Source organism: Vicia villosa, linkage group LG1 (assembly GCF_029867415.1).
Source record: "Vicia villosa cultivar HV-30 ecotype Madison, WI linkage group LG1, Vvil1.0, whole genome shotgun sequence".
Lineage (NCBI taxonomy): Eukaryota > Viridiplantae > Streptophyta > Magnoliopsida > Fabales > Fabaceae > Vicia > Vicia villosa.
This window is the reverse complement of record NC_081180.1, coordinates 231,422,480-231,494,568: the sequence shown is the minus strand read 5'-3', so window position 1 is coordinate 231,494,568 and position 72,089 is coordinate 231,422,480. Positions and strand designations below refer to the sequence as shown.

Sequence of the window (72,089 nt, the reverse complement as noted above, 5' to 3'; positions counted from 1 at the left end):
ATTATTAGAATTTTTGAGGTGAAAAAGTTATGATAAAAATCAAGGATGTAATAACCGATGAGAATTTCTCAATAGACCCCTTGAATTTTTTAGTCACCTGGAAAAATTTTAATTTTGTCTCATGCTTTCGTAGATGCACATCCACAAATACATTTTTTTTAAAAAAAAATTGTTTCTTTCCGTAGGTGTATCTACGGAACGTGTTAAAACAGAGTGTTCCGTAGATGCACCTACTGTAACACCCTTCTAAACCCCCGCGGAAAAATATAATATTATCAGAGTAATAACACATCAAGGATGCTACAATTATTAAATAAATAAAAACATCAAGTCGATTGTCATGCTTTATTAGAAATTAACCAATATCAAACAAGTGTTTAGCACAGCGGAACTTAATTCAACAGTATTAGGAAGTAACTCCACACAATTACTCAATACATAATCCATAGCCAAAATGGCAACAAAGTATAACAAGTAACGCTAGACTAATCGATCCCAGTGTTACAATCAGAGCATGACTCGACACGAACTACGGGCTAGCCTACAAGCTATCTTCACCCAATCAAGACGCCTCTCCATCCTTAATCTGAAATCATCAAAGTAAGGGTGAGTTTCATTCGAATTAATAACCATTATACAATCATAAGAAATAAGATCTCATAGAAATTATCATCCATTCAACATACTTATAATCGGAAATTATTATAACAGGCAAACATCAGCACATGAGCATCATCTATCACACCACACAATCATCCAATTATATCAAGCTATAATGCAATGAATGGACTGACACTCATGCATGTGGTACCAAGATTCGTGAATCACATCACAGGACTTCTCTCTTTGATACTGCCCTCTAGTCGCTCACACCCCACATGGGCACACGACTACTGCCTCATCGCTCACACCCCACATGGGCACACGATGACTTCCCGCTAATCTCCGCACAATGGGAATTAGCCTTCCAATGCAAATGATTTATGAATAATGCACACATGACACATACTTACATCATCTTACATCATCATCATTCCGATGCTTAACATCGCTTATCACCTCTTACCAATACATCATAACAAGTATGTACATGTATAAGCATCATTCAATCATTCACAACATACACCACATCATCACAATAACATACACATCACATTAATGTTAATTGCCACCATAATCCAATTCAACAATAATTTAATCGAACAAATAAAATAAGGTCGGCCACTGCCCGTATTATTACTTTATCAGATAAAGCATCTCATTAGCTTCACAACGCCCAAAACGACACATAAATCGGATACTCGGATCAAAAGTTATGGGTTTTTGAAAATAAAACATTTTTATAAATATGCTGCAGAACCCGGGTTGTCCCTACATGGGAACCGGTTCCTGGCAGCTTCCCAAAACACGCCTCTGATTTTTACTATGGGGAACCGGGTTGTCCCTACATGGGAACCGGTTCCCAGCTACCCAGAATCCACACGCTCTGTTTTTTATAAGGGGGAACCGGTTCGTCCCACATGGGAACCGGTTCCTACGTACCTGCACAGCCAAATTCACCATTTTGACAGCATTTACCCTATCCCATTTCCCCAATTTCAGGTACATACGAACATAGCACACAAATACCATCAATTTCACATTATCACACATTTCAGACAAGTTTTATCCAAGTATTAACAGCATATATCATGAGTATTAACAGAATCATGTAATTCATACAAATTCATCAAAACCTAACAAAATTCCCAAACCCGACACGTACGATTGAACTAGACAATAATCCTAATCAATCATACTACCTACAATCGCATAAGGATTACTAACCCGGAGAATCCCCCCTTACCTCAGAGTCGAATCTTCGAAGTTCTTCTCCCCCTTTGGCTCTTCTCACTTTCACGTGTTCTTCCTTTCTCAGACTCTGTCTCCTTTGCTTCTACTTCCTCTTTTCCCAAATCCTTTTATTTTATGAAAAATAAAATAAATATTATAATGGACTTGCTTAGCTAACACCCCCCCTTCTATTAACTATCACACTCAGCCCAACACCATATTTTATCATTTTTCCAAATAATTCCCACAAATTATTAATTCTTATAATTTAATTAAAGAAAATAATTAAATTAATAACAAGAATTAACGGGGTGTTACACCTACCGAACAGTCTGCTATTTTTTAAAATCACACACATTTCGCTCAAAAACTCAAATTTTCAACAACAATTGAAAGCCCAATTCCAGTCAATCAAAGTAATGCAATTTAAAGACAATTAGTAAATAGTACACAAAAGATAAACATAGTATAAATTGTCGGCTAATAATGTCGAATACATTTATCAAATCCCTGTACAAAAATGAAATCAAAATACATATATGAAATAAATCTGTAGGCATAACTACTGTGTGTGTCGTACATCATCCTGCGCCTCTAGCCCCGCCTCTGCGTCCACCGCGCCGTCTACTGGCTACTCTGTCTTTAGCGTCGAGTGCCCTACCTGTCCTGGAATGGTTTCTACGGTACAAAAATTCCCCATCTGCCACTCTAAGGATACCCTCCACAAAACGCATGCCAGCAGACCACTCAAGGAAGAAACCATTGGCAATGTCTGTCCGCGTCATGTCAGCTATCTCACGACACCGAGGAAGAACATCCTGAGTGAGTCTATCTCAGCATGATGAGCCCGCAGAATCTCCTCGTGGGCTGGTTTGGACGGTGATCCAGGTGCGGTGGGAAGCGTGTATGGGTGCGATACTCTGTGGTACTAGGTGATGTACCATTCGACGTAGCTTCAGTCCCTCTCTGATGTGGTCGCTCGAGCCTCGGCAAGAACCAAGTGGTGCTCCCAGTCTGCAAAGACCTCATCTAGCTGCCGACGGGTCATGGCGATAGGAGCGGACTCAGAAGGGTGGCGAGGTATCGTCTATTGTAACGCCCGAAAAAATGATTATTTGCTTAATTTAGTCATTTGGGATATTTATTGAATTTTTCGCGTTTTGGGACGATAGCAGATCGGTATTTAATCGATAATTTTAATATTTTCGGTATTAGAAATATTAGAATAATATTTGGCGTTTTAGGAATTTTCCGAGTAATTAAGATTAGACTGGAAAATATGAGGCATAGAGTAAAAAGGGAGTATAATTTTCTGCAGACAATATTGTTGAAAACAAGGTTGGAAGAAAACACTTCGACCAACATTTAGCCAATATTGCGCCTTGTTATGAAGCCAGAGTAGTTTATACCCTTGAGGAGAATGCAACTCATTTTCTAAATCTGCATCACAATTATGGCTTCATTTGGGATAAATAGGATGCAGTGGATTTAATTACTGAAGAGGGGGAAAACCCAGCTACGGGTTGGATTATGATCGATAAAGATGACCACTAAGTCTTAATGTATGGCTTGAATTTCGGCCTACATGGCTAAAAATAAAATGAAACCGACTTTAGAAGCTGAGGAATTGTAAAATATGGCGTTGGAAGCCATGATCGATAATAATAAGGATGGCCATTTTGGCCTGACAACTGCCTTAGAAAGCCACAGACTCGATTGTATTTACGATGATAAGCCTTTGGGGTTTGAGAAAGACCCATTAAATTCTACTAAGAGAATGCAGGCTCAAGACCCACTCGAAGAGGTAGATCTAGGTGATGGGGAAATCAAAAGACCAACTTATATAAGTGAAAAAGTCGAACTAGACATGAAATTAAAATTGGTCAAATTGCTGAAAGAGTACAAAGATTGCTTTGTATGGGATTACAACAAAATACCTGGCCTAAGTGAAAGCATGGTGGAATTTCAATTACCAATCCTTCTAGGTAAAAAGCTAATAAAGCAACAACCTCAAAGGTTCGCCCCAGAAGTAATGTCGAAAATCAAGCAGGAAATCAAAAGGTTACTAAAAAGCAAGTTCATTCAAACTGCCAGGTATGCCGAGTGGTTGGCTAACATTGATGCTTCTAAAATAGAAAAACCGGATTCTTCGAGTCTGTAAAGATTTTAGAGATTTGAATAATGCAACACATAAGGATGAATATCCAATGTCTATGGTGTAAATGTTGGTCGATTCACCCGTAAGTTTTGAATGTCTAAGTATGTTGGATGGTTATTCTAGGTACAACCAAATTTCTATAGCAGAAGAAGATGTGCCCAAAACAATGTTTCGATGTCCAGGTGCTCTAGGGACTTATGAATGGGTATTAATTCCCTTTGGTCTAAAAAATGCAGGAGCAACCTATGAAAGGGCTATGAATTTAATGTTTCATGACTTTATAGAAAATTTCATGCAGGTGTATATTGATGATATAGTTGTCAAGTTTTCCTCTGAAAATGGTCATTTAGACCATCTTCGACAGTCCTTTGAAAGGATGAGGAAATATGGACTAAAAATGAATCCATTAAAATGTGTGTTCTGTGTCCATGCAGGTGATTTCTTAGGGTTCGTTGTGCACAAAAAGAGCATCGAGATTAATCAAAACAAGACCAAATCTATTTTGGATCTCAAGCCTCCTACAACAAAGAAATAACTCCAATCTCTATTAGGAAGAATAAAATTCTTGAGGAGATTTATATCAAATTTAAGTGGTAAGACGAAACCTTTCACGCCACTACTTTGACTCAAGAGAGAAGGTGATTTCCAATGGGGAAGCGAGCAACAAGGGGCCTTCGACAAGATCAAAGAATATTTGCAAAAGCCTTCAAATTTACTTTCTCCAAGTAGGAATTGTCATACCCCAATTTTTGACCCATACATTTTGTTCCGTTAGACCATTTGCATATCATTCATTCATTCACTAAAATATGATTTCAAATAAACGACATTTGTGCAATTTAGGGTTTCACGGTGGACTTTCTCACCAAATAAAACAAATTCATCTGGTTCTTTTCTCTTGAGCAATGGCCCGCGTGCAATTTAGGATTTTATGAGTATGTTCATCGAATAAAGATTAATTCATCTATTTCTTTTTGCATTAAAAATATAAGATTATGTGTTAAATTTGCAAATGCTTGATTCAAGAATTTAAAAGACAGTTCATGTAATTTTAGACAAGATTACAAGACAATATCTTTAAAATTGTAAAGAATATTTATCTTTCAAATGCAAGGTCCTAAACCCATAAACCAAAACTCATAAGGCCGAATTCATTCAAATTTCCAATGACATGTTTCATTCATTTATAATTAATATTACGTCATACAAAAATATAGAATTTTCATTCCAGCCTCATTTGAACATTACAAGACTTATTCTAATCCTTGATCATTTGATTTGAGAGATTACAACTGAATTGCACAAATTGTCACATAAAATACGGAATCGGTCCTGAACCTATGCTTCAACTCTAGTCCTCAAAACTTCCATTCTCCAAAACATATTTCATGTCTGTTTCCAAAGGCCCTGTTCCATATGGCATAAGGATCTACACAAACAAAATACAAAAGAAACAGGCCCATTAAGTTCTTTTTGCAGCATTAATTCAAAATACACAAAAAAAAATTAGGAGAAGGTGGAGTGTACAGAAGGACAAAACAAAAGGAAAAATTCAAATTTCATGAAAGGGAAACAAAAGCACATGGGAAGAATCAGGAAAAATAGCATGAAAATGGCAAAAAGCAAAAACACTGCAGTTTGGAGAAATACTGCATTTTTCCAAAATCGTTTCCAAACCTGAACAAACATCCATCCAACCCTAGAATTATTCCCAGACCTAAGCACTATATATTGAACCACTGTTTCATTGAGAAGGGATCGGCAGCCTCCATCTTCACTTCAACAAAAACCTAACCTACCACAAAAAGCTCAGACACACACAAAGAAATACTCAGAGTTTCACATTGAACTCTGAGATATTTGAGCTAAACCCCTCCCTGCATACAAGTTCACACACTTGGTCCTAGTTCAGTATCAACAAGAAGGCTTTTGACAGAAAGATCCAAAGAAAGCTACTCCTATTCAAAGGCTGAAGGTACCTTTTCAAACCTGTGTATAAACTCTGAAGTGTTAATGATGCTTTGTATTTGAACAATCCATTTATTTGCTTCTGAATGTGTATCTCGATTCCATTTTTGTGCTATATTTAAAATTAATCCGAATCACCAATGAAAATCCCAAGTGGAAAACTCCTCTAAGCTGAACCCATGGTGCTGAGGTGATCCTATGCTACAGAGTCGATTTGTATTGCTGGTATAGAGTGTTGTTGTATATTTTGTGTTTTCTCTGCATCAGTAACAAACGGTTAGGCCACATAAAAAGGAAAACTTGAAATCAAAACCGAATAACATGTTTGAAAGTTAATCAACCCTAACAGAGTTAATGACTTAATAGCAGAGAGTAATAAGAAGAATCAAATCGTTGTTCTTACCTTCGAGATTAATAATGAGAACCGATTGATATTTCTGTGAAAAACCGAGTTATTGTCGCTGTTCGCCCTTCGTATAGCTTGATGTTTTTTTTTGAATGAATCTCTGTGACCTTTGAGGTGCGGTTGGATAAATCGAGATCGAGAGAGGAAGGAGAGATTTTGTTTTGTCGCTGTGGTTTGTTTGCTCAGCAACAGATGCGAATCGAGAGAGATTCGAGTCCCGAATGAGGGCATCGCGATTGCGAGAGTGATTGGTCGAATCCGAGAGAGATAGCGATGGAAAAATAAGAGCGCGGGATTGAGAGAATGTTTTGTTAAGCTTCATCCATGGCAACGCGAGAGAGAGACTGGCTGAGAAATAGAGTTTTGAAAGCAGAGATGAGAGTGAGTAACGAGAGAGAGGGGGAGTGTTTCTTGAGATTTAGGGTTTCTTTTTGGCAGAACCCGGTTTTGGTTGAGATACGGGTCAGACCCGACCCAACAGCTCTTAGTCTTAGGGCCAGCCTCCAGTTTTGGGCTCAAACCATTTGAACCCCATGCGTTTTTTTTTAAATTACATTACCTCCACTGATTTTCAAATGCACCCCCCATGTTCTATTTTCTTTCTTATTTAATCCTTCTTATTTTGTTAATCTTAGATTTTGTTATTTTTTTAATTTCCAATGTTAACTAAAAATAAAAAATATGTTTTATGTTTAGATCTCATTTTTATTTTTTATAAACCCAAAAGAATGAGTTTTCGTTTAAATAAAAATTTACTCGATCCAATGTCGAGTCCATCTTAAATCTTATCACAAAAATCTTCTTTCTTAATTAAATCGAAGTGATCGAGTGACAAGGGGTGCACACCTCTTGAATACCTTTGATCCTTTGAATCAAACTTAAAAATTCTTTCTTAATTAAATCGAAGTGATCGAGTGACAAGGGGTGCACACCTCTTGAATACCTTTGATCCTTTGAATCAAATATTAAAATTCTTTCTTAATTAAATCGAAGTGATCGAGTGACAAGGGGTGCACACCTCTTAAATACCTTTGATCCTTTGAATCAAATATTAAAATTCTTTCTTAATTAAATCGAAGTGATCGAGTGACAAGGGGTGCACACCTCTTGAATACCTTTGATCCTTTGAATCAAACTTAAAAATTCTTTCTTAATTAAATCGAAGTGATCGAGTGACAAGGGGTGCACACCTCTTGAATACCTTTGATCCTTTGAATCAAATATTAAAATTCTTTCTTAATTAAATCGAAGTGATCGAGTGACAAGGGGTGCACACCTCTTGAATACCTTTGATCCTTTGAATCAAACTTAAAAATTCTTTCTTAATTAAATCGAAGTGATCGAGTGACAAGGGGTGCACACCTCTTGAATACCTTTGATCCTTTGAATCAAATATTAAAATTCTTTCTTAATTAAATCGAAGTGATCGAGTGACAAGGGGTGCACACCTCTTGAATACCTTTGATCCTTTGAATCAAACTTAAAAATTCTTTCTTAATTAAATCGAAGTGATCGAGTGACAAGGGGTGCACACCTCTTGAATACCTTTGATCCTTTGAACCAAACACTAAACATCCTTCATAAAATTAACCAACAAAATCGTAGTTTTTTACCCGAACTACGATCGCTCTGACTTTCCCATTGCACGAGGGAATACGTAGGCACAAGATACAAACGTCTTGGCGAGCATAATAATAAAAAATATTTTCTTTTCCTTCACAATAAATAAAACCCTTTTCTTTTATCCTTCTTCGATTAATAAGCAAAAGAACGCAAACATCACGCAAGCACTCATTCATAAAACTAATTAAATGGGTCCCATCGAGTACGATGGAGGTGAGGGGTGCTAATACCTTCCCCTTGCTTAACCGACTCCCGAACCCTAATTTGGTTGCGATGACCATCTTATCCATTTGTTTTTATTCATGGGTTTTATTCGACATTTTCCCTTTCCTCTTTGGAATAAATAAATATCGGTGGCGACTCTGTTCTATTTCGAGTTTATAAACACCTCGAGTATTTTTTAGCGCTACAGAAGTGGCGACTCTGCTGGGGAAGTGTGAAAAAATCTTAAGAGAGTCAACCCTAGTTTAGTTTGTTTTATGTTTAAATGTTTACCTTTGTTTGTTTACTCTTGTGTTCTTTATGTTTATTCTTATGTTCTTTATGCTTATTCTTGTGCTCATGTGTTATTTATGTTTACTCTTGTATTATTTATGTTTCTTTACTCTTGCTTTATTGCTGGTATTTATATTGCTATATATATATTCATCTGTGGGAATGGGAATGGTACTTGAGTGAAGCTTTTTACCCAAGCTTTGAAAAACAAGAGAAAAACATAAGTTAGGAGGTGGTTGTGTAGTGTTAGCCCCCAAAGTGCACACCTTGGATGTCTAACACGAAGACCCCACTTGGAGGAGGCCTTTTCATGAGATTTGTCATAAGATGGTTCGCCCGTCGCATGACGAAAATCTGATTTGTCCGTTAACTCCAAGGACCTTTAGAACCCGTTCCATCCAAGAGAAGTTATGTATCGATCCCCAAGGTGCACTCCTTGTATGATTGGTACAATAACTTCGCCTAGAGGTTGCATATTCATGAAATTCGATATAAGATGGTTCACCTGTCGCATGATGAAATTCTGATCATGCTCGGATGCCTCTAGGAACCGCTATATCCAAAAACCTTTAGAACTAACCCAGTGAGGGGAATTGTTGGGTAGTAGTCAATCTGGCCATCTTGTAACCTTCAACCTGTGTTATGAGAATTGTTACTTGTGAGTTGTGCCTACGCATTACATTGCATTACATTTTTTTCATGCATCAACATGCATCTCATCACAGACTCATTTCATCTCTCTTGTTTGAGAAATCAAATTGATTACCCGACACACGCTCAGAAATTAAAGCATGTCTCGTAGCTGTGGAAGAACTTCATTAAAGTCAGAAATTGTTGAGAAAGAAGTCGGTCTGCTAAAATGTTAGATGAGCTTGGTCATGGAGGTGCTGCAGGATTTGTTAAAAAAAGAAAAGAAAAGAAGGGTTACCCTACACCAATCACTACAACAACAATGGATACTCACGTATCTCTTTGTGATCACACTCCTGTTCAAGGGCAATATTATCCAGTTAGTTCTAGAGTACCGATGTGTGGCCCATCTCCCAAGGATCTTCCTTAACTTTTGTTCTTAAAGCTTCCTGATCAACAATCTACGCTTGTCGATAAGGTCAAAAATGTCAGCTGCAAGATAAGAATTAGAACAAATTTTCAAGGAATCAGTAGAAAGGGGATCCCACATTGATCCAATTCCAATGACATATGCTTAGTTGTGGCCTTATCTGATTGAGAGGAAAGTGGTAGCTCCCATGCCTAATCAACCTGCAAAGTTTCCATTTTCCTAAAAGTACAATCCAAATTCCAAGTGTGACTTTCACTATGGGATATCATCGAAGATTGCAATGTTCTTAAGGAGAAGGTTCAAGATCTGATTGACAAAAAGATACTCTCTTTCAAGGATATCAGTCCTAATATGGTCACCAATCCTATGCCATGATCAGTGTGATGACTTCCTGAATCGTCTCCTCAAAGCCAATCAAAGAAGATCATTGAGCCACTTGCATTTGTAGTTTCTTCCTTGATTGTTAAGTGTTTATTTGCTTTTAAAAAAATTGTTAATCTTAATGGTAATATTAATGAAAAGAATGCAAGTTTTGAGTAAATCCATTCGTTTCACTCCGTTTTTTTTCCTTCTTCTTTACAAAAAAAAAACAAAAAATAATAATATGTCTTTGTTTCTCCCATTTCCTTTTCTTTATCGTACTTTTGTTTAAGCAAGTATTGGAGGGAGAATGATGAAAACAAAATACCCCAATTGAAATAGTATGCTTTCGAATAAAACTTTGCTGACGATGTACAGGCATTGTTTCAAATCCCCAAACACTGGAGTTATAAGGAAGATAATCCCTCGTTAACCCCTTTGAGCCTAGAAGTAGGTGTTTTCTTTTTATGCGAAATTAAGACCTTAAATATTAACCTAGGGGGCAGGGTAGTTATTCAGTTACAACGACTAATTATCCCGACTTCCAAGAGAATCACTTCAGGGAACCATACCATTTACCTTCCAATAAGAGGTTCCGTCGTATCATCTCTTTGTACACAATGTCGAAGAAGTAGTGAAAATCCAAAGCTTGCGACGTTTGTGCTCTCTTGAACCATAACGTGGCAGTCACAATCTATAAATTCTCAAATGAAATGGACAAACGTCACACAAGTTGTTCCAAAAAAAAGAGAATTAAAAAAAAATAGAAAGGCCCGCTAAGTCAAAACCTAAAAAGGAGACTTAGGCAAAAATTAGGGCATCCCGCTGGATTGAAATATCATAAAAGATCATTGTCAAAAGAAAAGCAAGAATAATCTTGTGTGACTTCCAAAGAAGAATAGATGATTACCGCCTCAAAGGTAATTGGTTCTCAAACCACCATTTGCAAATCCTCTTGGAAGTTGAATATATGTGTCAAATAACTGAACATAGGACTGGAGAACATCACGAAGAATGGGGTGGGTCAAAATCAAAATTTGAGCCTATATCTTTTGTTTCATAAACCGTGAACCTGACCACATTACAACCCTAAAAAGACCTAATTGAAGCAAGGTTTCTTTTGAAAGCATACTATTGCAAGGTTGCGTTAACTTGACTCCTAATTTGTTTGCTAATCATTTGTGTTAACATCATGCTGTCACATTATCTTTCACAAATCTTACTCAAATTATCAAATTGAATTTCAAAATAAAAATTTCCTCATAAAGACTCACCTTTTGTTATACCTTTTACCATTCCAATAAATGATTTGTTTTCAAAATTTTGCATATACGTTGCATTGAAATTACCATTTTGAATTAACTGTTTTATTTGCAAGTCAACACTTAGCATTAAAGGAATTGCATTTGTGTGAAATTAGTTATTGGCAAGTGATTCAATCAGGGGCATATTCTTCCCAAGAACAGTCAGCTTGGGGCAAATTATTTCAAGATCCAGTCAATTAGAGGCAGTTACCTCAAGATAAAGTCTCTCAAAGGCTCACACTGGGGCATGTTACATTACTGAAATATTAAAGTCAGTCACTTAAAGGGCTCATCATTCAGGGGCAATCTTCTTCCAAGTGCCAAGCATAGGGGCATAAGATCTAAGATCCTTATTTACAATAGTGCATAAGATTCCTCAATTATTTGTGAATCATGATTTGTTTAGTTGATGGTGGTTCTCCTCCGGCTGGTTTATTTGTTGCAGTATCGAGATTGTTTGAAACCTTAAGAGTTTTTGGGGTTTTCCAGTTGATCTCTAATTTCTCCAATAGATTTCGCTTTGGGTTACCCCAGTAGGCGTGGTTCAACTGCTAGTAAGTTTCTCCGACAAGTGTGGTATCCCTCTAGGGTTTATTTCCCCAATGGATGTAAATCCCATCGGATTTCTTTCATCTCCAGCATAAGCCTATTTCTTCTAAAATATGTTACAAAAGACAAGCTCTATGTAGAAGTCTCCATCTAGTCGAGATTAGTCGAGTATCCCATTACAATGTGATGTTTTGAAGATCCCCAATTTATCTGTTTTGTCAGCATATGCATGGCATTCATACATTCATAATTATATCATTCATGCACATTTGTATTTCCTAATCATCCTAAATCCATTTTTGGTTGTGATTATCACCAAGTAGTGTTTTTCCTCTCTCCAATAGAGTGTCGGCCCTAAGCAGAAAAGTGTGTATCCTTTCTAAATTCCCCACTGAGTTTATCCCTCGTGGGAGTGTTTTGCTTTAGCTTTCCTTTCCATTTTGGATAGGATAAATCCTTAGATGAGCTTATTCCTCATAAGGAAGAGTCTTGGTTGACCGTTTCTCTCCAGCTCATTCCTGGATTGATTTTTGTCTCTAATCATTTAGACCTCTCAAATCAATGTAATTTGGATCAAGAGTGTACTTATTTTACACCTTTGATGAAGATTCCTGTACCTTCAGTGAAAGTTGGTATTCAGATGACAAGATTCCTGCATCTTCAAGTAAAAGGTCGATGTCCAGATGAAGATTCCTGTACCTTCAGTAAAAGTTGGTATCCAGATGACAAGATTCCTGCATCTTCAAGTAAAAAGTCGATGTCCAGATGAAGATTCCTGTACCTTCAGTGAAAGTTGGTATTCAAATGACAAGATTCCTGCATCTTCAAGTAAAAGGTCGATGTCCAGATGAAGATTCCTGTACCTTCAGTAAAAGTTGGTATCCAGATGACAAGATTCCTGCATCTTCAAGTAAAAGGTCGATGTCCAGATGAAGATTCCTGTACCTTCAGTAAAAGTTGGTATCCAGATGACAAGATTCCTGCATCTTCAAGTAAAAAGTCGATGTCCAGATGAAGATTCCTGTACCTTCAGTGAAAGTTGGTATCCAGATGACCAGATCCCTGCATCTTCAAGTAAAAAGTCGATGTCCAGATGAAGATTCCTGTACCTTTAGTGAAAGTTGGTATCCAGATGACCAGATCCCTGCATCTTCAAGTAAAAAGTCGATGTCTAGATGAAGATTCCTGTACCTTCAGTAAAAGTTGGTATCCAGATGACAAGATTCCTGCATCTTCAAGTAAAAAAGTCGATGTCCAGATGAAGATTCCTGTACCTTCAGTGAAAGTTGGTATTCAGATGACAAGATTCCTGCATCTTCAAGTAAAAGGTCGATGTCCAGATGAAGATTCCTGTACCTTCAGTAAAAGTTGGTATCCAGATGACAAGATTCCTGCATCTTCAAGTAAAAGGTCGATGTCCAGATGAAGATTCCTGTACCTTCAGTGAAAGTTGGTATTCAGATGACAAGATTCCTGCATCTTCAAACAAAAGTCGATGTCCAGATAAAGATTCCTGTGCCTTCATTGAAAGTTGGTATCCAGATGACAAGATCCCTGCATCTTCAAGAAAAGGTCGATGTCCAGATGAAGATTCCTGCATCCTCAAACGAAAGTCGATGTCCAGATGAAGATTCCTGTGCCTTTAGTGAAAGTTGGTGTTCAGATGAAAGCACCCATGCATTTTCAAATTTCTTTACCATCAGTAAAAGTTGGTAGTTCACCTTCAATGAACGTTGGTATATCCTTCGTTTCTCTACTAGTGTGTTATTTTTCCCCTGTAGATTTGTAATCTCTTCTCCAGCGGAGTTAGATTCTATTCCCTAGTGGACTTGGACATCCTTTTGTTGCAATCTTTTCTCCAATTGGTTTGTTTGGTCAATATTCCCTCCTGGAATTCCTTTGTCCTTTACTTGGTTTCCCAAGTGGTAGTTTGTCTCTTGTGACATCTTATTCCATTAGTTTTCATCATGCATATCATATCATATACACCTTTGCAGGGCCAAAAATTGTGTATTCTTATATTTAAGTCCCTTCAATCACGTCGAGACGAAGATTTCAATCATCATATCTCCGGCTTGAAGACACTTAAATAGGGGCATCTGTCATACCCCAATTTTTGACCCATACATTTTGTTCCGTTAGACCATTTGCATATCATTCATTCATTCACTAAAATATGATTTCAAATAAATGACATTTGTGCAATTTAGGGTTTCACGGTGGACTTTCTCACCAAATAAAACAAATTCATCTGGTTCTTTTCTCTTGAGCAATGGCCCGCGTGCAATTTAGGATTTTATGAGTATGTTCATCGAATAAAGATTAATTCATCTATTTCTTTTTGCATTAAAAATATAAGATTAAGTGTTAAATTTGCAAATGCTTGATTCAAGAATTTAAAAGACAGTTCATGTAATTTTAGACAAGATTACAAGACAATATCTTTAAAATTGTAAAGAATATTTATCTTTCAAATGCAAGGTCCTAAACCCATAAACCAAAACTCATAAGGCCAAATTCATTCAAATTTCCAATGACATGTTTCATTCATTTATAATTAATATTACGTCATACAAAAATATAGAATTTTCATTCCAGCCTCATTTGAACATTACAAGACTTATTCTAATCCTTGATCATTTGATTTGAGAGATTACAACTGAATTGCACAAATTGTCACATAAAATACGGAATCGGTCCTGAACCTATGCTTCAACTCTAGTCCTCAAAACTTCCATTCTCCAAAACATATTTCATGTCTGTTTCCAAAGGCCCTGTTCCATATGGCATAAGGATCTACACAAACAAAATACAAAAGAAACAGGCCCATTAAGTTCTTTTTGCAGCATTAATTCAAAATACACAAAAAAAAATTAGGAGAAGGTGGAGTGTACAGAAGGACAAAACAAAAGGAAAAATTCAAATTTCATGAAAGGGAAACAAAAGCACATGGGAAGAATCAGGAAAAATAGCATGAAAATGGCAAAAAGCAAAAACACTGCAGTTTGGAGAAATACTGCATTTTTCCAAAATTGTTTCCAAACCTGAACAAACATCCATCCAACCCTAGAATTATTCCCAAACCTAAGCACTATATATTGAACCACTATTTCATTGAGAAGGGATCGGCAGCCTCCATCTTCACTTCAACAAAAACCTAACCTACCACAAAAAGCTCAGACACACACAAAGAAATACTCAGAGTTTCACATTGAACTCTGAGATATTTGAGCTAAACCCCTCCCTGCATACAAGTTCACACACTTGGTCCTAGTTCAGTATCAACAAGAAGGCTTTTGACAGAAAGATCCAAAGAAAGCTACTCCTATTCAAAGGCTGAAGGTACCTTTTCAAACCTGTGTATAAACTCTGAAGTGTTAATGATGCTTTGTATCTGAACAATCCATTTATTTGCTTCTGAATGTGTATCTCGATTCCACTTTTGTGCTATATTTAAAATTAATCCGAATCACCAATGAAAAGCCCAAGTGGAAAACTCCTCTAAGCTGAACCCATGGTGCTGAGGTGATCCTATGCTACAGAGTCGATTTGTATTGCTGGTATAGAGTGTTGTTGTATATTTTGTGTTTTCTCTGCATCAGTAACAAACGGTTAGGCCACATAAAAAGGAAAACTTGAAATCAAAACCGAATAACATGTTTGAAAGTTAATCAACCCTAACAGAGTTAATGACTTAATAGCAGAGAGTAATAAGAAGAATCAAATCGTTGTTCTTACCTTTGAGATTAATAATGAGAACCGATTGATATTTCTGTGAAAAACCGAGTTATTGTCGCTGTTCGCCCTTCGTATAGCTTGATGTTTTTTTTTGAATGAATCTCTGTGACCTTTGAGGTGCGGTTGGATAAATCGAGATCGAGAGAGGAAGGAGAGATGTTGTTTTCTCACTTTCACGTGTTCTTCCTTTCTCAGACTCTGTCTCCTTTGCTTCTACTTCCTCTTTTCCCAAATCCTTTTATTTTATGAAAAATAAAATAAATATTATAATGGGCTTGCTTAGCTAACACCCCCCCTTCTATTAACTATCACACTCAGCCCAACACCATATTTTATCATTTTTCCAAATAATTCCCACAAATTATTAATTCTTATAATTTAATTAAAGAAAATAATTAAATTAATAACAAGAATTAACGGGGTGTTACACCTACCGAACAGTCTGCTATTTTTTAAAATCACACACATTTCGCTCAAAAACTCAAATTTTCAACAACAATTGAAAGCCCAATTCCAGTCAATCAAAGTAATGCAATTTAAAGACAATTAGTAAATAGTACACAAAAGATAAACATAGTATAAATTGTCGGCTAATAATGTCGAATACATTTATCAAATCCCTGTACAAAAATGAAATCAAAATACATATATGAAATAAATCTGTAGGCATAACTACTGTGTGTGTCGTACATCATCCTGCGCCTCTAGCCCCGCCTCTGCGTCCACCGCGCCGTCTACTGGCTACTCTGTCTTTAGCGTCGAGTGCCCTACCTGTCCTGGAATGGTTTCTACGGTACAAAAATTCCCCATCTGCCACTCTAAGGATACCCTCCACAAAACGCATGCCAGCAGACCACTCAAGGAAGAAACCATTGGAAATGTCTGTCCGCGTCATGTCAGCTATCTCACGACACCGAGGAAGAACATCCTGAGTGAGTCTATCTCAGCATGATGAGCCCGCAGAATCTCCTCGTGGGCTGGTTTGGACGGTGATCCAGGTGCGGTGGGAAGCGTGTATGGGTGCGATACTCTGTGGTACTAGGTGATGTACCATTCGACGTAGCTTCAGTCCCTCTCTGATGTGGTCGCTCGAGCCTCGGCTAGAACCAAGTGGTGCTCCCAGTCTGCAAAGACCTCATCTAGCTGCCGACGGGTCATGGCGATAGGAGCGGACTCAGAAGGGTGGCGAGGTATCGTCTATTGTAACGCCCGAAAAAATGATTATTTGCTTAATTTAGTCATTTGGGATATTTATTGAATTTTTCGCGTTTTGGGACGATAGCAGATCGGTATTTAATCGATAATTTTAATATTTTCGGTATTAGAAATATTAGAATAATATTTGGCGTTTTAGGAATTTTCCGAGTAATTAAGATTAGACTGGAAAATATGAGGCATAGAGTAAAAAGGGAGTATAATTTTCTGCAGACAATATTGTTGAAAACAAGGTTGGAAGAAAACACTTCGACCAACATTTAGCCAATATTGCGCCTTGTTATGAAGCCAGAGTAGTTTATACCCTTGAGGAGAATGCAACTCATTTTCTAAATCTGCATCACAATTATGGCTTCATTTGGGATAAATAGGATGCAGTGGATTTAATTACTGAAGAGGGGGAAAACCCAGCTACGGGTTGGATTATGATCGATAAAGATGACCACTAAGTCTTAATGTATGGCTTGAATTTCGGCCTACATGGCTAAAAATAAAATGAAACCGACTTTAGAAGCTGAGGAATTGTAAAATATGGCGTTGGAAGCCATGATCGATAATAATAAGGATGGCCATTTTGGCCTGACAACTGCCTTAGAAAGCCACAGGCTCGATTGTATTTACGATGATAAGCCTTTGGGGTTTGAGAAAGACCCATTAAATTCTACTAAGAGAATGCAGGCTCAAGACCCACTCGAAGAGGTAGATCTAGGTGATGGGGAAATCAAAAGACCAACTTATATAAGTGAAAAAGTCGAACTAGACATGAAATTAAAATTGGTCAAATTGCTGAAAGAGTACAAAGATTGCTTTGTATGGGATTACAACAAAATACCTGGCCTAAGTGAAAGCATGGTGGAATTTCAATTACCAATCCTTCTAGGTAAAAAGCTAATAAAGCAACAACCTCAAAGGTTCGCCCCAGAAGTAATGTCGAAAATCAAGCAGGAAATCAAAAGGTTACTAAAAAGCAAGTTCATTCAAACTGCCAGGTATGCCGAGTGGTTGGCTAACATTGATGCTTCTAATAAAGAAAAACCGGATTCTTCGAGTCTGTAAAGATTTTAGAGATTTGAATAATGCAACACATAAGGATGAATATCCAATGTCTATGGTGTAAATGTTGGTCGATTCACCCGTAAGTTTTGAATGTCTAAGTATGTTGGATGGTTATTCTAGGTACAACCAGATTTCTATAGCAGAAGAAGATGTGCCCAAAACAATGTTTCGATGTCCAGGTGCTCTAGGGACTTATGAATGGGTATTAATTCCCTTTGGTCTAAAAAATGCAGGAGCAACCTATGAAAGGGCTATGAATTTAATGTTTCATGACTTTATAGAAAATTTCATGCAGGTGTATATTGATGATATAGTTGTCAAGTTTTCCTCTGAAAATGGTCATTTAGACCATCTTCGACAGTCCTTTGAAAGGATGAGGAAATATGGACTAAAAATGAATCCATTAAAATGTGTGTTCTGTGTCCATGCAGGTGATTTCTTAGGGTTCGTTGTGCACAAAAAGAGCATCGAGATTAATCAAAACAAGACCAAATCTATTTTGGATCTCAAGCCTCCTACAACAAAGAAATAACTCCAATCTCTATTAGGAAGAATAAAATTCTTGAGGAGATTTATATCAAATTTAAGTGGTAAGACGAAACCTTTCACGCCACTACTTTGACTCAAGGGAGAAGGTGATTTCCAATGGGGAAGCGAGCAACAAGGGGCCTTCGACAAGATCAAAGAATATTTGCAAAAGCCTTCAAATTTACTTTCTCCAAGTAGGAATTGTCATACCCCAATTTTTGACCCATACATTTTGTTCCGTTAGACCATTTGCATATCATTCATTCATTCACTAAAATATGATTTCAAATAAACGACATTTGTGCAATTTAGGGTTTCACGGTGGACTTTCTCACCAAATAAAACAAATTCATCTGGTTCTTTTCTCTTGAGCAATGGCCCGCGTGCAATTTAGGATTTTATGAGTATGTTCATCGAATAAAGATTAATTCATCTATTTCTTTTTGCATTAAAAATATAAGATTATGTGTTAAATTTGCAAATGCTTGATTCAAGAATTTAAAAGACAGTTCATGTAATTTTAGACAAGATTACAAGACAATATCTTTAAAATTGTAAAGAATATTTATCTTTCAAATGCAAGGTCCTAAACCCATAAACCAAAACTCATAAGGCCAAATTCATTCAAATTTCCAATGACATGTTTCATTCATTTATAATTAATATTACGTCATACAAAAATATAGAATTTTCATTCCAGCCTCATTTGAACATTACAAGACTTATTCTAATCCTTGATCATTTGATTTGAGAGATTACAACTGAATTGCACAAATTGTCACATAAAATACGGAATCGGTCCTGAACCTATGCTTCAACTCTAGTCCTCAAAACTTCCATTCTCCAAAACATATTTCATGTCTGTTTCCAAAGGCCCTGTTCCATATGGCATAAGGATCTACACAAACAAAATACAAAAGAAACAGGCCCATTAAGTTCTTTTTGCAGCATTAATTCAAAATACACAAAAAAAAATTAGGAGAAGGTGGAGTGTACAGAAGGACAAAACAAAAGGAAAAATTCAAATTTCATGAAAGGGAAACAAAAGCACATGGGAAGAATCAGGAAAAATAGCATGAAAATGGCAAAAAGCAAAAACACTGCAGTTTGGAGAAATACTGCATTTTTCCAAAATTGTTTCCAAACCTGAACAAACATCCATCCAACCCTAGAATTATTCCCAAACCTAAGCACTATATATTGAACCACTATTTCATTGAGAAGGGATCGGCAGCCTCCATCTTCACTTCAACAAAAACCTAACCTACCACAAAAAGCTCAGACACACACAAAGAAATACTCAGAGTTTCACATTGAACTCTGAGATATTTGAGCTAAACCCCTCCCTGCATACAAGTTCACACACTTGGTCCTAGTTCAGTATCAACAAGAAGGCTTTTGACAGAAAGATCCAAAGAAAGCTACTCCTATTCAAAGGCTGAAGGTACCTTTTCAAACCTGTGTATAAACTCTGAAGTGTTAATGATGCTTTGTATCTGAACAATCCATTTATTTGCTTCTGAATGTGTATCTCGATTCCACTTTTGTGCTATATTTAAAATTAATCCGAATCACCAATGAAAAGCCCAAGTGGAAAACTCCTCTAAGCTGAACCCATGGTGCTGAGGTGATCCTATGCTACAGAGTCGATTTGTATTGCTGGTATAGAGTGTTGTTGTATATTTTGTGTTTTCTCTGCATCAGTAACAAACGGTTAGGCCACATAAAAAGGAAAACTTGAAATCAAAACCGAATAACATGTTTGAAAGTTAATCAACCCTAACAGAGTTAATGACTTAATAGCAGAGAGTAATAAGAAGAATCAAATCGTTGTTCTTACCTTTGAGATTAATAATGAGAACCGATTGATATTTCTGTGAAAAACCGAGTTATTGTCGCTGTTCGCCCTTCGTATAGCTTGATGTTTTTTTTTTGAATGAATCTCTGTGACCTTTGAGGTGCGGTTGGATAAATCGAGATCGAGAGAGGAAGGAGAGATGTTGTTTTGTCGCTGTGGTTTGTTTGCTCAGCAACAGATGCGAATCGAGAGAGATTCGAGTCCCGAATGAGGGCATCGCGATTGCGGGAGTGATTTGTCGAATCCGAGAGAGATAGCGATGGAAAAATAAGAGCGCGGGATTGAGAGAATGTTTTGTTAAGCTTCATCCATGGCAACGCGAGAGAGAGACTGGCTGAGAAATAGAGTTTTGAAAGCAGAGATGAGAGTGAGTAACGAGAGAGAGGGGGAGTGTTTCTTGAGATTTAGGGTTTCTTTTTGGCAGAACCCGGTTTTGGTTGAGATACGGGTCAGACCCGACCCAACAGCTCTTAGTCTTAGGGCCAGCCTCCAGTTTTGGGCTCAAACCATTTGAACCCCATGCGTTTTTTTTTAAATTACATTACCTCCACCGATTTTCAAATGCACCCCCCATGTTCTATATTCTTTCTTATTTAATCCTTCTTATTTTGTTAATCTTAGATTTTGTTATTTTTTTAATTTCCAATGTTAACTAAAAATAAAAAATATGTTTTATGTTTAGATCTCATTTTTATTTTTTATAAACCCAAAAGAATGAGTTTTCGTTTAAATAAAAATTTACTCGATCCAATGTCGAGTCCATCTTAAATCTTATCACAAAAATCTTCTTTCTTAATTAAATCGAAGTGATCGAGTGACAAGGGGTGCACACCTCTTGAATACCTTTGATCCTTTGAATCAAACTTAAAAATTCTTTCTTAATTAAATCGAAGTGATCGAGTGACAAGGGGTGCACACCTCTTGAATACCTTTGATCCTTTGAATCAAATATTAAAATTCTTTCTTAATTAAATCGAAGTGATCGAGTGACAAGGGGTGCACACCTCTTAAATACCTTTGATCCTTTGAATCAAATATTAAAATTATTTCTTAATTAAATCGAAGTGATCGAGTGACAAGGGGTGCACACCTCTTGAATACCTTTGATCCTTTGAATCAAACTTAAAAATTCTTTCTTAATTAAATCGAAGTGATCGAGTGACAAGGGGTGCACACCTCTTGAATACCTTTGATCCTTTGAATCAAATATTAAAATTCTTTCTTAATTAAATCGAAGTGATCGAGTGACAAGGGGTGCACACCTCTTGAATACCTTTGATCCTTTGAATCAAACTTAAAAATTCTTTCTTAATTAAATCGAAGTGATCGAGTGACAAGGGGTGCACACCTCTTGAATACCTTTGATCCTTTGAACCAAACACTAAACATCCTTCATAAAATTAACCAACAAAATCGTAGTTTTTTACCCGAACTACGATCGCTCTGACTTTCCCATTGCACGAGGGAATACGTAGGCACAAGATACAAACGTCTTGGCGAGCATAATAATAAAAAATATTTTCTTTTCCTTCACAATAAATAAAACCCTTTTCTTTTATCCTTCTTCGATTAATAAGCAAAAGAACGCAAACATCACGCAAGCACTCATTCATAAAACTAATTAAATGGGTCCCATCGAGTACGATGGAGGTGAGGGGTGCTAATACCTTCCCCTTGCTTAACCGACTCCCGAACCCTAATTTGGTTGCGATGACCATCTTATCCCTTTGTTTTTATTCATGGGTTTTATTCGACATTTTCCCTTTCCTCTTTGGAATAAATAAATATCGGTGGCGACTCTGTTCTATTTCGAGTTTATAAACACCTCGAGTATTTTTTAGCACTACAGGAACAAAAGTATGAGATTGTACGTAGCTGCATCAGACTCGACCATAGACAGTATGTTAGCACAATAGGATGATAATGGCGTCAAGAGAGCCATATATTACCTCAGTCGTGTATTAGTTGATGCTGAAACTAGGTATAACATAATAGAAAAGTTGTGCCTATGTTTATATTTTCTTGTACAAAATTAAAGCAATATATAAAGCCAGTGGATGTGTATGTTTCGTCTCATTTCGATGTTATCAAGCATATGTTGTCCAAACCTATTTTGCACAATCGGATTGGAAAATGAGCACTTGCATTAATTGAATACTCTTTCACATATGTGCCTTTAAAGGACATGAAAGGACATATTGTCGCTGATTTTACCGTAGATCATGCAATAATCGAGCCATCCCAAAACTTGGTGGGCATGAAACCTTAGAAGTTATACTTTGACGGTTCAAGCCACAAGTATGGGATTGGAGTTGGGATTTTAATAATTTCTCCTAGGGGAGTCCCAACTAAATTTAAATGCAAAGTCAAAGGGTTCTGCTCGGACAATGAGACAAAATACGAGGCTTTGATCACTAGTCTCAAAATCTTGTTGGATTTGGAGGCAAAAAGAGTCGAAATTAAAGGTGACTCTGAATTGGTGATCAAACAAATAACAAGAGAATACAAATGTATTAAAGAAAACTTGATAAAATAATTTGCAATGGTGAATAGACTCTTGAAACATTTTGAGTATCTCGATATCAAGCATGTCCCTTGTGTAGAAAACCAGGAGGTAAATGAATTGGCCCAACTTGCTTCTGGATACAAAGTATCAAAAGATAAGCTAGAATAACTTATTGAAGTTTGAGAAAAAGTAATTTCGACCGCTTCACCATCTTCGGAAGTTATCTTTGTTAGTTTTGAAGCCCACATATGTGTAATCCTTAACAACTAATTCACTTTCACCTCGATATACTAAGAAATTATCTTTAGTCATTCTCAACTACTTCAAGATATTCTTAGTTGCACTCTAGTATTTGATTGGAATCTGCTACATATGCTTAAAGCATATGAAACATTTGGATGTGTACAAATCATGGCAAACATAATGGATCCTATTGGAGAAGCATAAGGAACATTAGTCATTCACTTAATCTCATCAACGCAAGAAGGACATTGAGTTTTGCTTAGTGATGTGCCATGTTGCATGGGAAGGAATCCTCTCTTGGATTTTACCAGCTTGAACTTAGTAATAATCTTATCAATTTAAGTTTGTTGGCAAAGCCCAATCATCCTCTTAGATTTATCTATATAGATCTTGATGCCCAAAATGTATTCATCATCCCCAAGATCTTTCATAGAGAAATATTTCTTTAACCATCCTTTTTTTTGACTGAAGCATGGGAATATTGTTTTCTATGAGAAGTATGTCATCCATATATAAGACCAAAAACACTACGTTGATCCCACTTTATTTCTTGTAAACACAAGATTCTTCTCCATTTTTTAGAAAACCAAATTGTTCGATTGCCTCATCAAAACGAAGATAACTCCGAGATGCTTGCTTCATTCCATAAATGGACTTTTGAAACTTACATACCCTTCTAGGATTTTATGGATCCACAAAATCCTTCGGCTGTGTCATATACACATACTCTTTCAATAACTCATTCAAGAAAGCAATTTTGACATCCATCTGCCAAATTTTGTAGTCATAGAAGACATCAATCGTTAGGAGTATCCTAATGGATTTAAGCATTGCTACTAGAGAAAAGGTTTCATCATAGTCAATACCATGAACTTGCTTGAACCCTTTTGCCATTAGTCTTACTTTGTAAACTTGAATGTTTCCATCCTTGTCTGTTTTCACTTTGAAAACCCATTTGCAACCAATAGATATAACCCCATCGGAAAAATCAACCAAGTCCCATACTTGATTTTCAGACATTGATGCCATTTTGGACCCGCATATTTTGGCAATTATGAAAATTCAGTATCCTTGAATAAGTTTTTATTTGCAATTTCAAAATTGTCAACATGTATATATGTATTTTATCGGCAATTTTTAAAATTGTCGATAAAAATTCATACAAATATACTGCATATTTCTAAATTTCAGATGAAAATGCAAACAAAATTTTAGATTTTATCGAATATTTTTAAAATACCGGTATAGTATCAACAATTTTAAAAAATTTGGTAAAAAAACATTGTTTTTACTAAATATTCGGTATCCTATAAAAATTGCCAATAGAAATCTAAGCTGTTTCAAAAAAAGAAAAGAAAAGATATTGTTAATAGTGAGAGTTGTAATTTTTAAGCATAAAAATATCATAGTAAAATGATTAATGAAGGGGTGTCTGGTCTAATTAAAGAAGTGCCAAGTAAAATTCTCCAATTTTATACAATTATCCTTGTTTCTACCTTGTTGGGCCATGTTGCTTTGTATTTGCCAGCCCACAGCTTGTTTATATCCACTCCCTCGGCTCCATGTAATATTATCCACAGCCCACAGCTTGTTTATGGCATTTAAATAAGGGACTTCTGCTGATTGCTAAACATTAAACATACTTTTAAACACCTAGAGTACATATTTAGATAATTATATACTACACATTTATCTCAGTCCTCAAATTATATACACAACTATCTTTTTACTATCTTAGGTTGAGTGTAGGATACCCCTTTTAATGTAGGTGAATTTGGCTATATTCCCCTATAATATTTTTTTTTGAATTTTTCTTTAATATTTTTTTTTTGACTTTTCCTTAGACGTACAATTTTAACACTGAATTTAGAGGATAAATAAATTAAAAAAATTACATAAGTAACTTGTGCACTTAGGGGTAAAAGATATTAGAATGTTAACACTTCAAGGGGATCCAATTTTTTTATTGGGTAGTAAACTGAATCTCGCCTATATTACAAGGTGTATTGTATATTTAACCAAATATCTTATTATTATTATTTTTACTAAATTTCTCCACTTTTCTTTTTTATTTTCATATAAATTTTAATTTAAAAAGAAATGATATTAATAATTTGCATAAATTTAATATCCACTAAAAATATTAAGTATGAATCTTTAATTTTGTATCTCAACCAATTGTCAGTTTATAAATTAATATTATTTATATTATCAAACTGTCATCTATTTTGCTCTTACAAAAAGAAAAATAATTGTGTAATGTCAAATTATATTAAAGAAAAAAAAATGATGTACAATTGATTTTTTTGTGTCTAAAGAACCCTCAAATGCTCCTTATTAACATTAACATCATTCTTTCACTAAGTGATCGCAACAAAGTCATCATCCTCAATGTCATTTTCAAGAGTATAAGTTCCATTCTTATTCAATTCTACAAAGTAATATTTCACTATGTCATTCACTATGACATTTACAGATTTATCATTCTCCATGTCTTTCACATTGTCATTAACCGATAATTCTTCAATCAAAAACTTCTCGACATTGTTACCTTTCAACTTTTAATATTTATCAACACTATGACTAAAACATACCTAGTAATCAGAATAAAAAGACAAACTCTCGTATTTCAATTCAACAAAGAAAATGTAACCCTTTCATTCCACCAAAATACGATCATGGAGAATATCAGACATATTAAAGTCTATCTAAATGTGCGCAAAATGCCTCAAATTTCTTTTTCCAGTAAGCTAATCAATTGTTGAAGGAGTATCGATACCAAGAGCTTTTTCAAATAATTGTTTCTTATTACTCTAAGAGAAGACCATGCATCCTTTGTAATCTTCAAATTTTCAGCTGTAAAATCGGACATCCATGTAGAAAAAACTCAAAAGCGAAGGCTTAACATTAAATGTCCCTACACTCCAAATTTTATTGAGATCCTCTTTTAATTTGAATGAAAATTTAAAATAGTCACATCTCAAATGAGTTAAATCCCAATTAATGATTGGACTCCAAAATTTTACGAGTTTGCTACGTAATTCCGATGCTTTGAGTGACATGTTGCTTTTACTAGTGATCAATCACCCGTGTAAATTATTCAGGTAGGTGTGTTCAAATATCTTGATAGAGAGACAATTACTTTTGAGGTAAGGTTTGACAAATTAAAAACTAATATGTCACACGCATTTTGAAGAACTTGTGCAAAGAATTCTTTTGTATTAAGAATTGCGATGGAGACAAAGACGTTGTTTGAGAAAGAAAAATCGACTATAGAAAGTCTCTATGCTAGTGGCCAGAGGAGCTCATACAAATTAAATTAGATTTTCTTTCAAAACTTAAATAAACAATAATTATCTTAAACTCTTAATTTCTCCAACTTCTTAGGTCAATATTATAAATTAAATAAATATGCATACAATAATCACATAATAACAAAGAAAAATATAAAAGAAAATTAATCATAATATATATTTCAATATTAGAGAAAAACGTATTATGATTATATTTTCAAGAAGAAAATGAATCACTTGAACATATTTTCTTTTATACAAAGAAACATCAGAATGCAATATATAGATAAATAGACAGAAATAGAAACAAACCAAGTTTCTTCCACCTTATATTACTATTTGACACAATCCTCATAATCAATACCACAAGCTTATTATATATATCTTTCTCATCAAAATTCTTCAAATAATTTAACCAGTGTTTCTAGCACAATGTGTAATTCTATTGCAACCACGACGATATGGATTAGCCTGTTTCCTCTTACTACAATCGTAGTAGGACTGTCCATGCCAGCCACATGGTACTTGGTTTGCTCTAAGTGCACCATAACTGATGTACCTTTGTCTTCCTCCAGTTCTCATTAAAAGCTCAGTGTCATCTTCAATGAGAACATTATTGGCATTGTTAACAAGACCTGAAAAGTTTTCAGATGCTTCGGTTACTATTGTTAATGTTAAGGCTAAGAGGAGGAGAATAAGTATTCTTTTGGATTCCATTGTTTTTGAGAGATGGGTTTGAAATGAAGAGAGGAAGAATTTCTTAATAAATTGTCATTTTCATTGCCCTTCTTGGGAGAGGAAAAGGGAAACGGTTGGATAAGTGGCATGTGTGTGAATTTGGCTAAAAAAATGAAATATATGTTATTTTGCTAATATTGATATTGGTCTTCGAAGCTTCTTTGCATCCTATATTCATAGAGAATGACTCTGTTATGGTTAGCCTCCACATGTGTTATCCTTGAGGCCCATAATAAACTTTCATGTTTTATATTTTGGGAAATATTACCCACACCCCTATAATTTGCACCCATAACCCATGTATGTTTGTAGCGTACAATAATAGAGAATTACTCTACTATGGTTAGTTTTGAATTAATGAAAATTTTATTTATTATTACTATTTCGATGTGGAATAGAAAATTCGTGAGTGTTAATGAAGTCTGTCATGGAATTTCTCTGGTAGAGTGATGAGAGTCTCCTGTAGATGGAAGGAAAATGTACTAGCAATGATAGAACTCAAATGTACAAGTCAGCGAGGTTATAGAAATGTAATTTGCAAGAATAGAATGAATCATATATTGATGACACGAAATCACATTTATATATGGTCGATTGTAAGAATCGCCCATAGTGAGTGTGGCGTCAAATACAGGAGACCTTTGGATCGACTCCAATGGCTGAAATGAGCGCAATGCCTTACACCCATGCACAGTCCCTTAGTGGGGGTCTACCTACTAACCATTCTGGAGTAAATGAAGTTCTAGATTTAGCCATTGAATTAGGTCGGTCTACTATGTCGTTTTGCTGGTTTAGAATAATTTTCCCCAAAGTCATTGCTATGGGGCTAGGATTGGTATAGCTTCATCGATACTAACCTAAAGAAGGCCCTGCTTTGATGTTTCATTGACTCTAATCGGTCCTCTGGACCAAGGAATCGAACAATGGTGATTATCACATAAGTGACGCCTCCTCACAAATCGAAGTGATAATACCCAAAATAACTAAAGGTGTCTACTTCATACGTTAGGCATCCATATGTAAATTTTATAAATATCAATGAAAGTTATGATATTGTAGTGAAAGTTCTTGATGGGTGCAAGTTACCCCTTCATGAATGTTTGTTCTCTAGAATGACGTTCATGTTTACTTTCAAGTTTGTGGTTGGGGTTTGAATCAATTAAGAATTGGCCTTTCCCAACTGAACTGCGTGAGTTGGATCTATGTTAAGGTCTTCTAGTATTCGTATGAATAAATGAAGAATATCCCCACCCTAAAGCTCTTATCCCACCTTTTCAACATACAATGCACCTCGACCACAACACGCTGAGATCAGAGACTTCTTTCGTTCAAGCAAGTGAATAAGATGTTCAAAATTTATATGGACAATTTAAAGAATTTTAAGGATATGTACTGATTGGTTACCCCCACGGTTGCTACGCCCATGAAAGTTTATGCATTGTACCGAAGGATCATGTGGATCATATATACTTATTTTCGAGGTATACCTTATCTACCCCTCAAAATGCTTTGATGATTCCAAAGTGTATGGACAAGTTTCTCAAGTATTAGAGGGACAATCATTTTTCATAGGGTCCATACCCATATATATATATATATATATATATATATATATATATATATATATATATATATATATATATATATTGTGACATGTATCTGGATGAAGAGGGTTTAAAGGTTGATATTGTCGCGTAATGGGAAGATCTAGGCTTTGCATAGGAGGTTGGTCCTTCTAATAGTAAGACCTAAATGACGAATAAATGGTATACAAAACCTAATTAGGTGGTAGAGGCGACCATCGAGGAAGAAAGGAAAAAATATTCAATGAGGAGAGGAACTATAACTTATTCACCACTTTCAATATTGTTAGTTTTTCCTCATGTATTAATTATCTATTGTTTTATCTTGTAGATAACATGAGCATTCTAAACATGATGGTTCCAATAAGAAGATTTTTTAGAAAAAGCATGCATCCTCCTCTGATTCTAACTCTGAAGCAACTAATAGAGGCCAAAGAGTAGCTAAGCAATGGGACGTGCAACATGATCCAGTGCGGCCAAAGGGTCAACCCTAAGGAGATAAGTTAGAGGTTGAACAAAACCATTGCCCTTCGACTTATGAAGGTTGTAGTAAAAAGTATAACGACTATCCAAGTAATCATGTTTTCGACTGATCTTCATCGAGAATGGTCACAAGTGCCGAAATTACATGTTTTGTTTCACACACACACACGCGCACACACACACACACACACACACACACACACACACACACACACACACACACACACACACACACACACACACACACACATATATATATATATATATGGGTTAAATACGTTTTTAGTCCCTATAAATATGCGACCCTGCATTTTTAGTCCTTGTAAAATTTTCCTTCAATGAATGGTCCTTCTAAAATTTTTATGCATGCAATTTAAGTCCCTACTATTTTCTAAAATTTTAAAAACTGATTAACTACCCTTTAATTTTTAAATTTTTGAATAATTTTTTTTATATATGTTTAGAATACTGTAAAATATTTATTTACCAAGTTTTAGAATTTTTTAAAACGAGAAGAATTAAATATGAAATTTTCAAATTTCAAAAAATAATGATAAAAGTAATAAAAATTTCAACTTAAAAATTACATTTTGAGTTCCTTTTTTTTCCAGAAACTTTTTAAAATATTATGAACATGTCTGCAAAATAATCATTTTAAAATACACATTAGTTTGACAGCAGGACTTAAATTACATGCATAAAATTTTTAGAAGGACCATTCATTGAAGGAAAATTTTATAGGTTCTAAAAATGCAGGGTCGCATATTTATAGGGACTAAAAACGTATTTAACCATATATATATATATATATATATATATATATGGCCCTTACTAACTTATTTAACCAGTATTATTATGAAAATCCTCCAATTTAGTATTAATAATAGATGAACATGAATTTTAGCATATTTATGTTAGTTAAACGAACCTAGACTACCAAAAGGGTCATATGCTAGAGGATTCTTAACAGCAGAGGTTTCGCTTAGCGAGCATGGGCTCGGTTAGAAAAATCAAGTTAGTAACCTGAGGATCTAATGTAGAACATAATTGTTGGGCGAGCTTATTTGGTCACTAGGAAAAAATTGATGGTTCCGAGCACACATGGTTGAGTTACTTCATGATGAAAAAAGGCAATGTTCGTTTGGAAAAGCTATCGGGTCTTTGTGCAATAGTAGGGCAGTTCAGAGTCGCACTTTGATGAGTAGGTCGTTGATAGAAAATAGGGTAGTTCAGATCCCCACTCATATAGTTTGGAAGAAAATTCTTTAGGAAGAAATCAATTTGTTAGGTGAGATGAGTTGATCGTTGGGAAAAAGTTCCTCAACATCCCATTTAGGACATTAAACACAAATAGAACAAAAACAGAGAACATAAAAGGAGCATCCTTAAAGGAATAAAGATTGACGGCGAAGGTTTAATATAGTCAGATATATTGATTGTTGATGCTTTTTCATCTCTTTTTTTATCACTTATGTAAAACTACTATGAGTAAGAGTATCTAAACTCTTTTTTGTTGGGGGTTAGATGTAATTATGAAGAGAAAAAGCATGCATTCATTAATATTGTCGATTATCCTCGTTCTTAATGCTTGTTGTAATCTAGATAATTATAAATTAATATATGATTTTGAAATGTTATTGAGAAGTACTCCCTCCGTCCCAAATTATAAGAGAAATTCACTTTTTAGATTCATTGAATAATTAATGTATCTGGTATGTATATAGACCAGATACATTAATTTTTCAATGAATCAAAAAAGAGAATTTCTCTTATAATTTGGGACAGAGGGAGTACTTTTTATAAATGAATACATGATTTTTATTTGTTAATCACTAAACTCTAGGGATGCAGATACATCATTAAACTCCAGGGATGCAAATACATCAAGAAATAGGAACAAGGTTTCTCCAATTAAGGGTCTGGGTAGAACCAGTGAGACGTGGTTTTCAATAATGCAAAAGTTTGCTCACATTCTAGGGTCCGGTCGAATTGCTCCTTTTTTATTAGGAATTAGTAGAATGAAAACATGTGTTGGGCATTGAGAGCGGTGAGAATTCCATTCAAATTCATTATCTTCTCCTTTGTTGTTGGGGTTTCCATCTTTATAATTGAATCAAATTTTCCAGGGTTAACATTGATGCCTCTCTTAGTCAAATAAAATCCCAAATTTTTTTGTCCCCTAACACAAAAGGTTTGTTCTTTGGGTTGAGTCTTGCGATATATTGTCAAACACAGTTGAACATGTCAACAAGGTGAATTTCGTGTAAATGATCTTCGTTGGATTTGAGGATCATGTAATCCATATACACCTCCATATTCTCATTGATCTCTTATTTAAATATATTGTTCATCATTCTTTGGAATGCCACATCTACATTTTATAGGCCAAAAGGCATGATATTGTATCTATAATTTGTGTACTTCATCGTTAAGGCAGTCTTGCCCCTAACAGCTTCATGCATGAGAATCAAATTATATTTAGAATAGGAATCTATAAATGATAGTAGCTTGTATCTAACATAATTGTCTATCGACTTATCAATCATGAAAAATGGGCATGAATATTTAGGGCATGCCTTGTTGAGGTGTGTGTAGGCAACTGACTTTCTCCATTTTCATGATGATCTCTTAACTAGAATAATATTGAATAGCCACTCAGTGTACTTAAATGCAAAAATAAAAATAGCCTAAAAATAGCCACTATGTGTTTATAAGGAGATAGGAAGGTTGGCTCCTATGAATTCACCATTTAAAATTTGTCTTGGGATCTCCATTCTTGCTTTCATCGAGAGGTCGTGTTCTTCGTTTGACAAGGTCATGTATAAACACACATAAAAAATTGTGATGTTGATGTCCAACTAGTGAAGCTTAGAAGGGATGGCTTTTTTCACCTTGTCCTCTTGCCAAAGGGTCGTTGTAGTATGGTATTTTAGTAATTTTTTTGTATTTTACATGATCTTGTCAAATCACCATGGAAAATGAAGGGTTCATCTTGAACATTGTGATACTTCACCTATCGTCCGATAGGGGAGGAAGAGTATCTTCTGGAGCAAAAACAAGGTTGTGATGAACATCTGCTCGAGTTGCTTTGGAAGTTACCATATTTGACGATTATAAAAATTCATAGTGATTGAATTTGTTAACATAAATAGTTACAACAGTGAAATGAAGGAAACAACAAGGATTTCTAGGTTCCAAGAGTTTGGGGCCTGACGAATATAACTTCTTCTTTTTGCAAAAATTCTGGTTTTTCTTGAAAGAAGATCTCATTCGGTTCATAAAAGATTTTCACAGAGACCCAATGTTGGCAAAATCTCTCACGTCTTCGTTTTTTACTTTAATTCCTAAAGTCGAAAAATCCTATCCACCTCGACGAACATCGGCCTATTTGTTTAGTGGGATGTATGCTTAAATGTATCTCCAAACTTCTTGTAGCTAGATTAAAAATGGTGATTCATGCTCTTATTTCGGAAAGTCAGACAACTTTTGTGCCGGGGATTGAAGAAAGAAAGAATATACATTGAGTTAAGTGGGAATCAATATGTTTACCTATGGACAAGAGTGGGTTGGGTCTTAAATTGGTTGAAGAATTTAACGTAGCATGTTATTAAAGTGGAGGTGGAGGATTTTTCAAGGAGTGGACTCTAAGTGGTTAAAAATGCTAACTGCTAGATATGGTGTTTTAAATCTACAATACTTTGGAAATTTTTGAATTGTTGGAAACTATAGAAGAATTAAAAGGGATTCATCTTTATGGTGGAAAGAAATCGCCTCGGTTGAAAATTGGCACACCGAAGAAGATTTCGAGGTCAAATGTAGATTTAGTCTTGGGAAGGGAAAAGACATATTCGTTTGGCATAATAATTGGGTTGGAAATAACAATCTTAAATCTTTGTTTCCTAGTTTATTTGTCATTTCCGAGTTAAAATTGCAAGTGGTGTAGAACATGGGTTCGTGAGCTAACGAACTTGGAATTGTGGAGGTTTTGGAGTGGAGCCGACGGTGGATTCAGGGGCTTGGAATTCACTGTACAATCTGCTAGAGCTTTCTCAGCCAAACATTGATCGGGAGGACACTATTTCGTGGGCTCCTAGCACGGACGAAGGATTTACGGATAAATCTTGTTTAGAATACCTTATTGAACAAATTATGTTGTCTCGTTACGAGCCAGAGCGTGAGAAGGCAATAGCATTAATGTGGAATTCGTCTACTCCATTTAGGATCAAAGCTTTTTCTTGGAGATGTTTTATCAACAGGTTACCGAAGAAAATCTTCACTTTGTCAGAGGTCTTTTCTCAAATTCTTCTGATTTAAGTTGTGTTTTCTGTGATTATTTTGAGGAATACCTAGATCATATACTGCTACACTTTTTTCTAAGAAGATTTGGGGGGAAATATCTTGATGGATTGGGTTGGAAATGGGAAATGAGGAGAATTTATGGAGGAGTTATCTCAATCTTTGGATGGTTTCAAAAGGTTGAAAGTTAAGAAGTGATTGGAAGGATTTGTTTGTTGGAGTATTTGGGTTAAAATAAACGCAATTATTTTTAGGAACGATCAGTGGAATATCTCATATATGATTTGGAGCATCAAGGTATTAGCTTGGAAGTGGTCTTTTTTTGGTGAAATTACTTATGTCAAATGTAATTTTAATGAGTTTTGTAAAGATCCAATATAATTCTTAAGCTAAGCTTCATTTGGTAGGTAATTTTTCTTTCGAGATTCTCGTTTTGTATCAGGGATTGAGTACCCCTAGTGCTCCTAATTAATGTTAATCCTTGCTTACAAAAAAATTTGGAATTTCTTGAGGATCAAGGAAGGATTCCCACAAACAGAGGAATTATTTTAATTTGGAACAATAAATTAGTGATATTCTGATAAAGTTTGTTAGGGAATATCTTAAGTACAAAGATGAAAGTCTTCAGTAGATGGAGATAGAGCGCACTTTCATGGTTGGAACTCCACCGCACAAGTCAATGAGGTAAAAGACATGTAAATTTCAAGAATATAGTGAGTCATACCTTGGTATGGCGTGAAATCACACTTATTTGTAGGTGGGAGCTAGAACTGGCCCCGAAGAGTGTGGCATGGCTAACACTTCTTCCTCTGTATCATTAACCACCCCATTGTCGTCCTTAAGATCAACCTCATCTAATAACTGACCATTTACAATTGTTTTAAAATAGCCAAACTTTCCCAAACTTAGCTTTGGATATAAGAAACAAATATGTTCTTTTCCTTTATCAAAGCCTTGCTCAACAAAGAGAAGAGACTTCATATAATGATATTAAAAATAGATGGAGCTCTAAATGATTATTTTACACTTCTTGAAATTTAAAATTTTTGGAGATCAAAATTTTCACAAACACGAATTAAGTATTGTTAAAATAATAAATTTATCATAAGAAAATAATTTGTACATTTCTTTATTTAATTTTAGAACTTTTTTGACTATTACTTTGATTAAAAATAATATACTTCATTTTTATTATATTATGATTTTGAGGATCCATGGGAACTCAGTTAGAGTAAAAAATCTCTTGTAACAAGCATACGAGACAAAGAAAGGAAATAGATTTTAAGGTTGAGGATGAAGATCTCGCCCCCGCCCCATTGACATTCTTATACTGTCTCCAATATATTGACCTACTCTAACATCATTGACATATTTTTTTAAAAATTAAATATGTTTTTCGTCCTTATAAATAACTTAAGTTCGATTTTAGTCTCTATAAAAAATTTCTTCGAATAATGATCTCCTAATTTATTTAAGAAGACTACAAATACATCTAATTTTATTTTTAATCATTGATTTTTTACAATAAATAAAAATAATCACAAATGAAAAGAAAATCATAAAGGATAAAGAAAAAAAATCCAAATCAGATTGCTTTCACCCTCCAAAGACCAAAATATCATGAAAGTTTCTCAATGCATCCCATAGATCTCTTTTACACTACGCAAATTTCCATTTTTGCCCCTTGCTTCTGGAGATGCACATCCGAAAGCACGCCATTTTTTGAAAAAGTTTGATTCCTTCCGTAGATGCATCTACGGAAGTGTATAAAATAAAAGAAAACACAGTTAACTTCACCTTATTTTCACTTTATAAATACTTCCGTAGATGCATCTACATAATATGGTGAAGATAGAGTGTTATGTAGGTGCATCTACAGAACAATCTGCTTTTTTTGAATTCATGTCATTTTCATGACGAAACTCCATTTTTAAAGACATACATTTTCAGATTCAGTAATGCAATTTAAAGACAACAGTAGTTAGACCAATAAAAATACAATATATAAATAATGTCGGTCAAAATGTCGAGTACATCATCAAATACAAACAAAAATGAAATATAACTAATGAGTATGTCGGGCGTCCTCTTGCGTACCATCATGTGCATCCCCTCTGAATACATGAAGGGATCTGTTGGCTCTACCCCTAGCATCAAGTGTTCCACGGGTCCTGGCACGATGTCGATAGTACAGAAATGCACTCTCTGCCATCCTGATCATATCATCCAACACACGCTAGAAGCAGTCCCCTTAGGGAATAAATCCTCTACAATGGCTCTGATGCCCCTGTTAGCTAACTGACGACACAGAGGAAGAAGATCCTCAGTTTGGTCCAACTGAGCCTGATGCGCACGGAGAATCTCCTCGTGGGCTGGTATGGGAGGACCTCCCTCTACAACTGGAAGCATGTATGGATGTGAGACTCTGTAGTACCATGTGATTTACCCCTCGGCACAGCTCTAGTCGTGCTCTGATAGCGTCGCTCGTGCCGCCTCAGGGACCATGTGATACTCCTAATCTGCAAAGACCTCATCTAGCTGCCTGCGGGTCATGGCGATAAGAGCTGAAACAGTAGGATTGCGAGGTATCGTCTGCTCATATCCAAATTGACGCATGACGCGCTCCAAAAGGTAGCGTACAACAATGGTCGAGCTGTCGGCCAACCATCCAGAATACAGAGCTATCTCATCAAACAGAACCGTCACCCAGTGCTCATCATAGCAGCAATACCTGATGTCCTCTGCGGCCATGCGGTCAAGAGCGCGCTTGTAGGGATCCGACACCTGGTTCTCTCTAAGAGGGGTGAAAGCACTGGCACGTGGTATGACCTATGTGTACTCCTCTACCTCTCCTCAGTCAATAATGTCTGAGAAGTACTGTAGTATCCAACACTGGAAAAAAACATGGTTATTTTCAAGTACAATAAAAAACTATAAAAAAGTAGAAAAGTGTAAGATTGTTACCAGCAAAAGAGTACAGCTGCATGAAACTGTCCTTGCCTTCCACAGGCATCCCTCTCCAAGTCTATGATAATTGTATGCTAGTACATCCGCTCCCCAATTGTACTCATGGATACGTGTTATATCCGATAAGTACGTCAGGAAGACGACGTCTGTGTACGTCGAGCTCGTGTCCACAAAGAGTTGAGTGCCTATCAAATATAGGAAGTAGCATCTCAGCACCCGCTCTCTTTGTGTAGCCTGCTCCAACTCATCTGCCTCAGCCTGTAGTGCCGTAGTGAGCTCCGCATTATACTGTCTCTGCAGGAATCTAAACCTGACGTGGGCCCCTCGTGTCCTCTCCACCTCCTCAAGGGCGTCATCAGGATCAACCCCTAACTCAGCAATCAGCATCTCCTGAGCTTCCGCCTTCGTCAGCCTATTGTGACAAAGGAGGGTACCCCTGGTAGGTAGATGAAGTAGGCATGCCACATCATCTAGGGTGATGGTAATCTAACTGTGGGGTAGATGAAATGAGGATGTCTCAGGATGCCATCTGTCTACAAAGACCGCAAGCATACCATTATGTATGGTATAGTAGCCGAGCATACAAAGGTCCCTCATGCCTGAAGCTTTCAGTAGCTCCTAAAATCATAGCTCGTCAGGCTGTGCGAGATCTTTAATCTTCCGTCCATGGTTGTAGAACCTCTGGGGATCCCTACTCTGAAATTTTTAAAAAATTCAAACGGTTAGTAATAAGCAAGGTCTAAAATGACAAAACTAAAAAGTAATTAACAAATAAAATGTATCTCTCCATCCTATATATGTCTGGCTGCATGCTCGTCAAACCCTGACAAAAGGGATGCGTCTACAGGACCCCCAGGGTACCAAATAGGCTCCGGCACCGGCTCATCTTGCATATGTGGCATAACAGATCCTGCATCGCCCGTCACTGCCACAGACACGGGAGTAGAAGTAGAAGTAGTGCAACGACGACGTCTGTGGGGTGGTGGCATCTATGAGGAATCCTCAGGATCATCCCGAGGCCTCCATGGTACAGTAGTAGAGGAGGGAGGAGATGGTGAAGGCCCGACTGGGATGGGTGAAGGAGTAGGCACGACTGAAGTGGGTGATGGAGAAGGAATGGCTGAGGCGGATGTATCAGATGTCATAGGTAAATCAGGTGGAACAACTGCTCCATCAGTGACCTGAGATACTACACGCGGTCGTTCTCGTCGGACGGATGCGTGTTGTGCGGTCCTCCCATGAATGTCTCTACATTATGATACAAAAAAGCTCGATTTAGATACTGTGTAGTTATAAATAAACATCAAAATAAAAACATAAAATTACTCTTTCGTAGATGCATCTACGGAATTACTTTATTTTCATAACATTGGATTCTTTCGTAGATGCATCTACGGAAATACCTTTGTTTCAAAAACATTTGGTGCTTCTATAGGTGCATCCACGGAACTCCCTAACGTTCATCTCTTTCGTAGATGGATCTACGGAAGCCACTGAAACAGAAAATGCAACAATGGCGTAACTCCATTGTTCAATCACCAAAATAACCATTTTTGTGGCTTGATTGCACATTTTAAACCTAAAACATTACCTACATTGTCTATAAACACTATTTCTAAACCTATCCAATCATTTCTACACCTAAATATCAAATTCTAATTCGATTTCACAAATACTCTAAAGTAACTCGAAATATCGAAAACTTACCGATTAATAGAGATTTGAACTTGATGAAATGTGTTGATACTTGATGTTGACAATGTAGGCCGAGCTCAGGAGAAACAAATGTGAAGTTTGAAATTTGGAGTTGAGGGAGTTTGAGAGTGTTTAAGAGTTGAGAGTTTGAAATGAGGAGAATAAGGGAGGGGAAGGGTCTGGCGCGAGATATAGCACCAAAACCTTTTCGTAAATGCACATGTGGAAAACTTCCGTAAGTGCATCTACAAAACAGAATAACGTTAAAATAAATAAAAATACACTTTCAAAGTTGCATCTACAAAAGCACGAAAATAAAATAGACAATTCGATAGTACAGTGACATGAGGTTGGTCGAAAAATTCTCAATATCATTTCGTATCCAAAAAGTACATTGCTTTATTACATTCTCTTGTTGTCTTCCTGTAGTAATATTCGTGTTATCTTTTTCCCCTTTTCTTATTGGCTTTAACTAGTTTGCTTCAATTTGTCAAAAACCTTTGTAGCAGCCACTAAAAAATCACTGCGCAACCAATTATTTCATTCATGACTTTTTATTCTCCACTAGTGGTGGAAACCATGCCAAATGTGAAAGTCAAAGCAATAGTAAAAGAAAATTTTGGAAATTCTGTTATTTACACATCATGACTTATAGCATAGCTAGGTGTCTAATCTTAGCATGTTTGTATTTTTCTCTACTCCACTAAATAACGAAAGAATACACCTCATTCATTTTAGCAATAAAGACATATTTGTTTCAGCTTAAATTTTTTTTTTAATTTTTTATAATAGATTTTATAAATTTGTTTTTTAAATTATTATAAATTTTTTATATTTATTTTTTTGAAATTAAAATATTACATTTAATATCCTATAACATAAAAAACATTATTAAAAATTAAAATATAGTCAAAATCGTAATTTTTTAAAAATGATTTTTATGAAAATCTATTTGAAATAGCTTTAAAAATTAAGTAATTTTTTAAATTTTTATATTTAAAAAAGTTTTAATAAAATATCTAAAATAATATTTTAAGAATAACTATTCAAAGTAAATTTTCATTTGAAATTTTTATAAAAAAAATTTATAAAAATTTTGTTAGATTATAAAAATCATTTTTAGAAAAGACAAATGCTTCCTTCCAATTCTTAGTATTAAAAAAATTACCTTTTTAAATTTATTAAATGATTAATATATTTAATTTAAAATTGAAGAGAATATTAGCAAAATGTCGGTATTCAATACTATAATTTTACATATTCAATAATATAATTATACATATTCCAACATAGATTATATATTGAGAAACTTTATTTTAGTAAAATGAGTTTAAAAAACCGTTTTTGATGACTCAGTAGCTCTTTTATTTTGAGACAACCATAAATAATGGAAATTTTTCATTGGGCCCATGAGAAGAGGTAGAATATAGGACAGACCAATTTACACTTTTTTTTGGATTGTTCACTACACCTATACTTTACTCATACACCCTGATAAATTTTCTGAAATACCCTCAAAATTTGAAATTTAAAATTCGAAAAATTAACACCACTACAAACTTTTTCTCAAAACCACAACCAAGTAAATTTTTTTCTGAATTTCAAATTTTAAATTGAGCTTACGGATTTTAAAATTCAAACGTTTTGATCTATGTACTCATGCCCTATATTTTCCTCTTCTATTGTCATAAATTTTTAGTCCTCTCTATTAAAGTTAAGCACAAACATCTCTTATACTTCGTAAGTTTCTTATATCCTTTCTTGTTTTGGTTTTTTTATTTGTGATGCATGTAATTCTTTAATAGGTTATAGTTATGTTACATTAGGATACATTCAATAGAAATATACAATTTGTTTGTTCTTAATAAAATTTGGTGTGAATTTGAGACATTTGAGGGTTAAGGTACGTGCATGAACGCATTCTACTTTGGTGCATTTTAGGCCGAATTTTGAAATTCGAACCCTTGGTACAAATAATAAAATATGGATTTTTCTATCTTTCGTTTTGTTTTTTGGTTATGTTTGCTAATACATTGTTTTCGCTTCTTTGGTTTTATATATGCCTTTTCTTGTTTGATTATAGAAAAAAATGTTTGACGAACAATAAAGATACTGACATGGTGGAGTATCCACACATAATTTACTGTGCAGAGAGAAATTTAGAATCTCGCGACCCATGGTTGGAGAATTGTCGTTTACTGTTGAAGGATCATCTTTTTGGGGTCATGTATCTTTTAGCTCATGACTAAGCACATACTTCCTATGTTCATATTGATGTACATGCGCATGATCAACATCTTCTAGTCGAATCTGACATTGGTGCACCTGCTAGTTTTCTAGGAGACTCCGAAGACACTTCACTACTCACTCTATGTGCACACCATGTTGCAATTCAAATATGGGAAGGAGAGGTAACATACATGTTTTACTATTTTAAATATTTATTTTATACTAATTGAATTGTATGACATTGATATATTTATTTTTGCATTACTACAACACACTAAAATATATAAACCTTGGAAGGAAAATATCAAAGATGTCACTACCTGATGAACCATGGTTTTAGGAAGTCTTGGAGCTATCTAGGCTGAAGGACTTCAGTAGAATTATATATGGTTATATTGATTGTGCTCTATTGCCCGAATTTTTGTGAGATGACACATAGAGACATCATCATTTCATTTTCAAATTAGTGAGATGATTATCATCCTTTATGATGTATCATATTTTCTACATCTTTCGACCACACGAAAATTCACTCAAGAATTAGTACACTTGAGGCCCTCGACCCGATGGTAACACGATTAGGGATGATTCGAGTAAATCCAAAAGGGAGATAAAAGAGACTAGGGGGTGTCATGTTAGATTCTCATTCCTATCGAAAATTATATTTACCACCTAAATGTTGTTGTAGATGTTGCGGGTCAGGGGACACGAGTTGCCTATCATAAAGTATGTGCATTGAGGACATACTTTCTAATCTTGGTAGGCAGTGGCCAACTCTTCATCTTCTTATTGTTTACGATGATTTCCGGTAAACAATCGCTAGTCTTCCAAATTCTTATGTATATTTTGGTAACTCGCAGGATCGACTAGATTGATCCTAGGACATGTGCCTAAGTGACTCTGTTTTAATGATTAAATTCATCTTCTTGACTTTATTCTAAAAAGTACTTGAGTTTACAATTGGTGTAAAGGTAATGAAATATGTAACAACAAAATTTAAAGAAAGACGTAAAGGATTTCGACTGTAAATATAAAAGACATAACTTGATAAGGAATATGTAATTGATTCGCACTAATGAAACGAAAATGATATTAGAATGACAATGGTGTTACACGTACATTCTCAGGAAAACTGTTTCTCTCACACTAGATACTTTAGCAATTTTGAGTAACTTTGTACAAAATAAACACCCCTTTTAACATAAAAAGACTCCTATTTATACTAATTAGTCCTTATTTTTTCCTTTCACATTGTTCACTAAATGTGTTTTTTATTTTACTTTTTACTAATTTTCTCTCAGGCGTTAAATTGTAAAAATCGTCGCTAAATTTCAGAAAAAATCAAAACTTAAAATTTTCAACTTTAGAGAGACAATTTTTTATCGAAATTTTTCAGAGCGAAATAGAAAAATATATAATTTTAAACATATATAAAGGAACTTTAAAATATTTAATTTTAATATTAAAGATTATATTCTTAACACTTCTCTTAATTAAATACTATTCAACAAAAACATGTAACTTTCAATTTCATAGGACAGGACTAAAAATTCAATTTCTTATACAGTGTCAACATGCAAAAGTCATACTTGTGAAATTGGTTAACCTTCTTCTCACTTATGAGAACATAAAACATCGTTTTCTTTATTTTGTCAAAACAGAAAATCAATCGTTTTCTTTAGAAGTATTAAAATGGTAGACTCTAAATTGAAGATTATAAATTTCATCCAGGTGGTACATCCACAATGAAACACTTGTTTTAAATTGTACCATACCTACAAAATTATAAATATCTCCAATCTCTCTCATTCACATTAGAAAACTGTTTTAGGGATTTTAAGAATTGCTAATAATTAGACTCACAATATATAGTTGCACATAACCGACACATTAGTTATCATACTACTAATTATCAATTCCAACATTGATCCGATACTTATTTCAGCATAGGATGGTGGGTACCTAGAAAAATACTAAAATTATTTCGGATATTATAAAAACTCGTAAATAGATATAAACTTGAACTTAGATAATTTAGATTTGAACTTAATATACTTGATTAACTCAAAAATCAAATAAGTAGAAGCGATTCTGATGCTCCAGCAACCAAAAATTCAAAAAGATTTAAAAAAAGATTTTAAAAAAACTATCTCCATCTAATATTAGGATAGCTATATATTTTCTAAATTTTGTGGTACTCCACGTTCTATAATAGTATTTATAATTCTTTCCTATATTCAAGGTTAGTCCTGAGTCGAGACAAGCAAACCCATATCCTAGAGCCTCACAAAAAATAGGGCTCAAAATTTTCATTTTATGAGTTTGAGAATTTAGTGATAATATGTTGAATATAATATATTTCAAGAAATATTAGAAAATTTCTTTAGCCACCTCCCTATGGGGGTCACCCCAGCGAAAATTCCAAAATACCCCTGCTTCGGAAATGAACTTCCGAAGCGCTTTTTTTTTTAAAAAAATTTCCATAATTCGGAAGTTCATCTCCGAAAACACCTCATGGGGGGTGTCTTCGGAGATGAACTTCCGAAAACACCTCATGGGTGAATTCGGAAGTTTATTTTCGAATTATGCAGAAACTGTGTTTTTTTTTTTATGTTATTTCTTAAACAGTCTCGCATTTTAATTAAACGCAAACGCCAAATAAAATAAGCAACAGATAAACAGAAAATACTAATACGATAAATAAAATCCAAATAATATACACAAGCCGAACCAAATAGTAATAGTGTGCGCAATATACAATCCGAAAACAAAAAATAAATAAACCCGACCACTACTGGATGTGCCTAACCCTCTCACCATGAGCCCTCCTCTGCCGCCTGTACCCCGCCGCACGGCCCGCATCAGTGATGATCGCCTCCATCACGGCGACTGCATCTGGACCGCCCTGAAGAACGACACCCCGATCCAAGGCGTCCCGCTCAAGCATCTCTATCCGTTGGCAGATCGGCAGGAGATCAATGGCGTGGTCATCCTCGGCCTGCTGGTTCTCCAGGATCTCCTCATGTGCTGGCCTAGGAGCGCCGGGAACGTCGGGTCTCAGTAGAGGATGGGACACCCGGTAGAACCATGTGACGTACCCCTCCTCACTGTGCCAGTCCTGTGTGACCCGAGTGAGACGGTACTCCTGCGGTACCACATGATGCTGCCAGTCCTCCCATATGGCAGTGAGCTGCACTCGGGTCACTGTGTCGGGAGCTGCCTCAAAGGGTGACCTGGGTATCCGCTGCACGAATCCGAACTGATGCATGCACCGCTCAGGGAGATACCGGACCATGATGTCGGTCCCGCATGCCAAGCAGCCTGAATATAGAGTAATGCCGTCAAAGGGGATAATCTGAGCGTAGTCGACGAACAGCCTCCAGGTGACGTCGTCGTGCATCGTGCGGTCCAAGTACAGACGGTATGGTCCCACCGCATCGTTCCCCCTCTGAAGAGCGTATCTGGCGGCCCTGGGCATGGCGTCCACGTACGCAGGATCGATGTGAAAGCCGTGGATGCGGGAGAAGTAGGAGATGATCCAGCTCTGAAACAGAAACACGATAATGTATTAAAAATAAATACGAAACATAAATAAATAAATACGATAATGTGTTAAAATAAAACGTACCGGAAGTGTCAAAGGGCCCTCCCGGATAGCCATCCTCCTGCTCATCCTCCTCCCCGGCTGGAGGGTCAACATCCGGTACACCCTCCGGCTCGTGGTATGGCACTGGCACCTCCTCCTCCTCCTCCTCCTCCTCCTCCTCCTCTCGCTGGCGGGAAGAAGATACCCGAGCCAGCCGACTCCTAGATCCTGAAGCAGATGTACCCTCTCCCACGTCCACGGGAACTCGCACACGGCGTCCCCGGCCCTGCCCCCGTCCCTGGGTCGACGCCAGCTGCGCCGCCGCCTGCTCGCGTCTAGCCGACGCAGTCTGAGACTCTCTCCCCTGTCTGATGCGTGCTGGTTGGTTGCCTGACATGTTCCTGTAAACAATTGAAATCGATTAATATGCGAGACAAAAGAAGAAACAAAAATAATTGAAATTCTGATACAGTTCGGAAGTTCATTTCCGAAAACTGGGATGGAGGTGTTTTCGGAAATGAACTTCCGAAACACCCCTGCGATGGAGTTTTCTGTAACTCCCATGGCAGACCCCAAAACCAAACATCAAACCTATGTCTACACATTCTAAACATCCTAAATATCAGTATAAACCTAACCTAATACATTTTTTGCTATTTGTAAACACCCTAATATACATTTTAATCATAGATCTTAAAATCAAAATGCTTACCGATTGAATAGATTTGAGACTTTTGAATGTAATAGAGCAAGTAGTTGAAGCCTTTGAGGTAGCTTGGAACTGGTTTGCACAAAAATCTCTTGGGGTGTGAGTTTGGAAGAAGATTAGGGTAAATGATTAGGGGGAGGGGGCTGTTTTGCTTAATCTGCAAAACGCGCAGTATTTCGGAAATGAACTTCTGAAATGGTGTTTTCGGAAGTGCATTTCCGAAATAAGTCAAATTTTTTTTAAAAAAAGGCGCTTTCGGAGATGCATCTCCGAAAACACCTTTTTCTTGCATTTCGGAAGTTCATTTCCGAAGTCAGGGGTATTCTGGATTTTTCACCAGAGGTGAGCTAGAAGATTGGGAGGTGGCCAAAGAAATTCTCAAATATTAAAAGCTTCCAACTTGCCCTAGCGGAAGTGATTATCACTTAATGCTATAAATGATAAATGATGGATCCTTAAATTATGGGTTCAATCATTGGCTTTTGTTATTTTGACAATTGAAATAATTATAAAGCTTTCAAGCTTAATCCTTGGCTTTTGTTATTTTCACAATTGAAATAATTATAAAGCTTTCAAGCTTAATTTCAATTTAACTTATAGTAATTTAGAATTTTTATAAAACACTTAAAATTATGTTTTAGCAATTTGTGATCCTATAGTGAAGTGTAATTTATTCTAAGTTTTTAATATTTTATTATTTTTTAGATTTTAAAATATCATTTAAATATAATTTTATTTTACTAAAAAGATTAATTTATAATTATAAAGCTTCCAAGCTTAACCTCAATTTAACTTATAGTAATTTAGAATTTTTATAAAACACTTAAAATTATGTTTTAGAAATTTGTGATCCAATAGTGAAGTGTAATTTATTCTAAGTTTTTAATATTTTATTATTTTTAAGATTTTAAAATATCACTTAAATATAATTTTATTTTACTAAAAAAGATTAATTTTTAGATATATCATTTTAAAAAACTATATGATTTTAGTTATATTATAATCTTTAATGATAAAAATTTAAATAATTAGATGTCAAAATTATTCTTTTAATTTATAAAAAATAATTTAAATAACTTCTAATACTTTTTTAAAAAAATCTCATAAAATCATGTAATATTTTAAGATATTTTAGTACTATTGTGTCTCACAAATATCTAAGAGTTAAGAATTGGAATAAAAAACTTGATCTAATCTTTAAATCAAAAGATCGAAGTGATTCTGATTTTTAGAAGAAAAAAAAATCTAGGTGAAAAGCTCAACAAGTTAGTTCAAATGTTGAAGCGTGAAAGGATTACTTTAAGAATCCTAAAAGAATCATCATTATTCATCAAAGAGATTCTTTTATTGAAGAAATTGTGAAATCAACTTCACGGTTTCATTTGAAAAACAATTTCAATAGATGAATGATCTTCCAAAGAATCATTGGCTGCTAATGAAGAAGCTTCATCAAAGAGAATATATGTTTTGAACAATAAAGATGATGAAGAAGTTTCAGCCAACAAAATTTTTAAAAGAAGAAATGATGGAGGATTTTATAAATAATGTCAAATGAAATCGAACTCATGTGATTGAAAAATACAAGTTCTACCCTGATCAACCAAGTTAATCAAATTCTTTTCTCGTATGCACTTTTATATTTATATATAATCATTAACCTTTCATTTAAAAATAGAATAAAAAATAATCAAAATTCAAGGTTAGTTGCTCAATTTTTATATTAGGGGTCTATTTTTTTTTTATTTGTCCCGGGCCTCCAGAAAGTCAGGATCGGCCCTGCCTATATCCTTATCATCCACCTTATTCCCAAAACATTTCTCATTTACAGTCCATAACATATAAACTATCTCAGCAATTGCAGTTTTTAGAATGGTCGTTTTGTTAATTTTCCCTTTAATGTGTTGTATTATCCACTGCAGTTCATGTCTCCATTCTCTGAGGTAATGTTGAACCTGTATCCAATCAAGAACTTCAACTTAGATAGTTATTTATTAAACAATTTTTTAATTATATTTCATATAATTAATAATTTAATATCAAAATTTAATTAATAAAGTGTAAAGAATGATTGTTATATTTCATAATTTAATATAAAAATTTGATTAATATTATATATTTTATTGGTGAATAAAATAATAACTTTTATTAATAAGTTATAAGTAAAATATATGATCAATAACATATTATAGTTAATGTAATTATAAAATTGGTTAATTACAAAACTTATATTTGTGAAAAAAAATTAAAAATAATATTTTTTTAATAAATATTATTATTTTATTTTAAAAATATTGTTCATCGTATTTATAAACAATAAATACGGTGTAGATGTAAAGTGTATTATCAAAATAGCATATTATTCTTTTTATATAATATAATGTTTAGATTAGTTATGTTTCAGAACTTATTAGGATTAGAAGATACTTTCATACTTAAAATCATATATTAGGGATGTAATCGGTTTTATTTGGATCAATTTTTTGTCAAAAAATGTATGAACCGATGATATTTCTACCGATTTAGTTTGGTTTAATTTTTAATAATTTTAAAAATGAAACCAACTCAAACTAATCGATTTGGTTCAGTTTTTTCAATTTATAATGTTTATTTTTCAAACATTATATGTATCAATGTATTCTCCATTATCGTATTTTTTGGTGTACTTTATGTTATTAATTTTCATTGAATTGGTTCGGTTTTTGAACCGAACCAAAAACAATAAATATTTTTCAGTTTGATTTGATTTGAATTGTCGATTTAATTGGTTTTTTCTAATCCGCTTACCTATTAATTATTGAATAAGTCATTACATCAGTAATGGAACTTGATTACAAATTTGATTATGAGTGATTATTAGATGAAAGTCTTATAATTTAAATTTAAATTTGAAAATTTAAAGGGTATGTTAATTTTTTTGTTAATTTTGGTTATTTAATTCTTTTAAAAAGTTTATATTAATTTATTAGCTCTTCAAAATATATTATATTAGTCTTTTTATTATTGACGAATTTTGTGATTCATTTGTGATTTTTTTAATTATTAATTAGAAAAAAATAATTAATATAATATGTTTTGAATAGTTAAAAGATTAATATGAAACTTTTTAAAGACAAATAACTAAAATAAACCTCCAGTTAACCCACATTACTAAAAAGGATATTAAAGTTATTTTAAATTATGAAATAATTTTTTTTACTCTTTGTTCAAATAAAACTTTTGTGGTTTTGATTATTCTAAATACCAAATGGATAAAAGATAATAAATTTGATAATTGTGGGTCTAAGATATACTTAAGTGGTATATATGCGAATTTTTGCTATAAACTAAAATGCTTAAATGAATTTTTATCACTTTATTTAAGTGTTTTTTATTTTTTTTTTATTTTTATATTTCAAAATTCAATTTGTTCCTATTTTTAACTTTTTTTTGGATTTTTTTTATATCTCTTCACTTTTGCACATGTGGTCTCTTCATTTATAATTTATAACGTGGCATTGCTGCAGTGGCGTCATGTCCACTTATGTTATTTTTTAATTGAAATAATTTACTTTTTTAATTACAAAATTAATAGCACAATATTAAAATTAATTTGTAAAGAGATTGAAATAAATAAAAGTGAATAAAGAGTTAAATATATGATACCCCTACAATGTAGGCGAGATTCAGTTTATCCCCCTGTAAAAAAAAAATTATATTCCTCCTTGAAATATTAAGATTATGTGTCTTTTGCCCCCTTAGTGTATAAGTTACTCTCCTATAATGTGTGTGAGTTTTGGTTTACCCCTAGAAAACAAAAGAATATTTACATTACAGGGGAGGAACCCGAAAAAAATATTACAAGGGGACAACGTGAAACTCGCCTATATTGCATGGAGTATCGTATATTTAAATCTTGAATAAATTATGTTAATAAAATCGTATTGGATGGTGCAGGCGAAATCCAGTTCTTCTTCTTTATTATTTCCTCTATCTCAAATTATTTGTCGCAATGACCCACTTCACACAGATTAAGAAATAGTAATAAATAAAAGAGAGATAATGATGATTTTACCAAATTATCCTGATTAACTATTGGTGTATTCGAAATAACATTAATATTAAGTGAAAAAACAATAAACTAAGAGTATTTATTAGAGAGTACAATTGGAAGATTAAACCAATCGTTAGTTGGTCCAGTGATGATTGGCGCTGGACTTGGTAGGGAGAACCACGGTTCGATCCCCCGCAACTGCGATCGGGAGGGGGATGGAACCACTTGATGCCATAACTCGCCCCCGAACCGGACTAAACCGGTGGTATAAAGCCAAAAAAAACAATTGGAAGATTAAATTTAAAATTGCATTGATAATGTAATGTGACAAGTATTTTGGGACAATTTTTTTCCAAATGTGACATTAATTCTTGATTTTGTGTTTTCGTGTTCTTCTTATTCTTCCTTTTGACTTCAACACTCAGTTTCCATTAACCCATGACTCAACACTTATTTTCTAACACGAGAAGTAGATGTCATGCTTTGAGGTTCGAATGCAAATGTAGTTTTGATGCTCCATTAATGCGAATCCATGTCATCGTTTAAATTGTTGTATGATGTATAAGGTACATTTTTTGTTTATACAGATTTTGATGTTGTCTTAATTCTCCATGTATCAATTTTCCATTTATTTATCTTATTTATTTTCCATTAATGTATCTAGCTACGAGGCTACAAGAAATGCAATCATTTTGTTTGGTTCGATGAAGAAATGAACCCTAGAGCAAAGGAAGTTATCTCCTCGTTATAACATAATTTAAATGAAGAGAATCATAAGGTTAAAGATGCCATATTAAAGATGAAGAAACGAAGATGTTACAATTATTGAAGAAGTAATTAAAGTTCAACTTGATGATTATTCTTATTTTGTTATTTTCCTTAGTTGCTTCAACACTAATCAAATAGGTTGTTAGTTGATTAGGTGTTTGATTATGATGAAGTGATATGCTTTTAGAAAGATTGAATTGATTAGGTTTTATTTTGTAATAAAAGATTCACTATGTTGTAATTTGACTTGATTAATGAATAAATTAATGGTTTATGTTTTTTTATTGATCCATAACTTTTGTATTAAATTAATTCCTATATTTAGCCTATAGTATGAATAAATTTGGCATACATTAGACCTGCATATGGCATGCATAGGTTGGACTTGAGTTGCATTTGACTTGGATTAGGCATGCATAGCCTACAGTTAGCTTAGCTTGCATTTGACATGCATAGCCTTGACTTGGCTTGCATTTGGCTTATACAATTTGTGCATTTTGCATTTGGCCTGCTAAATGTAAATTTGGCATGTATACATTTGGCCTGCAGTATGGTTGCACATCATGCATTTAACCCGCATATGGCCTGCAATTGATCTGCACAACATATACATTTTTTGACAACTACAGAATAACAAGAACTTCATCCTCATAACAAGACAATTAACACACACACACACAAACACACACACACACACACACACACACACACACACACACACACACACACACACACACACACACACACACACACACACATATATATATATATATATATATATATATATCATAAAAATGATGTTAATTACAACCACAGTTCGTATAAATCATTGCCAAAGATGTCTAATACAAAACAACTCATCAAACATGTTCATTACAAAAAAAAACCTAAATTACTTAATTCATCTAATTTTGAGTAGGTTGAGTAATTTGAGGTGCTTGATATCCTTGTGAAAGTTCAGTCAAATTTTCATTGGCCTTTTTCTTTCCTTTTTCACCCCTAGTTGTCTTTGCCTTCTTTATCTGGTTACCTCCCTTAGGTATTCCCTTGTCAGCTGCTTCTTCCCTTTATAACTACTCTTGTTATGACCCGGTTCTACACATTTTTACAACTAACTGTTGATAGTCTCTTTGAAAATATATAAGTATTCTTTTGTTTATCACTTGTCTTATTTCTCATCTTTTTTGGATGACCAATTGCCTATCTCAACACAGAGGGATAAATTGGTACTTTATCAACCATTGGCCAAAGTTGTGGTCCATTTGTCGGAAAGATAATGTTTGAGTAAGTCTTCTCAAATGTTGATTTCCTACAATGCAAACAGACTAAAACATAATCATAAAATAATACTCATACCAAAAGAGGATTATAAAATAATACCCAAACCCAAACAATATCATAAAATAATACTCAAACCAAAATGGAATCATAATTATAGTACTCAATCACATAATCCTCATGTTTTTCCTTGTTGTTCCATATACGTGTGATGACATGACAACAAGATATCGTAGAGAGGCCTCACTTTCAACATGAGCATGTTTCCTTTTTCATATCAACAATGTATGTCTTAATGTCATTGGTTACTCCAAAGATTGCAAGATTATCATCATCGTGTCATGTTAGAGTCACCCTTTGCATGTTATTTCACTACTAGGAAATTCGATTTTTGTAGCCGAATTAGTGACTAAAAGGTTTCGATCACTCCAACTACCGAATTAGCCATCAAATTTTATATTTTGTTAGAAAAAATTTAAAAGTCACAAATTTGATCATAAAATAAAAAATTAGCCACAGATTAGAGACTAAAATTTTGTAACTGTAATATTCAATCTCTAAAATATATATATATATATATATATATATATATATATATATATATATATATATATATATATATATATATATATATATATATATATATATATATATATATATATCCAACAAATTGGAGTCACTAATAGTTTTTTAAAGTTACTCCGTTTTAATTTTATCTTATTTTTAATATTTTAATTCCTTTTCAATTTTTATTTTTTATATAAAACATGTATTTATATAAAAAATTAATAACATTATTTTCATAATTTATTTAAAAAATGTTATTTAAATTATAATAAATGTTAAATAATATCTAAAATATCTATTTTATTAATAATGTATACGAAAGTCATTACATACATTTAATAATAACTTTACATATATTTATTAATAACTTTGATTTGTGTTGGTGATAGTGCTTGAAGTTAGTAATGGAAAGGACCTAGTGGTAATGACAATTTTTAAAGTGAAAAGGGCTCATGTTCAATCCTCTCCTTGGTTGAAAATCTTATTTTATTTTACGTTTTATAAACAAACTAAAATTGATTACAAATTCAGTCGATTTATTGGTCGTTAAACGTTATAATCATTGATTTTTAAGTTTTTTCGGTCACTAAATGCGAAGTTTTTAGTAGTGTTTATTTTTCTCAATTACTAGTTGGATTCTAGGACATAAACCTACAAAAGGTCATAATCTTCACATTTTTCTTGATCCATCTTAGTTGGCTTTTGACTTTGTTGCCACTACAAACCTCACCTAAGGTTTCAGGGGTTAGTGCTTTAGTCCATTCCATCTCCTCCGAATCTTTAGTAAATTGAAACTCATTAAACTCAAAATTATCATCATTCGTAACATAATCCTTATTAGCTCCTACAATGGTACTTTGATGTTCTTCAACATGTTCACTATTGTCACCAACACTAGGACTTTGATGTTTTTCAACATGTTCACTATTACCACCAACAATAGGACTTTGATGTTATTCAACATGTTCATTATTGACACCAACATTAAGAATATGATATTCATCAACCTATTAACTTTTGACACCAACATTATGAATACTCAATTCTTCATCAACAACAATATTTGCATTTCTAACACATGCATTTTTACATCATCATTATCAAAGATAGTACCTAGCTCACTTAGATCCATAATTATAGGATTGACTACATTGTGCTAAACATATACATCTATTACCTCAAACCATATGACATCTTTGCCAAATTGCAGAATATCATTATCATTATTCAAGGGTCTAAGACCAAGAGAAAAATATACTTAAGGTTCCAATACCATACATAACTTATGTCCTTTACAACCCTCATTTTTAATTAAACATTCGAAATCAATGTATGACAAGTAATCCACATCACAACTCCAATTCATCTCATATACCTCCCTTTCAACATACCATTTTACAGGTTCCTCAACTAATCCCCCTATGGTGTATCCTTAGCCTAATCTTACGACTCTAAGTTAGCATCAGAACTAATTGAAAAATAACTTAAATAAATTATCATGCAATGAAGTGATTGTCATTTTTAGAAGAAAAAAAATTTAGGTGAAAAGCTCAACAAATTAGTTCAAATGTTGAAGCGTGAAAGGATTACTTTAAGAATCCTAAAAGAATCATCATTATTCATCAAAGAGATTCTTTTATTGAAGAAATTGTGAAATCAAAATTTAAGGTTAGTTGCTCAAATATATAAAGTTTATGATAAAATTAAATATAATTTATAAAATAAAATATTTATAAAAAATTATATAATTTTTGTTTGCTTTAGACTCGACATTTATTAAGTGGCCCTGTTAAAAAAATGTATCTTCTTTATCACTCTTTATTTTAGTACTATCACTCTTTAACGGTAACTTTCAATTACATTACATAGGACAAAAATAACAAATTATTTTCTTATACAACATCAGCAAGCAAAAGTGTCGCAAATTCATACAACGTCATGCTTAGGAAATTGATTAACCTTGTGTCTTGTGAGAAAATGATGTTTACCCATCGTTTTCTTTAGAACTAATAAAATCTCAGACTCCAAATCAAATATCATAAATTTCATCCAGGTGGTACATCCACAATTAAACACTTAATTTAAATTGTATCCATACCAACAAAATTAAGGATATAGAAATATATCAAATCACACTCAATCACTTTAGAAAAGTATTCCAACAATTTTTAATAATAATTAGACTCGCAAACTTAGTAGCACATAGCCAACATAATATCATACTAATACCTATCGTATTCAAGAAGAATTCAAAATTAATTAAACACATTAGCATAACTAGCACATATTCACATACATCAAGTTTAGATTGATAAAATTATTTAAAAATTGTATTGCTTGCTCAAATTGTATTGCTTGCCCATAACTCAGAAGATTGGCTCAATTCACATAAATAATTTTTCAGGATGTGTTTGTTTTTAGATTTAAAAAAAAATAGTTTTGAGAATATTGTTAGAGGAATAAAATATTTCTATTTTGATTTAAATTTTATAAAATAAAATTTAAAGGGTAGAAATATAACATTCTCATAAAAATAAATTTATCAATTATAAGTTTTCACTATTTATTATTATTTTAATAATTTTAAATTAAACAAATCTTATAATTATTTTTAGAAATTCGAATTCTTACCAAACGCATAAGTTGAAATAATATTTCTGAAATAAAAATCTTGGGAATATAATTCCAAGAAATATAATTTTAAGCCTTGAAACAAACACTTTTGATGGGTCATCACGAGAGGGAAGTATTCACATTGGGTCAAACACTCACCTAAAGATCAAAGACTCACCCAAATAAATGAGAGAGACATCACATATTCACCAAAAATCTTAAGATGATAGGTATGTAGGTTATCTCACTTATAAAGTGTTTAACCTTCACTTTTCTAAGCAATGTGAGACTTAGAACTCATACTTGTTTCTCCACATAACTCACACTTGTTTCTCAATAACTCTTAAGGTTTCGTCACATTGTTGTATAAGGAGTGGAAGAAGAATATTATGGATGTGAAAAGAGTAGAAGATCAAATCATAACCCTGTAATTTATAGTGGAACATAACACCTTTAATGTTATTAGTGCTTACACGCCTCGGGTTGGGTTAATGAACACCTTAAAGTGAAGTTTTGGGAGGATTTAGAAGGTTTATTACATGATATACTTCAAGAAGATAATATTTTTCTAAGAGGTGATCTAAATGGACATGTACGGAGCGTAGCAAAGGGTTTTGAGAGCATGCATGAGAGGTATGGTCTTTGAGAGGTAAATACATAAGGTAAATCCATTATGGAGGTTTTGTCAGCTTTTGATCTTATTATAGCTAATATTTGCTTTCGGAAAATATATGAGCATCTTATTATATCAAAGAGAGGGTGACATGTTCTAAGATATATTTCTTAATTATTAGAAAGTCAGATATGAAGATTTGCCTGGACTGTAAAATTATACCGAAAGAGGGCTTGACTACCCAACATAGAGTATTAGTTATAGATGTAAGAGTTAACAGGAAAGCGAAGAGAAGAAATTACATGGGAGTTCCACGGATCCAGTGGTTGCATTTGAAAGGTTAAAAATAAGGGTACTCCCAACACAATATCTTAGAGGGAGAGTTCAAACAACCTCAAGAAAATGTAGATAATATGTGGAACAAGATGATCCAAGAGATTATAAAAGTAAATAAAGAGACGTTGAGAGAATCAAGAGGTTTTGAACCTAGGGGTAAAGAATAGTGGTGGTGGAATAAAAATTAGATTAAAGTTAGATAAAAAATGAATATTTTAAAGAATGGCCCAGATGCAAAAAAGTTGAAAGTTGGAAAAAGTATAAGAAAGTTAAGAAAGATACCAAGAAGGCGGTTAGTGAAGCAAGAATCTTATATTTTGACGGTTTATACCAATCTTTAGGAATCAAGGAGGAAAAAATCTATACCTAGGTTTGCTAAGGTAAGATAAAGAAAGACAAGAGATTTGAATCAAGTGAAGTGTGTTAAAAGATTAAGAAACAAAAGTCTTTATCTAAAAAAGGATATAAAAGATACGTGGATGACTTATTTTTACAATATATTTAATGAATGATATGTCGCTAGAAACTAACACATTTGATATTAGAGAAGAAAAGCGAAACTATAATTACTATTGTCGGATTCAAAAACAAGAAATAAAAGAATTTTGGAAAGGATGAGTAACAGTAAGGAAGTTGTTCAAGACAACATACCTATTGAAATGTGAAAAGTTCTTGGAGATATAGGCATTGAATGTTTCATCAAACTCTTTAATGAAATTATGAGCTCAAAGTAAATGTCGGATGAATGGAGAAGAAGCATTTGAATTCCAATCTATAAGAAGAATGGGGAAGTACAAAATTGTACAAATTATATGGAGATTAAACTTACGAGGCATACTATGAATTTATGGGAAAGAGTGATTAAAAGAAGACTATAAAAGATACTCAAGTTACTGATTATCAATTTGGTTTTATGTCTGGGAGTTCAACCATGGAAGCGATCTATCTGCTACGATGTGTGATGGAAGAATATCGGATGAATAACAATACTTGCACTTAATTTTCATTGACTTGGAGAAGGCGTATGATATAGTTCCTAGAGATATTTAAAAAAAATCCCTAAAGAAGAAAGGGGATAGGATTACAAATATTTGAGGTATTCAAGGTAAGTATGAAGGAGTATCGCTAATGTGAAGACGTATGATGGAGAGACTAATGATTTCCCTATTATAATAGGATTGTACCAAGGTTCAATCCTAATCCCCTACCTTTTTACTTTAATTTTGGATAAACTCATTAAACATGTGAAGAACTAGCACAAACGTGTATGCATTTTGCATAAGGGTGTAATCAGTTTGGTTCGGACCAGTTTTTGGTAAAAAAAATGGTCTGAACCGATGATATATCCATAGGTTTGGTTAAGTTTTTAACATTTTTCAGAAATGAAATCGAACCAAACTAATCAGTTTGGTTTGGTTCGGTTGACCGGTTTATAATGTTTTTTTCAAACATTACATTCATAAGCGTATTCTCCACTATCGTGTTTTTCGGTGTATTTTATGGTATTATATTTTGAAATAATACATTTTATGTAACCTATTTCATGCTCTATTTTTTTAAACAAATTAGAAGTTGCTCTTAATCCATACGAAACTTTGACATTATTTCCATGGTGTCATGAAATTATTTCACTATCAAATATAAAAGTTGACACTTGGCATCAGAAGGTTGGGAAGGAATTTGAAATCTTAATAAATAGAACATAACAAAACATACATCAAGTAATAAGTTTCACACCTCAAACACACATCAAAACTATTTTGTAACAAGACTAGAAGAAATTTTGTTGAAGAAGAAGAAACAACAAAAAGGTAAAAAAATGAAAATTAACAAAGAGAACTTGAACACCAAGAAGGAGATCATAACATATTAGAACAACAGCAGAGAGAGCAACAATTATGGCGGACAGCGAGAGCAGCAGTTCAGGGAACACAAGCTTTTGTGACTTATGGTTTCTACTTTCTATGTTTTGGAGTTTGGTTCTAGATGCGTGTTTTATTAAAAGGAATGAAGTGTGAGCAAAGATGGAGAATTGTTGGACCAATACAAAATTTGGGCTTAATGAGGGATGAAATTAAAGATTTAGAGCGTAATTATATTCATTGGTTCGGTTCATCGATTTGGCAGTTCCTAAAAACTAAAACCGAGAACCAAACCAAACCACATTGGTTTTCATTGGTTTGGTATGGTTTGAACTGTCGATTTAATTGGGTTTTTTATCCGCTTACTCCCCTAATTTTGTAGATAATATAGTATTACTTGGAGACTCGAAGGAGGATTTGAATGAGAGGTTGGAGACTTGAAAAGGAGCCTTAAATCATATGGCTTTCACCTAATTAGAGGTAAGAAAGGGTATATGGAATGTAATTTCAATAAAAGATGAAGTATTTCTAACCTAGAGATGAAAATTGGAGATCATATCATCCCATAAGTCACGCGGTTTAAAAATATTTGGTTCGTAATACAAAAATGATGGAGAAATATAAGAGGGTGTAAACCATTGAATTTAATTTGGAGGTGTTTGAAATGGAGGAGGTTCTCGTGGGTTTTATGTGACACAAAAGTACTACCCAAGCTGAAGGGAAAATTTTATCTAATAGTGGTTAAACCCGCTATGTTGTACAAGATAAAATGTTAGACAAAAAAGAATGAACATGTGAATAAAGTAAGTGTAGTGGATATGAGGATGTTGCATTGGATGTGTGGTAAGACTATAAGAGATAATATTAAAAATGGAAATATTAGAAAACATGTTGGGGTAGCAGCTATAATAAAAAAGATGGTGGAAAATAGACTTAGGTTATTTTGAAATATAGACTTAAGCAAGATTCTATTGTAAATTAGATGGAAAACAATCAAACAACTAGAGATAGAGCAAGACCTATAAAAAATATAAGATAAAGTATTAAGAAAGATATCGAGATTAACAAATTGGATAGAAAGATAGTGTTAGATAAAATATTATGGCGGAATTTGATCTAGGTAGCCAACCTCACTTAACGAGATAAGGGTTAGTGGTTTTATGGTTGTTGTAGTCATGGTGACCACGACCAGCTATGATGTTTCGTGAATTCTTGTTGATGAGGGGAGTTCATGTTACATCATATATGCAAAGTTGTTCACCAATTTATCTTGAAAAAATAAAGTTTAGTACCATACATGGGGACATATTTACAAGGCTCCAACAGTTCAGTATTCTGCTCTTGGGTATTCATAGAATTAGTAGAAACCTTTGGCTAAGGATTGAAAATTAAATCATAGAAATTTAATTCAGGATTTTTCTATACAAGACTGTCTAAAAGTGAATTTTAGGGAGGTCAATCCTGGCATCCATAGGAGCAGTATCATCTAATGTCCATCTTAAAATAAAATACCATATTGTTAGAGATGAAATTGTGACTTTATGTGTAGACATAATGGGAGCCAAACATTATCATTGATATTTATAGAAAAAGCTATACATGACTTTCATACTTGGAAAATGAAAGGAGAATGTGGTAAACTCCTCTAGACACCGCCTCCTAGGCATCAATGTCGGAGACTTTAACGCACGTCTATAGGAAGCCATATCCAAAGACAAGAAATGCCTAGAGAGACCTCTATTTGTCGATGTTAGGATGAGGATTCAAATACCAATCCCATATAGAGATTCATACCCATCCAACTCGACTATAACCTAGCATACACCATAAAAATTGGTGTAAACCTCCCTAATTTTATGGAGAAGGAACTCATCAAGTGCCTCAAGGCCAAAGTAGACATGTTCACATACTCCCCTAAGGATATGTTAGTCATTGACCCCAATATGGAATGCCATCAACTCAACATCAATCCTTATGAAATATACATTTCCTAGAGAAAATGCCATCAATCACTAGATAAAGGATGAGGTCAACAAGAATATTATGAATGGTCTGTTTCAAGTAAACTTCATCTCAAAACTAAACTACACATAGTAGTTATCAAATGTTGTGTGTGTCAATAAAGCAAAAAAAACTATACACAACTGGTTATTATGCCCCCTCCTCAAATGCTTAGAGCATGAAGAAGAAACATACACCCTAGGTGAAGTCACAAGGTTATTCCCGTATAATTAATTGGGGGAGAGACTCTAGCCATTACAGTCTTCAGAGTAGGCTAATACTAGTCCACCATGGTCAAGGACCCCAAAAAGTACCTGGAAAACGATACTGACATAGGTCGCCTCTTCTTATAATCACACCCATATTGAAAATTTTCATATACGCCCATCAAGAATAATGTGGTTGAGATGAGTGACCCCTTAAGTGGTCAAACACAAATTCGTTGAAGGGTAATGTGACTCGTATCCATGAGAACAAACAATCATACATAGAGAGACAACATAACCCATAATAGCTACTAGTTATAATGTCTTCTCGGATGATACTTACCTACTAGAAGGAGGACTGCCAAGCATATTAGCATCCAATTCAAACATGCCCTCAGTGTAATAGAAAGATCAGCATCCCAAGATTTCACTATCCACCAAGAAATAGTCTTCAACATTAGCAGGGAGTTATGACGACAATTTTCCTATTTTCTCATCATTGTTCAAAGACAAAAAAAAAATGAATATAGTGAGTCTTACATCTAGCCTATTCCTCCAACCACCGTGTTACGTTCTCAACGCTAACTGGACGGTTGAAATTATGCTATAGGCCCTGACCTGGTTCAAGTTAATAGGGGTGGAATAAAACTCTCAATCACTAACTAGGATTAAGGTCAGCCATTTATGTTTTACTGGTGTAAGCTACATCATTAAGTTCTAAATAAGAGATTTCTATGAATGAGTATCATGGGTTATCCATATTAAAAATTAGAAAAAATAAAAAAAAATAAAAAGGGAGTAAAATGGAAGTACCTTAAGTTTAAAGCAGTTTGATTGAAGAAATCAAGTGAAGAAGAAATCAATCGAACAAGCGGTTTGAATTTAGAAGCCTCCACCAACAAAGAGGACACAAGCAGAAAACTTTTCTGAATAAGACCCTTAAGCAAAGAAGAATGCGAAAAGTATGAATGAGGTAGAATTTTCTGATTTATACGCGAAGTAACAACTAGAGTCAACGACTGCAATCCATTGAAAGTTCAAAGAAGACATCCAATGGCCCAGATCAAATCTCAAAAGAGTAACAACACTTGCGTGTGCCTAGACATGTCATCTTCCTCCCTACGTGTGTGGGGACACTTGAAAATCCTCACCGTAAGAAAACGTTTCGTCAATTTTGCACGTATTTCATGCCCATGTTCCCCATGATAACTGCTTCCATTTGGCAAGGAGTCTCCACTCAATAGATGGTATCACCACTGCTCCGACTTCTATTTCTGACTCATATGCTCTAATGTCAACAATCCTCGATTCATAGCTAACAACAAGAACTTCGGTGACAACAGCTCAAGGCATTACCCACGGCCCACAAGACCAGCCAATCCACATAGGCTCATCCTTTTCAAGGGTTCATCACACTCCCACATAGGTGGACCTACCACACGCATCATTGCACAAGGAGTACACCTCCCTTTCACTTTGTGACATTAGTTCATCATCCAACGACCATTCGTGCTTCACGCCAGACAAGATGGCAACAATTACAACAGTCTCTGATATATAAGTGTGGTGTTAAATCACACTTAAATACGATTCATTTCATATTTGGAAAGTTTCATCTTAATCTCTTATTGTGCATCAAAAGTTTGACTTTTTTTTTTCATACACCTTATATATCCACTATATTTTATTATTTGATTGAAAATTATAGCTAATGCAGTTGCAACTAACTACATATTAATAATTGATTTAAAAGTTGATCTATCTCTCGAATCTCCCACTCAAATTTATACACCTAGAATCAAAGGTTCATATCAATTTGACAAAGAAACAGTAGCAATATTCTAGCTGATTTCATTCTTTAGCAGATAACACTGTTGCCTCTATTATGAGCACTAGATGTTGAATATAGACGAGACAAGTGGGACCATACAACATGTTCATGAAACATTGAACTTTGAAATTTGGCATAAAATGAATATCAAATCACTAACCAAGAAACAACTATGTAGGCCCTTTCCTCCACAAACGTGTCTCTTTCCATCAATATTTTTGGTACATTTACATAAAAATTAAGTATAATATATATTCAATTAATTTGATGTTTATATCCATCTCACCCAAATTCATACTATATGACTAGCAATAAAGTTTATAAATTGTCTAACCCTAATTTGGTGACATGATTAGCAAGAAGCTTCTATTGACTACTAAAGTGTACGTTTGTTACTTTTTCCATGTGAAAATTCTTCTTGCACGCCTCACATTTGTGAATATTAATATTCCAAGTGTCCAATAAATTAGTGATATAGGATCAAATATAATCATATGATAAAGATTGTCTTTACATTTAAGTCATATTTATTCTTTCACTTTTTTCGATTATTACTTGGTTGCCGGAGATTCTATATGTAGTAAAATAATTCACTAGTTCATTATTTTTAATAAAGTTACTAGGTTCCCAGAAAAAAATTAGATGCTTGCAAGTCTTACATTTTTAGGACTTTTTTTTATTATTTTAATTAAAATTAGACTAATATATATCAGAGTATCGTACTATATTAAGATAATATATTTATTTTTTATTGATGAGGTTTTGTCCTATTTGTCGTAAGGCGTATTTGGATACATTTGAAGAACACATGATTCATTGTAAGGAGTTCTCAGACTTCAAATACCAACATGCCTTTGTTAAGAATGTCCTTTTTGATATATTTCGGCACGCCGAAGTATTTGCGGAGAAAGAGGCGCCTATTGAATTCTTGACTGACCCACATAAAGGGAGATCAACACTTAGGCCAGTAGATGTTCTGGTTTACAGATGGGTAGGAGGGAAAGATGCTTGTGTGGACTTGACTGGAGTTTTTCTACTGGTGGTTTTACTGTGAGACAAACAACTCTCAAAGTAGCTACAAGTAACGTGGTCAAACATGAAAAAGCGTGTTCCGAAAATTAACATACCTTCATACTATTTGTCTTTGATATTTTTGGTTTCTTAACACCAAAAGCAGTTGATCTTTTACAAAGAGTACAAAGACTTATGAGTAACAATGGTGTATCTTTAAGATTTATGAATGTAGCTTTCAAAAGGATTGATTTTACCATTTTAAAAAGATTAGCTTTATTATATTGATAAAGTATGAATCGTTCATAAGTGAAATGGTAATAAATTTTCAGATAGAAGAATGAAAATGTTAGACTTTGTTAGTTTTTTTTTTTTTGTAAGAAAGAATATATAAATGGGAGAACTAAGGGTTCTCCAGCCTGTTTACACAAGAGAACGGGAAAACTCCGACAAAAAGAAAGAGATTACCGACCAATTGGAATTACGATAAAAATAGCAAAGGATATTTGTTAATTTCGTAAAATCTAGAATTGGGATTAGTAATTTCTCCTATAAACATTCACTTCCAAACCAAATTTTTTACATTCCATACCGTATTAACAACATTCCACCCATCATTTCGAAAGCAAATCTCATTCTGCAATAGCCAAATAGACCATGTTGTTGCTAGCCAAACAACTCCTAATTTGCCCTCCCTAACCTTCTTTCCTTTGCAAAACAAGTATCAATCCATAAAATTCGATAAGCATTCTTCCTCTATACCAACCGGTTTACCGACCCAAAAAGATATAGCATTCCAAATAATTTTCACCACATTGCAATAGAAAAAAGAATAATCCTTAATCTCATCATCTAACCCACAATGCACACTTTAAATAGTTCAAAGGAAAGGCAATACCTCTAATCTTTAAGAGATCCTTTGTTGGAAGTCTATTAAGGAAAGGTCTCCAACCAAAGGCCTTGATCTTTAAAGAAACATCCAACTTCCAAACTTTGTCCAACACGTCATCATACCTATTGCAAGGGTGATCGATCACCATTTCTACTTAATTTCGTCATAAATTCGGCATAAGATCGTTATACTTGGTAACACTTTGTGGTTGTTTTTAAGTGTTTTTCTTTGATTCATCTAGTTCTAGTTATTTTGTATGCATTTTGTTTTTGTCCCATTTATCTTTGTCTATTAGGTGCTTTTGATCTCTCTACTTGGTGGTTGTAGGTTAATTCTGGATCAGATGGAAATTTCACAAGTGTTGGTGTAAAAGAAGCTGAAAATCGTGACAAGCGTGTAGTATTTTGATCATAACTGGAGCTTCGTAACTCGGAATGATGCGATTCCGGTGGCAAAATTTTGCTAACGAAAAGGGCTACAACTTTGATGTTGAAGTCAAATCCAAATTATGAAGTCAGAGGCCGACACGGTCAGACCGTAAGACTAGGGATACCGTAAGGTTATTTAGAAATTCTTGATTAATCAAAGATTTGGTTTTCTCCTATATCTCTAAGGACTTAGGTAATAGGATTATAAACCAAAAGGTTTTCACTAAGGACTTAGGGAAACATCCTTAAGAATAAATAATTGAATTTCATGAACTTGTTAAAGAGATCTTAATCCAGAGGAGTTATAGAGTAAATCACACACCTTACCTTGGCATTATTCTCATATTATAAAAAGCTTAACTTTAATTTCAGTTTATTTGTTTTATTTCAACTTATTTCATTGATAAGCAAAAACTCCCCTATGCTCTTTTGTTTAATTGACTCATTATAATAACTTATATTTCCTACGCAATCCTCGAGATCGATACTTGGTTTTTACCCTTTTATTACTACATCGTAAAAATAGTACACTTGTTATTTTTTCGATCAAGTTTTTGGCGCCGTTGCCGGGGATTACCAAAATATAAGTCTTTAATTAGTCAATTAAAATTTTATTGCTCTGCAATTCAAATTTTATTTCTTCTAATTGTATTTTGTTTATTTATTTATTTTTATTATTTTTTTACTCCAAACTAATCATTGTCTAATCTTGTATGTGAGGTAAGGCCTTAGCTGAACTTCTTTTTGACGCAGAACCAGAAAGATCATTGCAAGCACAACTCCGAGAAGTTAAGCGGAAAAGACTGGCATCGAAAGAAGAATCAACTATAGTTTCATAATCGGAAGACGAAGAAGTACTATCTATTCCGTCCGAGCAGTCAGATTCTGAGTCTGAAACTATGGCAGCTGATCCACATCCTCCAGAGAGACTTTTAGGTGATTATGGGAGGGCTAATGCACCGCTTGGAAGAATGACCATAGTAAATCAACCGGTTAACGTGGCACACTTCCAACTACATCCTTCCACTATCCGCCAGTTAGAAAGCAAGCCCTTTGCTGGAAGAATCAACGAAGATGCAAATAAGCATCTACAGAGATTCCTCACCACAACAACATCATTAAAGATAGAAGGCCATTCTGAAGAAGCCAAGAGACTCGTGATGTTCCCATTCACTTTATCCGAAGATGCGGAAGAGTGGTTTTACTCACTTCCAGCTGGAAGTATCACAACATGGCAACAGATGGAAACTGCTTTCCTTAATGAGTACTTCCCTGCTTCAGTCTTCATTCGAAAAAGATATGATATTGTAAATTTCAAGCAGAAAGAAGGGGAATCGCTGGGAGATGCATATAAAAGGTTCAAGAGGTGTTTGGTTGCATGTCCTACTCATAACATGGATCCAACCGAGCAAATGCAGACTTTTGTTAATGGTCTGCGAGTCAAGACAAAACATCTTATAGACACTACTGCCGGTGGCTCAACTAATTTTTCAACAGCCACTGGTATCAAGAGGATCATAGAAGCTATTGCCGCTAACGAGCACATTGAGTTATATGATCGTGCAATGAGCCAACTAGAAGGTAAGATTGATTTAAAGCTCGCAGATCAAGTGGTTAAAATGGAGGAACAAATTGGGGCTGAAGTAGAAAGAAGATTAAAGAAGATGAATATTGGTGAACAGAAAGTAGCACAGGTTGAGCCAGTCACCTCAGTTTTGTGTGAAATATGTGGTGGACCGCATTTTGCTATGCATTGTGTGGCAATGCAAGAATAGGTTGAACAGATTCATATGTTGAGGCAAAATAATCCATACGCCAATACATATAATCCAGGTTGGAAAAATCATCCTAATTTCGCATGGAAGGACCAACAAGGAAACTTCCAAAAGCAAGGACCAAACCAATATCAAACTCAAGGTCAACAACAATTATAACAACAAGGCCCTCAGAAGGCGGAATGGGAAGTAGCTATCGAGAGATTGGCTGGACAATGCTCTCAGTTTCAAGAAGAGACAAGAACCAACCTCAGGAACACCACAGCTTCAATCAAAAATCTGGAAGTTCAAGTGGGTCAAATAGCACATCATCTCACTCTACAGGCACAAGGTACCCTTCCGAGCTCAACTGTGAAAAATCCGAAAGACCAAGAGAAGATTAATGCTGTTACAACAAGGAGTAAGAAAGTGTTAGAATCGCAAAAAGAAAAAGAGGAAATCGATGACCCCATGGTGATAGAGGTGGATTTGGAAATAAGAGAAAAGCAGAAAGAGCCAGAAGTTGTGATACCACCGGTTAAACCATTTGAAGAAAAAAATAAGAAAGATGCGGAACCGGTGATCAAACTACCTTTCCCTTCCAGAGTGACAAAGAAGGATTCGAAAGAGAAAGACTTTAGGAAGTTTACCGCCATGTTTAAAAAGTTAGAGGTGAATCTACCTTTCTTTGAAGCACTTGAGCACATGCCTTTGTATAAGAAATTTATGAAGGAGGTGTTGGCGAAAAAGAGATCACTAGGAGGAGAACCAAAAATTGCAACCGAGAAGTGTGGCATAGTCTCGTCAGCAAGAAAAATCCCAATAAAGAGGAAAGACCCTGGGGCAGTGGCGATACCATGCACTATCAAGAATATAGCATTTAAAAAGGTACTCCTCGATTCTGGGTCTAGTGTGAGTTTAATGCCTTTGTCCATTTTCAAAAAGCTTGAATTAGAAAAGATTAGTGAAAGTAAGACACAGTTAAGGTTCGCCGATCACACCGTTAAGAAATCCTATGGGGTAGCTGAAGATGTACTAGTGGAAGTTGATAAGTTTGTATTCCCTGTTGACTTCCACATCATGGACATTCCGGAAGACGAAGAAACTCCTATTCTTCTTGGGAGACCATTTTTGTCGACAGGCCGCTGCAACTTCGACATTGAAAAAGGGACACTAACACTGAAATCATTTGATGAAGAAGTGACCTTGAAGATGTTAGGAGTTAAGAAACATAAGACAGGTGTAAATGATCAAACTTCTGTTGATATGGAGGAAAGTGAGGAAAAATACAAAATACCTAAACAGCTCCAAGAAAATGTTTCAAGCATAGCCTCTCGGGTGGAACCAACCTATGTGGCTATCAAAAATCCTAGGAAGGATAAGGAAGTCAAGAAGAATGTGGGAAGTGAATTGAAGAGAAAAGTTGTCCATGCTTTTCATCTTCATGAGTTCGTGGTTGCGGAAGTGGCAAGCAACAAGGTTTGGAAAAGGAAATACGCTCCATAATAAAGGGTAATGGACCGTCGAGCCATGCGACGTTAAATGAAGCGCTCTATGGGAGGCAACCCACGGTTTTAATAATTAATTTCTCTGTTTGTTTGTTTTATTTTCAGGAAATAAAAGAGGGCATCTCTAGTGAAAGCTCAGAAGTGGTCATTGGAGTGCAATACCCTCTGTAAGTAACCTCTTCAAGGCTTGTTCTAAAACATTGAGGCCAATGTTTAGTTCAAGTGTGGGAGGGGTTCCTTTCATTTGCTTTTAGTTGTTTTCCATTTTTGTTTTTGTTGGTGTGTTGTGTTATAGATTGAGTGATGGATGCCGAATGAATGATGATTGGTAGTTAGTGGATGAAAGGTGCAACCTGAACTTAATCTCTCGAGGTACTTTTGAAGTGGACATAGCCGAAAGTGTCAGACGCAACTTGAAGAACTGGACTGAGAAGGTAAGTGGTGAAATCGAGCCGGAAAGGAAAGTCACATGACATAAAGGGTGTGTTGAAGCTGCAAACTTAGCCTACATGGTGAGGAACATAAAAAGCCAAACACATGTAAAGATCATCATGAGAGTGAAATCAGGTATGACTTTATCTCCCTAATTTTGCGTTTGTCCTACCGACACAGTACAAATATGAAATCACACACTGAGGCACTTGTTTGTTCTCCCCAGAGCCTTTCCGTCCTTCATTTATTTTCATTTTATCCCTCGTTAAACCCGTTGAGCCATTCCCCCTTATTTGTTTAAACCCACACATGTCATCCTTAACCATAATTCTATCATTTTTGTTTGGCACTTGTGTAATTATTGTTTCTTTTGAACTTGTGTGAAATTGTAAGTTTGGGGTGGTGCTTAAGAAAATAAAGGGCAAGTGTGATATGAAAAAAAAAAAGAGATAAGAAAAATGTGTAAAGCACAAGAAAAAAAAGAAAAAATAGTTTGAAACACTTGCCTAAAAAGATTTGAAAGACTCGAACGATGTTGATTACCCGGTAATTAGGTAAAAAGGAGAGTCTAAGAAGAAACCCCCTCACACAAAACCGAACACAAAGACAAGAAAAATAACATAAGTGCTAGTTCATAAACCATTTGCATATCAATCTCTTGTTTATCCTTCCTTCCACCTCAGCCCCGTTACAACCTAAAAAGTCCTCAAAAGTGTGTGAATTCTTTTTGTGTAGTGAAAGTAGGATGTATGCAAAGTCAAGGGTTGATATTGCATATCGTGATGTTGAGCGAAAATCGCTCTAACCCCGAGAGACAATGTGAGAAGTGTAAAAAGTTTGCAGGTGAAATACACTCTGTTGTGAAGTGTGATGGACAACAACGGTCGATAAACCCAAAAACTTAATCAAGAAAGAGAAGTAAGTTGCGAAAGACATCGACTATGTTGTGGAAAAGAAAAGTTTAAGGCGACCTCGGTTTGATCTCTTGCATCACTTGAGGACAAGCCATGAGATAAGTTTGGGGTTGTGATCGGTCACCATTTCTACTTAATTTCGTCATAAATTCGGCATAAGATCGTCATACTTGGTAACACTTTATGGTTGTTTTTAAGTGTTTTTCTTTGATTCATCTAGTTCTAGTTATTTTGTGTGCATTTTGTTTTTGTGCCATTTATCTTTGTTTATTAGGTGCTTTTGATCTCTCTACTTGGTGGTTGTAGGTTAATTCTGGATCAGATGGAAATTTCACAAGTGTTGGTGTAAAAGAAGCTGAAAATCGTGACAAGCGTGTAGTATTTTGATCATAACTGGAGCTTCGTAACTCGGAATGATGCGATTCCGGTGGCAAAATTTTGCTAACGAAAAAGGATACAACTTTGATGTTGAAGTCAAATCCAAATTATGAAGTCAGAGGCCGACACGGTCAGACCGTGTCAGATGACACGGTCGTGTCCAACCTGCTGAAGAATTCTCCCCAAAAGTGGCAGAAGCTGACACGGTCAGCCCGAGTCAAGTGACACGGCCGTGTCAGCCTGTGCGGACAGAAATTCTGTATTTTTTATGTTGTGATACTTTTAAAGTCCCGGGGGCATTTTTGGTATTCTGGCTGGGATCTGAAAACCTAGAGAATTTAAAAGTGATTTGAGAGACAAGGAGAAGGCACTTTTTGAGATCGTACGATAGAATTCCAGAGAAGAGAAAGATAGCTTCATCAAGGGTTTGGAAGACGAAGAGATTCAACGGTGGACAACATTGAAGATCAGAGTTTTCATTAATCTTTGTAATGTCTAAACTCTTTAAATTGTGTTTCTTGAATATTATGAGAGGCTAAACCCCCCAATGCTAGGGGGTGTCCCTGATTTGATTTGTAATGACTCTGAATATCGTATTGCTTTAATTCTATGATCGTATTATGCAATTTGATTGTTTAATGTTTTTATGCTTTCTTTGTCGGCAAAACAAGGATTGATCTCCGGTTAACAATCTGTAGGACTACGGTTGTTAAGGCTTTTAGACAATTAAATCTTGTAGTTATCACCTAGGACTAGGGTGAAGGATAGAAAAACACTTAGAAAGGGGGGGGGGGATTGAATAAGTGTGACTTTAAATCTTGGACGATAAAAATAAATTGCACAATTATTTTTATCCTGGTTCGCTGTTAACGAAGCTACTCCAGTCCACCCCCGCAGAGATGATTTACCTCAACTGAGGATTTAATCCACTAATCGCACGGATTACAATGGTTTTCCACTTAGCCGCAACTAAGTCTTCCAGAGTCTTCTGATCACAACCTGATCACTCCAGGAACAACTGCTTAGTTCACTCCTAAGACTTTTTCTAGAGTCTACTGATCAACACGATCACTCTAGGCTTAGTTCACTCCTAAGACTTTCTGCTCAGCCAACTGCCAAGACTTCCTGCTCAGCCAACTGCTAAGACTTCCTGCTCAGCCAACTGCTAAGACTTCCTAGAGTATACTGATCAACTGATCACTCTAGTTCCTTACAACTTAATGTAATCTATTCAAGAGTTTACAAATGCTTCTTAAAAGCGATAATCACAACTGTGATATTTCTCTTACAATTTAAGCTTAATCTCACTAAGATATTACAACAGCAATGTAGTGAGCTTTGATGAAGATGAAGATTCTGAGTTTTGATTTGAACAGAGTTTCAGCAAGTTAATTTGAATTGTATTGGTGCGAAAATCGTTAACCTTGCTTCTCATCAGAACTTCATATTTATAGGCGTTGAGAAGATGACCGTTGAATGCATTTAATGCTTTGCGTGTTCCGTACAGCTTTGCATTTAATGTTATACGCTTTTGTCAACTACCTCGAGCCTTGTTCACGCTGTGTCTACTGACGTAGCCTTTAGTAGCTTTAACGTTCCTTTTGTCAGTCAGCGTAGTCTGCCACGTGTACTTCCTTCTGATCTGATGTTTGTGAATACGACGTTTGAATATCATCAGAGTCAAACAGCTTGGTGCATAGCATCTTCTGATCTTCTGACCTTGAAGTGCTTCTGAGCGTGATACCATCTTCTGATCTTCAGTGCTTCTGATCTCATGTTCTTCTGATGCTTCCATAGACCCATGTTCTGATTCTGCTTCGACCATCTTCTGATGTCTTGCCAGACCATGTTCTGATGTTGCATGCTGAACCATTTGAGACACATCTTCTGAGCGCTGAATTATGCGTACTCTTTATATATTTCCTGAAAGGGAAATTGCATTGGATTAGAGTACCATATTATCTTAAGCAAAATTCATATTATTGTTATCATCAAAACTAAGATAATTGATAAGAACAAATCTTGTTCTAACAATCTCCCCCTTTTTGATGATGACAAAAACATATATAAATGATATGAATTTGCGATCAGAAAGAGTAGACGGCAAAAGACAAATTACACAGCTATAGCATAAGCATATGAATATGTCTCCCCCTGAGATTAACAATCTCCCCCTGAGATAAATAATCTCCCCCTGAAATAAATACTCGAAGAACTTTAATAAAAGACTTCCCTGATTATTTCGGTAGAGACGATCATATAAGCTTCTGCCTTCAGAGAATTCATAGCTTCTGACTTCTGCTTCCATTGGACAGCTTCAGAACTTGAATTTCTTTGATCTTCAGAACATTCACAGCTTCTGACTTCTGCTTCCATTCAGGACAGCTTCAGAACTTGAATTTCTTTGATCTTCAGAACATTCACAGCTTCTGACTTCTGCTTCCATTCAGGACAGCTTCAGAACTTGAATTTCTGGATCTTTTAGAACATTCACATCTTCTGATTTCTGCTTCCCTCGGATAGCTTCAGAACTTTGAATGTCTACCAACATCACTTCATGCTAGATTTGTATCAGAACATTGTTGAATGTACCAGAGCATCATCTGAGCATCTCTACATCCTGAAATGTTACAGAACAAAAACTAAACGACAAAAGTCAGCATGAACGAGTTAGAACATAAAATGTATATTCAAATACATGATATGTATCAGAGCCAAATGTATCAGAGCATTTAGGCTAAAAACATGTATCAGAGCAAATAATGTATCAGAGCCATAACATTATATGTATCAGAGCAAATAGAATTTTGTCAGAACAGGATAGACAATGAAATTCAAATTCTATTATCAGTGCTTCTGATTCATTCTTCTTTCTTGCTTCTGATCTCTGAAGCTTGACAGCACTCAGCTTGCTTCAGTTTCCATGGTTTTGCTTCTAGTGTTTGCTTTGAAGATTCACTTCACTTCTCTGTACCTGCAAAACACTTAAACCATATAGAACTTGCAGTTCTTGTTAGTGAATGTGTGGGAGCCTTTACCCAGCAACTGATAGATTTAATCAAATCATTTATCATTTATCTTCTCCCCCTTTTTGTCATAACATCAAAAAGAATATTTAAAAAGATTCAGATGTATAAAATGACAAAAGAAAACATTTACTGGAATGTAAAACACAAGGAAACTTTTCATTGATAATCAAAAGATATTACAAAGGGTTCCTATGTTTAACAAGATGAGAAACATTCCTAGCAAATACAAAACAAGCAGAAGCAGCAAGGAAAAGAAAACTACAAAGTAGAATTTCCAAAGAGGAAATGACTACAAAAATTAAAAAATACAACAATCGGTCAAGAAACTCAACATAGAAGTTGAGTATATCTTCCCACAACTCAAGAAAGTCTTCTGTCTTTGGATGAAAGTTGATAACAACATCAAAGAAGGATCTGACTTGAGAGGTATTAGAAGAGCCATCCCGAGATGCACAGAGATCTGTCGCCTTTGAGTCATGGAGCCTCAACAGGCTTAGGGTGAAACGCTAGGTTTTGAGAGAAGAAAAAAAAACGAGAGAGAGAGAGAGAGAAAAAAAAACTTTAAGAGGAAAACAAAGAGATAGGAAACCGAAAACCATTTTGAAGAGAATTTAAAGGAAAATAAAATGAAACGAATGATGAAAAGCATTTAATGTTACGTGACGTGAGGAGAGATAATAAAGACAAATGAAGTGACTAGCACAGTTACCTATGGTCGGCGTCCCTTCAACTGCACGCGCGCATATCCATGAATAGTAACGACAGGTTTACCATCCCGAGATAAAGCGTAACAGCTGTTTTGCTTTAAAAGAGGTTCTGAATCAACTTAGACAATGAAACGTTAGTAATAACCGAATCATAATTTCTAAAAGAATTCAATCAGAACTTCTGATTAAAAAAAAATGTTCCACATTCATTTCAGAAGATACTCATACATGAGAACTTCTCATCTTCTCATTCTGGGCATAAATCCATACTGATGTTCTTCAGAATGAACTTAAACCTATCTTCAGCTAGGGGTTTTGTAAAGATATCAGCCCATTGATGGTCTGTATCAACAAAGTTTAAAGATATAACACCCTTCTGAACATAGTCCCTTATGAAATGATGTTTTATCTCAATATGTTTAGCTTTTGAATGAAGAATAGGATTCTTAGAT

At 34.7% G+C, this 72,089-nt stretch overlaps 1 protein-coding gene across 1 annotated transcript; it reads right to left on the bottom strand.

The window, feature by feature from the left end:
- Nucleotides 1-36,150: 36,150 nt before the first annotated feature.
- LOC131596405 (protein MAIN-LIKE 2-like) lies at nucleotides 36,151-36,647 on the bottom strand. Its single transcript, XM_058869050.1, has 2 exons — nucleotides 36,272-36,647; nucleotides 36,151-36,185 (listed from the first exon to the last, which is right to left on the bottom strand). The coding sequence occupies exons 1-2, from the start codon at nucleotides 36,645-36,647 to the stop codon at nucleotides 36,151-36,153; spliced, it is 411 nt and encodes a 136-aa protein (XP_058725033.1).
- Nucleotides 36,648-72,089: the final 35,442 nt, after the last annotated feature.

Bases quoted from the DNA above. Each gene is read 5' to 3' on its own strand.
- LOC131596405 (XM_058869050.1), bottom strand. From the start codon at position 36,647: ATGCTGATTGCTGAGTTAGGGGTTGATCCTGATGACGCCCTTGAGGAG. The intron at 36,186-36,271 runs GTACTCTTTTGC...GTTTTTTTCCAG, and splicing joins AAGGACAGTTTCATGCAGCT to TGTTGGATACTACAGTACTT.